Source organism: Trachypithecus francoisi, unplaced genomic scaffold, assembly GCF_009764315.1.
Source record: "Trachypithecus francoisi isolate TF-2019V2 unplaced genomic scaffold, Tfra_2.0 Lachesis_group10, whole genome shotgun sequence".
Classification (NCBI taxonomy): Eukaryota; Metazoa; Chordata; class Mammalia; order Primates; family Cercopithecidae; genus Trachypithecus; species Trachypithecus francoisi.
Genome location: NW_022681455.1, coordinates 17,290,507 through 17,362,595, shown reverse-complemented (window position 1 = coordinate 17,362,595; position 72,089 = coordinate 17,290,507). Strand labels below are relative to the sequence as shown.

Sequence of the window (72,089 nt, the reverse complement as noted above, 5' to 3'; positions counted from 1 at the left end):
CAATAGGAGAGACTAATCAATATTAAGAGAGAACCTAACAGGAGAGATCATAGCATTAAGAATGGTACTGTGGAAGCAGATCTATTTATGTGGGAAGATATTGTATTCTTTAGTGAAAAAAGCAAGATACCAAGCAGCTTATGTAGAATAAGTCTATTTTTGCAAGGAGAAAGTATTGAAGTACCTATAACACAATGTGGCAAGATCAAGAAAAATGGCAGATAGGAGGCTCCCACTCGGACAGAGAGAGCAGTGTGTGGAGACTCACCCTGTGAACTTTTACTTCAAGAACTACTATAGGAACATACCAGGAAAGCCAAGAGAATCCACAGACCCTTTGAAAGAAGCGGCCCACCACTGCAGGCTCCATAAGACAGCTGAAAAATTGTGAGTGTCCAAAGTGTGAAAGGGGAAATGTCCATCCCCAAATGTACATCCTCACTGGGGAATCTGAAGGACTGTATCATGGGAGAAGGATTTGACGTTACCTGGAGCTGAGATGAATTTAGAGAGCCAAGTGAAATGTAGGGGTAGAGGAAGCAGTGGGAAGAGCCTGTGGGCACTCTTGGTCCCCAGGGAAGCCATTTCTGACTTTGTCTCACAGGGGTCCTTGGGAAGGGCTGCCAGTGGAACTGGGGAAAGACCACAGGGAGAAGGAAACTTCCAGTTAAATTTTGTAACAATTTCGACCAAACACAAAGTTTCCCGGACAGAATCGGGGGGAGGAGGCAATCTGGGAGTGCAGATAGGAGCACAGAAACCATGGCAGGTGTGGAGGCGTGAAACCTGAAAGCTCTGCTTGCTTTCTCAGTGGGGACGCTTGTAGCCTGGGGCAAGATCTCAGGCCTGCTCACTGGCTGCCTGGGTGTAAACTTGGTGCTGTTGAGGGGACACAGTTGGAGTGAGAATGGCCTTGCTGGCTGCATGGAAGCTGGGTAAGGCCTGTCACCAACAGCTTTTCCCCACTCCCCTGGAGACCTGCATGATGCAGTAGAGGCAGCCATAATCCCACTGGAAACAACTCCATCAGCCTGAGAACCACAACCCCAACCCCCACAGCAGCCCAAGAAGAGTCTGAGCCCAGACATGCCTAGCTCTGCCCCAACCTGATGGTCTTTCTCTACCCACCCTGGTAGCCGAAGATGGAGGTCATAATCTCTTGGGGGCTCTGTGTCCCCACCCACCACCTGAGAAATCCCAATACGTATCCAGGCAATTTTAGGGCAAGCTTTATCCTCCCTACACTACTGCAACTGATGCTCTCTTACAAGTACCACCTCCTGACTGGAGATCAACCAACACTAAGCCAGCACACTAAACAAAACTACAACCAAGGACCCTCACAGAGTCCACTTCAGTCCCCTGCTACCTCCACTGGAGCAGGTGCTGGTACTCATGGCTGAGACCTAAAGACAGATCACAATACAGGACTCTCTACAGATGCTCCCCAATACCAGCCTGGAGCCTGGTAGCTCAGCTGGGTAGCTAGACCCAGAACAGAAATAACAATCACTGCAGTTTGGCTCTCAGGAAGGCCCATCCCTAGAGGAAGGAGAGAAAACATCACATTAAGGGAGCACCCTGAGTAGAGGTGGAGCAAGATGGCTGAATAGGAACAGCTCCTGTCTCCAGCTCCCAGCGCGAGTGACACAGAAGACCGGTGATTTCTGCATTTTCAACTGAGGTACTGGGGTCACTAGGGAGTGCCGGACAATCGGTGCTGGTCAGCTGCTGCAGCCCGACCAGTGAGAGCTGAAGCAGGGCGAGGCATCGCCTCACCTGGGAAGCACAAGGGGGAAGGGAATCCCTTTTCCTAGCCAGGGAACTGAGACACACAACACCTGGAAAATCGGGTAACTCCCACCCCAATACTGCGCTTTAAGCAAACGGGCACACCAGGAGAATATATCCCACACCTGGCCAGGAGGGTCCCACGCCCACAGAGCCTCCCTCATTGCTAACACAGCAGTCTGCAATCTAACTGCAAGGCAGCAGTGAGGCTGGGGGAGGGGCGCCCACCATTGTGGAGGCTTAAGTAGGTAAACAAAGCCCCTGGGAAGCTCAAACTGGGTGGAGCTCACAGCAGCTCAAGGAAACCTGCCTGTCTCTGTAGACTCCACCTCTGGGGACAGGGCACAGTTAACAACAACAACAACAAAAGCAGCAGAAACCTCTGTAGACGCAAACGACTCTGTCTGACAGCTTTGAAGAGAGCAGTGGATCTCCCAACACGGAGGTTGAGATCTGAGAAGGGACAGACGGTCTGCTCAAGTGGGTCCCTGACCCCTGAGTAGCCTAACTGGGAGACATCCCCCACTAGGGGCAGTCTGACACCCCACACCTCACAGGGTGGAGTACACCCCTGAGAGGAAGCTTCCAAAGTAAGAATCAGACAGGTACACTCGCTGTTCAGCAATATTCTATCTTCTGCAATCTCTGCTGCTGATACCCAGGCAAACAGGGTCTGGAGTGGACCTCAAGCAATCTCCAACAGACCTACAGCTGAGGGTCCTGACTGTTAGAAGGAAAACTATCAAACAGGAAGGACACCTATACCAAAACCCCATCAGTACGTCACCATCATCAAAGACCAGAGGCAGATAAAACCACAAAGATGGGGAAAAAGCAGGGCAGAAAAGCTGGAAATTCAAAAAATAAGAGTGCATCTCCCCCTGCAAAGGAGCGCAGCCCATCGCCAGCAACGGATCAAAGCTGGTCAGAGAATGACTTTGACAAGATGAGAGAAGAAGGCTTCAGTCCATCAAACTTCTCAGAGCTAAAGGAGGAATTACGTACCCTGCGCAAAGAAACTAAAAATCTTGAAGAAAGAGTGGAATAATTGACAGCTAGACTAATTAATGCAGAGAAGGTCATAAACGAAATGACAGAAATGAAAACCATGACACGAGAAATATGTGACAAATGCACAAGCTTCAGTAACCGACTCGATCAACTGGAAGAAAGAGTATCAGCGATTGAGGATCAAATGAATGAAATGAAGCGAGAAGAGAAACCAAAAGAAAAAAGAAGAAAAAGAAATGAACAAAGCCTGCAAGAAGTATGGGATTGTGTAAAAAGACCAAATCTACGTCTGATTGGGGTGCCTGAAAATGAGGGGGAAAATGGAACCAAGTTGGAAAGCACTCTTCAGGATATCATCCAGGAGAACTTCCCCAACCTAGTAGGGCAGGCCAACATTCAAATTCAGGAAATACAGAGAACGCCACAAAGATACTCCTCCAGAAGAGCAACTCCAAGACACATAATTGCCAGATTCACCAAAGTTGAAATGAAGGAAAGAATCTTAAGGGCAGCCAGAGAGAAAGGTCGGGTTACCCACAAAGGGAAGCCCATCAGACTAACAGCAGATCTTTCGGCAGAAACTCTACAAGCCAGAAGAGAGTGGGGGCCAATATTCAACATTCTTAAAGAAAAGAATTTTAAACCCAGAATTTCATATCCAGCCAAACTAAGTTTCATAAGTGAAGGAGAAATAAAATCCTTTACAGATAAGCAAATGCTTAGAGATTTTGTCACCACCAGGCCTGCCTTACAAGAGACCCTGAAGGAAGCCCTAAACATGGAAAGGAACAACCGGTACCAGCCATTGCAAAAACATGCCAAAATGTAAAGACCATCGAGGCTAGGAAGAAACTGCATCAACTAACGAGCAAAATAACCAGTTAATATCATAATGGCAGGATCAAGCTCACACGTAACAATATTAACCTTAAATGTAAATGGACTAAATGCTCCAATTAAAAGACACAGACTGGCAAACTGGATAAAGAGTCAAGACCCATCAATCTGCTGTATTCAGGAGACCCATCTCACATGCAGAGACATACATAGGCTCAAAATAAAGGGATGGAGGAAGATCTACCAAGCAAATGGAGAACAAAAAAAAAGCAGGGGTTGCAATCCTAGTCTCTGATAAAAGAGACTTTAAACCATCAAAGATCAAAAGAGACAAAGAAGGACATTACATAATGGTAAAGGGATCAATTCAACAGGAAGAGCTAACTAACCTAAATATATATGCACCCAATACAGGAGCACCCAGATTCATAAAGCAAGTCCTTAGAGACTTACAAAGAGACTTAGACTCCCATACAATAATAATGGGAGACTTCAACACTCCACTGTCAACATTAGACAGATCAACGAGACAGAAAGTTAACAAGGATATCCAGGAATTGAACTCATCTCTGCACCAAGCGGACCTAATAGACATCTATAGAACTCTCCACCCCAAATCAACAGAATATACATTCTTCTCAGCACCACATCGCACTTATTCCAAAATTGACCACATAATTGGAAGTAAAGCACTCCTCAGCAAATGTAAAAGAACAGAAATTATAACAAACTGTCTCTCAGATCACAGTGCAATCAAACTAGAACTCAGGACTAAGAAACTCAATCAAAACCGCTCAACTACATGGAAACTGAACAACCTGCTCCTGAATGACTACTGGGTACATAACGAAATGAAGGCAGAAATAAAGATGTTCTTTGAAACCAATGAGAACAAAGATACAACATACCAGAATCTCTGGGACACATTTAAAGCAGTGTGTAGTGGGAAATTTATAGCACTAAATGCCCACAAGAGAAAGCAGGAAAGATCTAAAATTGACACTCTAACATCACAATTAAAAGAACTAGAGAGGCAAGAGCAAACACATTCAAAAGCTAGCAGAAGGCAAGAATAACTAAGATCAGAGCAGAACTGAAGGAGATAGAGACACAAAAAACCCTCCAAAAAATCAATGAATCCAGGAGTTGGTTTTTTGAAAAGATCAACAAAATTGACAGACTGCTAGCAAGACTAATAAAGAGGAAAAAAGAGAGGAATCAAATAGACGCAATAAAAAATGATAAAGGAGATATCACCACCGACCCCACAGAAATACAAACTACTATCAGAGAATACTATAAACACCTCTACGCAAATCAACTAGAAAATCTAGAAGAAATGGATAATTTCCTGGACACTTACACTCTTCCAAGACTAAACCAGGAAGAAGTTGAATCTCTGAATAGACCAATAGCAGGCTCTGAAATTGAGGCAATAATTAATAGTCTACCAACCAAAAAAAGTCCAGGACCAGATGGATTCACAGCTGAATTCTACCAGAGGTACAAGGAGGAGCTGGTACCATTCCTTCTGAAACTATTCCAATCAATAGAAAAAGAGGGAATCCTCCCTAACTCATTTTATGAGGCCAACATCATCCTGATATCAAAGCCTGGCAGAGACACAACAAAAAAAGAGAATTTTAGACCAATATCCCTGATGAACATCGATGCAAAAATCCTCAATAAAATACTGGCAAACCGGATTCAGCAGCACATCAAAAAGCTTATCCACCATGATCAAGTGGGCTTCATCCCTGGGATGCAAGGCTGGTTCAACATTCGCAAATCAATAACGTAATCCAGCATATAAACAGAACCAAAGATAAGAACCACATGATTATCTCAATAGATGCAGAAAAGGCTTTTGACAAAATTCAACAGCCCTTCATGCTAAAAACGCTCAATAAATTCGGTATTGATGGAACGTACCTCAAAATAATAAGAGCTATTTATGACAAACCCACAGCTAATATCATACTGAATGGGCAAAAACTGGAAAAATTCCCTTTGAAAACTGGCACAAGACAGGGATGCCCTCTCTCCCCACTCCTATTCAACATAGTGTTGGAAGTTCTGGCTAGGGCAATCAGGCAAGAGAAAGAAATCAAGGGTATTCAGTTACGAAAAGAAGAAGTCAAATTGTCCTTGTTTGCAGATGACATGATTGTATATTTAGAAAACCCCATTGTCTCAGCCCAAAATCTCCTTAAGCTGATAAGCAACTTCAGCAAAGTCTCAGGATACAAAATTAATGTGCAAAAATCACAAGCATTCTTATACACCAGTAACAGACAAACAGAGAGCCAAATCATGAATGAACTTCCATTCACAATTGCTTCAAAGAGAATAAAATACCTAGGAATCCAACTTACAAGGGATGTAAAGGACCTCTTCAAGGAGAACTACAAACCACTGCTCAGTGAAATAAAAGAGGACACAAACAAATGGAAGAACATACCATGCTCATGGATAGGAAGAATCAATATCGTGAAAATGGCCATACTGCCCAAGGTTATTTATAGATTCAATGCCATCCCCATCAAGCTACCAATGAGTTTCTTCACAGAATTGGAAAAAACTGCTTTAAAGTTCATACGGAACCAAAAAAGAGCCCGCATTGGCAAGACAATCCTAAGTCAAAAGGACAAAGCTGGAGGCGTCACGCTACCTGACTTCAAACTATACTACAAGGCTACAGTAACCAAAACAGCATGGTACTGGTACCAAAACAGAGATATAGATCAATGGAACAGAACAGAGTCCTCAGAAATAATACCACACATCTACAGCCATCTGATCTTTGACAAACCTGAGAGAAACAAGAAATGGGGAAAGGATTCCCTATTCAATAAATGGTGCTGGGAAAATGGCTAGCCATAAGTAGAAAGTTGAAACTGGATCCTTTCCTTACTCCTTATACGAAGATTAATTCAAGATGGATTAGAGACTTAAATGTTAGACCTAATACCATAAAAACCCTAGAGGAAAACCTAGGTAGTACCATTCAGGACATAGGCATGGGCAAGGACTTCATGTCTAAAACACCAAAAGCAACGGCAGCAAAAGCCAAAATTGACAAATGGGATCTAATTAAACTAAAGAGCTTCTGCACAGCAAAAGAAACTACCATCAGAGTGAACAGGCAACCTACAGAATGGGAGAAAATTTTTGCAATCTACTTATCTGACAAAGGGCTAATATCCAGAATCTACAAAGAACTCAAACAAATATACAAGAAAAAAACAAACAACCCCATCAAAAACTGGGCAAAGGATATGAACAGACATTTCTCAAAAGAAGACATTCATACAGCCAACAGACACATGAAAAAATGCTCATCATCACTCACCATCAGAGAAATGCAAATCAAAACCACAATGAGATACCATCTCACACCAGTTAGAATGGCAATCATTCAAAAGTCAGGAAACAACAGGTGTTGGAGAGGATGTGGAGAAACAGGAACACTTTTACACTGTTGGTGGGATTGTAAACTAGTTCAACCATTATGGAAAACAGTATGGCAATTCCTCAAGGATCTAGAACTAGATGTACCATATGACCCAGCCAGCCCACTACTGGGTATATACCCAAAGGATTATAAATCATGCTGCTATAAAGACATATGCACACGTATGTTTATTGCGGCACTATTCACATTAGCAAAGACTTGGAATCAACCCAAATGTCCATCTGTGACGGACTGGATTAAGAAAATGTGGCACATATACACCATGGAATACTATGCAGCCATAAAAAAGGATGAGTTTGCATCCTTTGTAGGGACATGGATGTAGCTGGAAACCATCATTCTTAGCAAACTATCACAAGAACAGAAAACCAAACACCACATGTTCTCACTCATAGGTGGGAACTGAACAATGAGATCACTTGGACTCGGGAAGGGGAACATCACACACCGGAGCCTATCATGGGGAGGGGGGAGGGGGGAGGGATTGCATTGGGAGTTATACCTGATATAAATGATGAATTGATGGGTGCTGACGAGTTGATGGGTGCAGCACACCAACATGGCACAAGTATACATATGTAACAAACTTGCATGTTATGCACATGTACCCTAGAACTTAACGTATAAAAAAAAAAAAAAGGGAGCACCCTGTGGGACAAAAGAATCTGAACAACAACCCTTGAGGCCTAGATCTTCCCTCTGACATAGTCTACCTAAATGAGAAGGAACCAGATAAACAATTCTGGTAATATGACTAAACGAGGTTCTTTAACATCCCCAAAGATCACACTAGCTCATAAGCAATGGATCCAAACCAAGAAGAAATCTCTGAATTGCCAGAAAAAGAATTCAGAAGGTCAATTATTAAGCTATTCAAGGAGGCACCAGAGAAAGGTGAATACTGACTTAAAGAAATTAAAAACAAGTTAGAGGATATGGATGAACAAATTTCTAGAGAAATATATAGCATAAATAATAAACAATCACAACTGCTAGAAATGAAGGACACACTTAAAGAAATGCAAAATACATTAGAAAGTCTCAAGAACAGAATCAAACAAGCAGAAGACAGAATTTCAGAGCCTAAAGACAAGGTTTTCAAATTAACCCAATCCAATACAGACAAAGAAAATAGAGTAAAAAAAAGAAGAAAGCCTCCAAGAAGATTGGGATTATGTTAGATGACCAAATCTAAGAATAATTGGTGTTCCTGAGGAAGAGAAATCTAAAAGTTTGGAAAACATATTTGAAGGAATGATCAATGAAAATGTCCCTGGCCTTTCTTGAGATTTAGACATCCAAATACAAGAAGCTCAAAGAACACCTGATAAATTAATTGCAAAAAGATCATTGCCTTGGTACACAGTCATCAGGTTATCTAAAGTCAAGATCAAGGAAAGAATCTTAAGAGCTGTGAGGCAAAAGCATCAGGTAACTTATAAAAGAAAACCTATCAGATTAACAGCAGATTTCTCAGCAGAAACCCTACAAGTCAGAAGGGATGGGGGTCCAATCTTTAGCCTCCTTAAACAAAATAATTATCAGCTAAGAATTTTTTATCCAGTGAAACTAAGCTTCACAAATGAAGGAAAGATACAGTCTTTTTCAGACAAACAAATGCTGAGAGAATTTGCCACTACCTAGCCAGCACTACAAGATCTGTTAAAAAGAGCTCTAAATCTTGAAACAAATCCTTGAAATACACCAAAATAGAACCTCCTTAAAGCATAAATCTCACAGTACCTATAAAACAGTAACACAATGAAAAAAAAAAAAAACCAAACCAAGATATTCAGGCAACAACTAGAATGATGAATAGAATAATACCTCACATCTCAATATTAATGTTGAATGGAAATGGCCTAAATGCTCTGCTTAAAAAACACAGTAGCAGAATGGACAAGAATTCACCAACCAAATATCTGTTGTCTTCAAGAGACTCACCTAACACATAAGAACTCACATAAACTTAAGGTAAAGGGGAGGAAAAAGATATTTCGTGCAAATGGACACCAAAGAAGGAGCAGGAGTAGCAATTTTTATTTCAGACAAAGCAGACTTTAAAGCAACATTAAAAAGGACAAAGAGGGACATTATATGATAATGCTCCTTATCATTATATGATGAAAGGACTAGTCCAACAGGAATGAAGAAGAATGAAACTGGATCCTCATCTCTCACCTAATACAAAAATCAACTCAAGATGGATCAAAGACTTAAGCCTAAGACCTGAAACCATAACAGTTCTAGAAGATAACATCGGAAAAACCCTCCTGGACATTGGCTTAGGCAAAGACTTCATGGCCAAGAACCTAAAAGCAAATGCAACCAAAACAAAGATAAATAGGTGAGACTTAATTAAATTAAAAAGCTTCTGCACAGCAAAAGAAATAATCCACAGAGTAAACAGAAAACCCAGAGAGTAGGAGACAATCTTTGCAAAGTATGCATCCAATGAAAAACTAATATCCAGAATCTGCAAGGAACCGAAACAAATCAGCAAGGAAAAAAACCAAACAATCTCATCAAAAAGTGGGCTAAGGGTCAGGCGTGGTGGCTCATGCCTGTAATCCCAGCATTTTGGGAGGTCAAGGCAGGTGGCTCACAAGGTCAGGAGTTGGAGACCAGCCTGGCCAACATGGTGAAACCCCGTATCTACTAAAGACACAAAAAATTAGCCAGGCGTGGTGGTGTGTGCCTGTAATCCGAGCTACTCGGGAGGTTGAGGCTGGAGAATCACTTGAACCGGGAGGCGGAGGTTGCAGTGAGCCAAGATCACACCATTGCACTCCAGCCTGGGTGACAGGGCGAGACTCCATCTTAGCCAAAAAAACAAAAAAAAAAACAAAAAATGGGCTAAGGACATGAATATACAGACAATTCTCAAAAGAAGATATACAAATGGTCAAACAACTTATGAAAAAATGTTCAATATCACTAATTATCATGGAAATGCAAATCAAAACCACAATGTGACACCACCTTACTCTTGCAAGAATGGACAAAATCAAAAAATGTAAAAACAATAGATGTTGGTGTGGATGTGGCAAAAAGGGGACACTTTTAGACTGCTGGTGGGACTGTAAACTAGTACAACCATTACGGAAAACAATGTGGAGATTCCCTAAAGAACTAAAAGTAGACAGTGTGGTGGCTTACGCCTGTAATCCTAGCACTTTGGGAGGCTGAGGTGGGTGGATCACAAGGTCAGGAGATCGAGACCATCCTGGCTAACATGATGAAACCCCATCTCTACTAAAAATACAAAAAATTAGCTGGGCATGGTGGCAGGCACCTGTAGTCTCAGTTACTCGGGAGGCTGAGGCAGGAGAATGTTGTGAACCTGGGAGGCGGAGCTTGCAGTGAGCCGAGATCATGCCACTGCACTCCAGCCTGGGTGACAGAGTGAGACTCTGCCAAAAAAAAAAAAAAAAAAAAAAAGAACTAAAAGTAGATCTATCATTGGATCCAGTAATCCCACTACTAGGTATCTACCCAGAGGAAAAGAAGTCATTATACAAAAACAATACTTGAGTTTATAGCAATTCACAATTGCAAAAATATGGAATCAGCCCAAATGTCCATCAATCAACAAATGGATAAAGAAAATGTGATATATATATATATATTCAGCCATAAAAAGGAACAAAACAATGGTATTTGCAGCCACGTGGGTGGTGTTGGAGACCATTATTCTAAGTGAAGTAACTCAGGAATGGATAACTAAACATCATATGTTCTCACTCACAAGTAGGAGCTAAGTCATGAGGACAAAGGTATAAGAATGACACAATGGACTTTGGGACTCAGGGGAAAGGGTGGGAGGTGGGGGTGAAGAATGAAAGAGTACATATTGGGTGCAGTGTACACTGCTTGGGTGGTGGGTGCACCAAAACCTAAGAAATCGCTGCTAAAGAGCTTATCCATGCAACCAAATACCACCTGTTCCCCAAAAACTATTGAAATAAAAAAATGTTGCTGCAGTTATTTTAAGGGGAGGGGAAAGCGTTGATTCTTGGTGTTGTTTTCTTCTTATAGTTTTTAATATTTCCTATTACATATTACTCATGTAATTTTTAAAAACTGGCAGGGCGCAGTGGCTCATGCTTGTAATCCCAGCACTTTGGGAGACCAAGGCTGGCGGATCATGAGGTCAGGAGATCGAGACCATCCTGTTCAACATGATGAAACCCCGTCCTTACTAAAATTACAAAAAATCAGCTGGGCATGCTGGTGCGTGCCTGTAGTCTGTTACTGTGGAGATTGAAGCAGGAGAATCGCTTGAACCCGGGAGGCGGAGCTTGCAGTGAGCCAAGATTGGGTCACTGCACTCCAGCCTGGCGACAGAGTGAGACTCCGTCTCAAGAAAACAAAACCAAACCAAAGAGGCAGCTGTTATTTTTAAAAAGCAGATACAAGTGACACAAAGAGAATGTTAATTGTCATCTTTCACAGTTTATTTTACAATAATGCCCTTACAGAGCTGTCTGAGATATAGGCTCCACTCTGCCCTACATGAAGGTTTTGTTTATACAGATTATGTGGATGCAAAAGTGATGTATACACTGACACAACTGAGCATTACATATCTTTAGAATGTAGTACTTACTGTATCAATTCTTCTTCAAATACTAGCTATTTACTGATAATGAAATAATGAACACAGAAATAGGCACAGTCATACATTTCTGGTAGTCACTATAGCAACACTGTGATAAATCTGATTTTATCCCGTGATTACAAAATTACTTTTGCAAAACAAGTATCTCACAATGTGTGTTATTTCAAATATATGTGAAATATTTAAAAATACACCTCAAATATTATTTTAAATATATTACCTTAAATATGAGTTATCCATAACTATTTTTTCCCACCTAGAATTAAAGAATTGCTAACTATCAAAGTACATTCTGTTAGACACAGCAAGATCCCCTTTCACAAGGAAACCTATGCAGGCATTTTTCAGTTGCTACCAATTCAGATGATTATAAAAATTTACCTAATCATGTGTTCCCTGCCTCATAACTACCAGAAGGTTGTGGTTTGATTTTAGTTGAAATACTCTGGTGGCTGTTCAAATATTTAGCTTTTAAGCATTAGAAAACCAACATTATTTTGATATATAAAATTGACATTATCCCAGAAGCTGTATTTTAGTTATCTCAATCTTTCTTTTAGATTACTCATCAATACAAAAATCCTTTAAGAAGAAAGAAAAGAAAGATGATCAGGGAAAAAGCCACATATGCATTTGAAGTTTTTAAAAAATATTGAAGTAACGGAATTGATGGCATTTTGAAGGCAGAGTAGTATTCAAATACAAACTCCCTCCCTGGTTGATGGTAATGGCTCTGTGAGGGTGGGAAGTTGCTCAGGGTCTCTGATCTTATTTCCTTATCTCCAAACCCTGAGATGGTTTTTGTGAGTAGTAATGCACTTGGAACTTTAGAGAAGTTTCTGGGATCTAGGCACTCTGCAGTCTAATAATCGCTCTTCCCATCCTGTGAAAATGATATCACTAAGTAAATATACAAAGTAATACAAGGTAATTTCTATTTTATAAATTATAATAAATGATAATATGTTTACTTTCCTAGTGATATAATTATATAAATGGTATCATATAAATGATGATATACAGTACATTATAATCTGTATATTTTCTTAGTGAAAATATACACATAAGAAAATACATTTTCTTAGTGAAAACATACAGATTATCATTTAGGATGTGTTTGTCTTTTGCATATGTAACTCTATATATGTAGAGAGGTTTTCAAGTCAGGATATCAATGATAATGATAATGTTCACATTTATACCATATACATGTTTTTTTTTTTTTTGCCAGAGTCTTGCTCTATCGCCCAGGCTGGAGTGCAGCGGCCTAATCTTGGCTCGCTGCAACCTCCACCTCCCAGGTTCAAGTGATTCTCCTGCCTCAGCCTCCCGAGTAGCTGGGACTATAGGTGTGTGCCACCATGCCCGGCTAATTTTTTGTATCTTTAGTAGAGATGGGATTTCACTGTGTTAGCCAGGATGGTCTCGATCTCCTGACATCATGATCCGCCTGCCTTGGCCTCCCAAAGTGCTGGAATTACAGGCGTGAGCCACTGCACCTGGCCTACCATATAGATTTTAATGCAATGAGCATGTCATCTGAGCCATTATAAATAACAGGCAAGAGCATAAGATTATAAGAGAAAATATTATTCCAGTATTTGTCAAGTTTGGGAATTTAATTTGGAAGTACTATAAATTTGGGTTGAACATATTTTGTGGTCATTTAAATTTTATTATTTGCAGAGATACGAATGATACCCAAATCTTTTTAAAGTTGTCCTTGGACAATCATTTTAGCTACTCTAATATTTTATAAGATTGACACATGCCACCATATGAACACTTCCATAGAAAAGTCTCAGGATGGGTGGAAAACATCATGTTGCTTACACAGAATTTTAGACAACTTATATGCTGTAAAATAGTGGCATATTCTAGTTTACATGGTACATGTTATTATTTATTTGTGTTTTAAATCTGAGATAGATTTATTTTAAATTTTAAATTTTACTTACTTTTTCAACTTTTATTTTGGATTTAGGAGCACATGCACAGGTTTGTTACAAGGGTATATTGCATGATGCTGAGGTTTGGGCTATGAGTGATTGCATCACCCAGGTACTGAGCACAGTACCCAATAGTTAGTTTTTCAACCCTTGCTTCCTTCCCTTCTTCCCCCATCTAGTAGTCCTTAGTTTCTATTGCCATCTTTATGTCCATGAGTACCCAGTGTTTAGATCCCATTTATAAGTGAGAACGTGGTATTTGATGTTCTGTTCCTGTGTTAACTCACTTAGGGTAATGACCTCCAGTTCCCTCCATGTTGCTGCAGAGGACATGATTTCATTCTTTTTTATGGCTACATAGTATTCCATGGTATATATGTACCATATTTTCTTTATCCAGTCCACCATTGATGGGCACCTGGGTTGACTCCATGTCTTTTCTGTTGTAAAGAGTGTTGCAATGAACATACAAGGCCATGTGTCATTTTGGTAGAAAGATTAGTTTCTTTTGGACATACACTCAGTGATGAGATTGCTGGGTCAAATGGTAGTTCTGTTCTCAGTTCTTTGAGGAATCTCCAAACTGTTTTCCATAGTGGCTGAATTTGCATTCCACCAAGTGTATAAACATTCCCTTTTCTGCATAAACCTTGCCAGCATCTGTTGTTTTTTGACTTTTTGATAGTAGCTATTCTGCCTAGTGTGAGATGGTATCTCATTGTGGTTAGGATTTGCATTTCTCAGATGATCAGTGATGTGGAGCATTTTTTTAATGTTAACCGCTTGTGTGTCTTCATTTGAGAAGTGTCTGCTCATGTATTTTGCCCATTTTTTTTTTTTTTTTTTTTCAAGGCGGAGTCTCGCTCTGTCGCCCGGACTGGAGTGCAGTGGCCAGATCTCAGCTCACTGCAAGCTCCGCCTCCCGGGTTTATGCCATTCTCCTGCCTCAGCCTCCTGAGTAGCTGGGACTACAGGCGCCCGCCACCTCGCCCGGCTAGTTTTTGTATTTTTAGTAGAGACGGGGTTTCACCGTGTTAGCCAAGATGGTCTCGATCTCCTGACCTCGTGATCCTCCCGTCTCGGCCTCCCAAAGTGCTGGGATTACAGGCTTGAGCCACCGCGCCCGGCCGTATTTTGCCCATTTTTAATGGGGTTATTTGTTTTTTGCTTGTTCTATTGTTTAAATTCCTTATAGGTTCTGGAGATTAGACTTTTGTCAGATGCATAGTTTGCAAATATTTTCTCTCAATTTGTAAGTTGTCTGTTTACTTTGATGATAGCTATTTTTCTGTGTAGAAGTTCTTTAGTTTAATTAGCTCCCACTTGTCAATTTTTGTTTTTGTTGCTATTGCTTTTGAGGATATTGTCATAAATTTTTTCCCAAGGCTGATGTCTAACGTGTTTCCTAGGTTTTCTTCTAGGATTCTTATAGTTTGAAGTCTTATCTTTAACTCTTTGATCCATCTTGAGTTAATTTTTGTTGATGGTGAAAGGTAGGAGTCCAGTTTCATTCTGTGTATGAATAGCCAGCTATCCCAACACCATTTACTAAATAGGGAGTCCTTTCCCTCATTTGTTATTTTTGTCAACTTTGTCAAAGATCAGATGGTTGTAAGTGTACAGCTTTATTTCTGGGTTCTGTATTCTGTTCTATTGGTCTATGTCTCTGTTTTTGTACCAGTACCACGCTGTTCTGGTTATTGTAGCCTCATAGTGTAGTTTGAAGTTGGGTAATGTGATGCCTCCTGCTTTGTTCTTCTTGCTTGGGATTGCTTTGGCTATTCAGGCTCTTTTTTGGTTCCATATGAATTTTAGAATAATTTGTTTCTAGTTCTATGGATTTTAGGGTACTTTTTTCTAGTTGGTAGTTGTGATAGGAATAGGGTTGAATCTGTAAATTGCTTTGGGCAGTATGGCTCTTTTAACAATATTGGTTCTTCCAATCCATGAGCATAGAATGTTTTTCCTTTTGTTTGTGTCATCTGTAATTTCTTTCAGCAGTGTTTCATAGTTCTCCTTGTAGAAACAAAAAGGTATTTTGTTTTTGTGTGTGGCAATTGTAAATGGGATTGTGTTCTTGATGTGGCTCTCTGTATGAACGTTGTTGGTGTATAGAAATGCCACTGATTTTTATACATTGATTTTGCATGCTGAAACCTTACTGAAGTCATTTATTAGTTCCAGTAGCCTCTTGGTGGAATCTTTTCAGGCTTTTCTAGGTGTAGAATCTTATCATCTGTGAAGAGAGATGGTTTGACATTTTTTTTTTTTCTTTTTTCTATTTAGATGCCTTTTATTTCCTTCTCTTGCCTGTTTGCTCTGGCTCACAGTTTCAGTACTATATTGGATAGTGAGACTGGGCATCCTTGTCTTGTTACGGTTCTCAGGGGGAAATGCTTCCAGTTGTTGCCCATTCAGCATGATGTTCACTGTGGATTTGTCATAGATGGCTCTTATTAATTGGAGGCATGTTCCTTTGATGCTTAGTTTCTTGAGGGTTTTTAATCATGAAGAGATGTTAGATTTTATGAAAAGCTTTGTCCATGTCTGTTGAGATGATCATATAGTTTTTGTTTTAGTTCTGTTAACGTGGTGAATAACAGTTATTGATTTGCATATGTTGAACCAATCTTGCATCCTAGGAATGAAGCCTACTTGATCATGAGGAGTTAACTTTTTGATGTGCTATTGGATTTGGTTTTCTAGTATTTTGTTGAGGATTTTCATGTCTATGTTCATCAGGAATATTGGCACGTAGTTTTCTTTTTTAATTGTTGACTTTGTAAAATGAGTTAGGAAGGAGTCCCTCCTCCTAATTTTCTGGAATAGTTTCAGTGGAATTGGTACCAGCTCTTCTTTTTACATGTGGAGAATTCCACTGTGAATCCATCTAGTCTGGGGCTTTATTTGGTTGGTAGTTTTTTTCTATTATTATTATTGATTCCATTTTGGAACTAGATATTGGTCTGTTCAAGTTTCAATTTCTTCCTGATTCAATTTTGGGAGGTTGTGTGTTTCTATGAATTTATCCATTTCCTTTAGATTTTCTAGTTTGTGGGCATAGAGTTGCTCATAATAGTCTCTGGGGATCTTTTGTATTTCTGTGGGATCAGTTGTAATGTCGTCTTTATTGTTTCTGAGTTTGCTTATTTGGATCTTTTCTTCTTTGTTAATGTAGCTATCCATATATTGATCTTTCTTATTCTTTCAGAATATTAACTTTTGGTTGCATTGATTCTTTGTATGAATTTTTGGGTCTCAATTTTGTTCAGTTCCATTCTGATTTCAGTTATTTCTTTTCTTCTGCTAGCTTTGGGGTTAGTTGGTTCTCGTTTCTCTAGTTCCACTAGGTGTGACATGAGATCATTTTTGAGATATTTCTAACTTTTTGAGGTAGGCATTTAATGCTTTAAATTTTCCTCTTAACACTGCTTTTGCTGCAATCCCACAGATTTTGGTATGTTGTGTCTCTGTTTTCATTTATTTCAAAGAATTTCTTGATTTCTGCATTAACTTTTTTGTTTACCCAAAAGAAATTCAGGAGCAAGTTGTTTAATTCCCATGTAATTGTGTGATTTTGAGAGGTATTCTTGATATCAATTTCTATTTTTATTCCACTGTAGTCCAAGAGTATGGTTGGTATAATTTCAATTTTTTTTAAACGTATTGACACTTGCTTTATGGTTGATCATGTGGTAAATCGTGGAGTATGTTCTATGTGCAGATGAGAAGAATGTTTATTCTGTGGTTGATGGGTGATGTGTTCATTCTGTAGATATCTATTAGGTCCAATTGATTAAGCGTTGAATGTAAGTCCAGAATTTCTTTGTTAGTGTTTTGCCTCAATAATGTGTCTAATGCTGTCAGTGGGGTGTTGAAATCCCCTACTATTATTGTGTGGCTGTCTAACTCTTTTCATAGGTCTAGAAGTACTTGCTTTATAAATCTGGATGCTCCAATGTTGGGTGCATATGCATTTAGGATAGTTAAGTCTTCTTATTGAATTAAACCCTATGTCATTATGTAATGTCCTTCTATGTCCTTTTTTACTATTGTTGGTTTAAAGTCTATTTTTTCTGATGTAAGAATAGTGATTCCTGCTCTTTTTTTTATTTTCTGTTTTTGTGGTAGATCTTTCTCCAACTTTTTACTTTGAGCCTGTGGGTGTCATTATGTATGAGATGGGTCTCTTGAGACAGCAGATAGACAGGTCTTGTGTCTTGTTATTTTATCCAGTTTGCTTCTCTGTGCCTTTTAAATGGAGCATTTAAACCACTTACATTTAAGGTTAATATTGATATGTGAGGTTTTGATTCTATCATGAAGTTGTTAGCTGGTTGCTTTCCAGTTTCTATTGTGTAGTTATAAGGTCTGTGTCAACTTAAGTGCCTTTTTGTGGTAGCAGATATTGTTCTTTTATTTCCATGTTTAGAATTCCAGTACAAATCTCTTGTAAGGCTGGTCTGGTGGTAACAGGTTCCCTTAGTGCTTGCTCATCTGGAAAAGATTTTATTTCTCCTATGCTTATGAAGCTTAGTTTGGCAGGATATGGAATTCTTGTTTGGATTTTCTTTTCTTTCAGAATTCTGAAAATAGGCCCACGATTTCTCCTGGCTCTTAATATTTCTGTTGAGAAGTCTGCTATTAGCCTCATGGGGTTCCCTTTGTACATGATCTGGGATTTTTCTCTAGCTGCCTTTAATTTTTTTTTTTTTTTAATGTTGACAATCTGGTGACTGTATGCTTTGTTGATCATTTTGTATAGTATCATGCAGGTGTTCTCTGGATTTCTTGTATCTGGATGTTTACCTATCTAACAAGATTCGAGAAAATTTCTTGAATTATTCTCTCAAATATGTTTTCCAGGATTTTTTTTTCTTTTTTTCTCTCAGGAATACCAGTAATTAATAGGTTTTGCCATTTGACATAATCCCATATTTCTCAAATACTTTGTTCATTTTTAAAAATTATTTTTTCTTTATTTCAGTCTGACTGGGTTGATTTGAAAGACCAACCTTTAAGCTCTGAAATTCTTTCTTCTGCTTTATTCAGTTTATTGATAAAGCTTTCAGTTGTATTTGAAATTCCTTGAGTTTTTCAATTTCAGAAGCTCTGATTGATTTCTTTTTAAGATGTTTATGACTTCCTTTATTTTCTGGATTGCTTTAGAAGTTTCTTTGTACTGCTTTTCGATCTTGTCCTGTATCTCATTGAGCTTCCTTGCAATCCATGCTTTGAATTCTTTATCTGTCATTTCTGAGTTTCCATTTTAGTTAGAAACCATTGCTGGAGAGCTAGTGCAATCCTTTTGTTTGTCGCTATATTCAGATTTTTCATGGTGCAGAATCCTTGTGCTGGTTCCTTCTCATCTGGAGATACTGGCACTTCTAATTTTTGTTATTATTTTCCTGAAGATAGGGTTTTTTCTTTTTCTTTCTTTGACTACTATATATATATTTTTTTCTTTCCATTTCCTTTTCCCCTTCCCCCCGTACAGTTCCCGTTACTGGGGTACTGTACTGTACCCCAACAGTGTAGGGTCTTTTGGCTTTGCTTCTATAGTCCTATGCATTTCTTTCAGCAGGTTTTATATTGGGCTGTGCAGTTTGACCTACAAGCCCTTAGATGGCGCTTGTAAGTAGGAGCCAGCTGTGGCCAATATGGCTGTGTATATACTCGATCTTTGTTTGTTGCAGAAACTGTCTGTTGCCTTAGGCAATGGGATGATTTGTGGAATTCGCAGTGGTCTGAGTTCCCCTATGCAACCCTGGAGGGGGCAGGGGCAGGGGCCATGATGGGTGGGGCCAGACCAGGCAGGTTTGCCTGCACATTCCCCAGTGGCAGACACAAGCACAAGCTCTGAGGGATAATCTAGTGGGTGGCCACCAAGCATCCAGACTTGTGCCTAGGTGTGGAGCTGGGAAACCTCGTCAGTCCCAAGTTTTCTGCACAGGGATGGGAGTTGGCCCAAATTCCTAATGCAGGAGATTAGGTGCTCCAGATGCCTGACGATCTGCCTGGGAGTAGAGCAGAGAGGGCCCCTCTGCACCAAGATCTCTGCACAGGAAGGGTGGGGTGATTCAGGCTGCTGTTCCAGGTGAGTGGGTACTACAAATGCCTGGAGAGCTGTCTGGGCATGGACAGGGCACCCCTGAATCAAGATAGCTGCATAGAAGGGGTGGGACAACTCAGTCTGCTGAAGCAAGCAGGTACACAGTATCTTTAAACACATTATTTCATTTGATTCAACTCTGTGACTGTGGCTATACCAAATTAACATGTAAGGTAATCGAGATACAGACAGCCTGCATGCCTCAGGGTCACACTGTAAGAAGTAGACTGACTCTAAAGCTTTTGGCTCTGCAATGAGTTTTGAAGAAGCTCCTCTACCCGCTTCTACCACCACCATCATACCTCACTGGCTGTAGGTGTCTGAAGTCCTACAGGCTATAGGAACATATACAACAGAGGTCCCCAACCTTTTGGCACCAGGGACTGGTTTCGTGGAAGACAAGTTTCCCATGAACGTGGGGGAGGGGGTGTGGATAGTTTCAAGATGATTCAAGTGCGTTACATTTATTGTGCACTTTATTTCTATTCTTATTACATTGTCATATATAATGAGATAATTATACAACTCACCATCATGTAGAATCAGCGGGAGCCTGAGCTTGTTTTCCTGCAACTAGATGGTCCCATCTGGGGTGATGGGAGACAGTGACATCTGAATTGTGTTGCTTATGTCCAGTCTACTCCATAATCTCGTTTTGTTTGCTGTCACTGCAGAAAACCCTGCTGCACAAAGATAGGATGCTGGAAATGGAAGCAGGCTTTTCAGTGCTTTTGTGGCAATGTCAGGATATTGCACCAGGACTTTAATTCAGAACATACAGAGATTTGAAGTTGCCTTAAACATACTTTTAAGGCCACCAGATGCAGATGTACAACTGAAGTACATCGACTCACTTGCCACTCTACAGCCTGCCACCAGATGCAGCTTCATTGTCACTTGCCACTCACTGACTTTTGATATGTGTTTGCAAGCAAATGAGGTGGGTGGATCATCTGAGCTCAGGAGTTTGAGACTAGCCTGGGCAACATGACAAAACCCCGTCTCTACAAAAAATTAGCCAGGTGAGGTGATGTGTGCCTGTAGTCCTAGCTACTTGGAGGTCTGAGGCTTGAGGATCGCTTGAGCTCCAGGAGGTCAAGGCTGCAGTGAGCCAACATCATGTCACTGTACTCCAGCCTGGGTGACAAAGTGAGACCCTGTCTCCAAAAAAAAAAAAAAAAAAAAAGCATCTAGACTCATAAGACCTGATAATTGATTGGATGTGAGTGGTAAGGGAGAGAAGAACCAAGGTATAATTCCAATAAGACGAGAACCAGCAGCTTCTCAGCTCAGCATGCCTGCAGGGAAGACAGATACTGGTAGCAGGCTGACTCCCAGTCTATCCCCACCCTCACAACTTCCTTCCTTCCACCCCTAGCCTCAAATGAAGTTCTTCCGTTTGCACAAGAAGAAAACTCCATTCTTCATATAATTCTGAGAATTAGATATTGCTAACATAAACTATATGGATAAAACTGTAATTCAACCAACTTCAAGACATTGCTTTATTCCTTCACAACACAGAGAAAAAAATTTATAAAACCATAGACATACAGCATAAAAAACATGCAAACCATTAAAATACTTAATACAAATCCATGCAATTTGTCTTAAAGGACCAGCAGAAGATGGACCCCGCCACAAGGCAGGAGTAAACAGGAAGGATTTCATTTGGCATGAACTTATTCATGTAATCTGAAGGCACTTATAAATTAAAGACATCTCCATAATGTTTGAAGCCACACAAAGGAGAGTGCCAAATATTTATGCTGGTCAAGTCTCCCCCTTGCTCATTTTTTTAAAGCTAGCATAGCTACTTAATTTACTCAACTAACCTTCAGCCTGTGCAACCCACACAATCATCCTTAAGCCTAAGGCAGAAATTCCAGTGGAATGAGGTCAGTCAGTCAAAGAATATGAGACATACTACAAATGTCACAAATGGGGAGAATGGATGCTTTCTTATGAAATTCACAAAAAATGGCTTAGTAGACTATGTCATCTTCTTGGTTGTAGGACATATCTGACTCCACGACCCCAAAACTTTCATCACTTTTGTTTCTATCAATCAAGGTTGCATCACTTTTACTCTTCTTCCTCTTCAATGGTTTTCCTCCCTGCAGGTCAGATGGTTCAAATCCAGCAGATCTCACCCTTTGAAGTCCTTTGGCAAATGCAACCTCAGCCCCACCTAGTTCAGCTGAATCTGAATGACTGGCTGAAGGCAAAAGTCGGTCACTCTGTAACCTTTTCCTTATTTCTTCTTCTTTAGTCTGAAATGCAGTATTAAAGAATGAAAAAGAGCCTGAATAACTTTCTACAAGTTGTGATTAATATTGCTTGTATTGAACATTCATGACTTCTCTATGTCATTATTCCGCCATATAACAAACATTTGTTGAGAAACTCTTGTTCAAGAAGGCAGACATGGGGCCTGCCCTCATGGAGCTTGGAGTCTGGTTCTTGCTCTCTGATAGGCCAATTAGAGAGCTGGGAAACGAAGGCTGTCGGACCCAGCTGTGAAGGCTGGGTCTGGCCAAGGGCATGTGGAGGGCTATGGGGGCCCTTGGTGAAAATGCAGCAGGAGTAATGCAGCCTGATGCTCTGCAGCGGGTTCTCTCAGTTTAACACCACAACCCAACCCTGTTTCTCCTCCTGCCCCCAGCCTCTATTGAAGTTTCTCTTTTTCCATATGAAGAATGCTCCATACTTCATTTAATTCCAAGAATTGGATGTTGCTTACTTAGGCTATATGGATGCAACTGTAATTTTCACCCAACCTGATTTATTCCTTCACAACAGAAAGGAAATTTTTAAGAAAAACCCACTAAACATATAACATATAATAAAAAGCATAAAGATCATTAAAATCCTAGCTAAAGACCAGACACAGTGGCTCATGTCTGTAATCCCAACACTTTGGGAGACCAAGGCAGGAGGATCATTTGAGGCCAGGAGTTTAAGACCAGCCTGGGCTACATAACAAGACCCCATTTCTAAACAAAATTTTTTTTTTTTTAAATCAGCCTCATGTAGTGGTATGGGCCTGTAGTCCTAGCTACTCAGGAGGCTGAGACAGGGGGACCACTTGAGCTGAAAAGTTCAAGGTTGCAGTGAGCTCTGAGCATGCCACTGTACTCCAGCCTGGGAAACATAGTGAGACTTTGTCTCTTAAAAAAATTACTAAAAAAAAAAAACAAAAAAACTGATTATAGATCCATGCAATTTGTCTTAAAACTGTTGATAGGAAAGGTCTGGCATGAGATCATTTTAGCAGACAGTGAACTCCTCAAGCCTAGAGCATCTGACAGCTCAGTACCTTCCTGCGCTCCTCAGCGCCCTCCATCTTCTCCTTGATGTCCTTCATTGTGAAATCCTTCACTTGCTTTCTGATCGTGAGTTTTTTCAGTCTGGCAGGTGGCTTTCTCAATGGCTTCTCAGTCATGGTTAACTGGAATAAAAACATTTTTTTTTACATGAAGAAACAATCATATTCACTGGCAGAGGAGAAGGGCAAAAGAGTTAGAATAAACAATATAAAATGTACATTCTAGGCTGGGTGCAGTGGCTCATGTAATCCCAGCACTTTGGGAGGCTGAGGTGGGAAGACTGCTTGAGCCCAGGAGTTCGAGGCCAGCCTGGGCAACATAGTGAAACCTTGTCTCTACAAAAATACAAAAAATTAGCCAGGTGTGGTGGTGTGTGCCTGCAGTCCCAGCTACTTGGGAGGCTGAGGGTGGAGGATTGCTTGAGCCCAGGAGCTGGAGGTTGCAGTGAGCCAAGATCACGCCACTGCACTCCAGTCTTGGCAACAGAGTGACACCCTGTCTCAAATTAAATAAATAAATAAATAAGTAAATAAAGTCAGTTCTAAAAATCTAACTTTTCAGGGGCAGATTTAAAAAACAACGATGTAAAAGTTGGTAACAACAGAATTATAACGATAAGATCTATTCGATGCCTTAAAAGCACCAGGCTATTACAAAAAGGCCCTACGAATGCAGGTGTTCTTAGACTACATAGAAGATGACCCCTTAGAAGGAAAAAATCTTGAGAATGAATATAAGATGAAAAGCAGTGGAGAATGGCGGTGAATTTGTAGTTCAAGGTGAAGAGTTCAACCTGATGATTTTATAATATTCCACACACTACAAGTTACTTTCATCTGGGGTAGAGATTAATTCTCATTGCTTCTGGTTTTGTGGTAGAAAGAGATAATTAACGATTACTGAACAACAACTCTGTGCTGGGCTTTGCTGGAGGAACTTGACAAACATTTTCATGACAGTGGGGGAAAAATCCCACTTCATATGATCAACTACGCTTTCAATAGTGCAAAGCGGTAATAATGACTTTCTAATTATAATTTCTAGTTCCAAAATAAGTAAAATTGTCATAAAGTATTTACGAAGAAAGTTTTAATGTATATGTTTTTGTTTTAAAAATTGGTTTTAAGATAATATAGATGGATTATAAAAAGTATAACTGATACATAAATCATCTCCTTATCCTCTATTTAACCACCCGGCCCCCAATCCCAGTCCTTAGCACGAATCTTTGTAAAGAGTTTAGTGTGTGTCTTTCCCAGATATCTGCTCTGCACACATATATATACACATATATATATGTTAAGGATATCTGTAATGTTAAACAAAACCTAAATGGAGCTATACTATACACACTGCTCTGCAATTCACTTTCTTCAATTAACTTAATACGGACATCTTTCTATATAAATATAGATTTATTACAACTGGGTGGGGGGTGGTTAACTCCAAGGCTGCATTACAAAATGAACTGAATATTGTTCTAGATAATTTCTCTAAAGCCTTTTTTTTTTAAAGACAAAGGAGCTATTAATATTCACTGTAATTTCTAAAAGATTGTTTTTCCAGACTATAATGCTGTAGGTACCGACAAAATAAAACAAAGAGAGGCAGTTTAGCGCAGAGTAAAACAAGGTACCAGACTGAGACTTAGCCAGCCCTGGGTTTGAATCCTAGCTGGACTATTGAATGATTTTTTTTTTTTTTTTTTTGAGACCGAGTCTCACCCTGTCACCCAGGCTGGAGCACATTGACACGATCTTGGCTCACTGCAACCTCCGCCTCCCAGGTTCAAGCGATTCTCCTGCCTTAGCCTCCCAAGTAGCTGGGGTTACAGGTGTGTGTCACCATGCCTGGTTAATTTTTGTATTTTTAGTAGAGACTGGGTTTCACCGTGTTGGCCAGGCTGGTCTTGAACTCCTGACCTCAGGTGTTCCACCTGCCTCAGCCACCCAAAGTGCTGGGATTACAGGCATGAGCCACCACGCCCAGCGTGTGCATTGATTCTCTATGGTTCCATAAACTCTGCAATCTATGGTTTCCTCATTTGTAAAATAAGTTTAATAATACATATTTTGGAATTGGTTTTAAAAAAGAAAGAAAAGGATAAAGTAGCCATCCTGCAAATGATAGCTACTTTTCATTCAGTCAAAGCAGTGACTTTTTCCAAAGGTAGAACACAAACTCGTAACCAGGACAAAGCGGAAAGGGGCCGAAGCACAGAAGCACAGAGGGGAGGAAGGAGAGCCTGCAGCCGGGGGGGACCATCAAGCAGCAGGCCTGAGCTTCAGCTCTGGGGCGGCAGGAACGCCCAGCGCGTAGTGGAGACCCAGGCAGCTCTTCTCTTTGGACTCAATTTTCTCAACTGTGAAGCAGCAAGGGGGTGGAGGCCTATTAAGCTTTCTTCAGCTCTAAACTCTATGATTCTTAGAAAGTCTTCTAAAGAAAAAAAAATGTATTGATGTTTTGGTTCCTTTAGACCCATCGGACAGTTTATACGGTGCAAAGTTTTTCACTACTTGAAAACCGTGGAATGTTTGTCAAACCAAGTTCCCTCTGCCATCATCATTTTGCATTATTTTTTATGACAATTGGCTCTTGAGTTTCCTGCTGGCAAAAACCACCCGCTGAAAAGAGGGAAATACTTGCTTTGGTGGCTCAACTAGAGATACTGTGAAATTAGCAAGAAAATGATTTTTTAGGGATGTTCATGCATAGAAGGCTAAAAGAAAATTAAGTAGTAATCCAAGATCCACTAAAGAAATGCCAGATTAGGCTATACATAGGAGCCTGAACCTTGACTAAAATTCTGAGATCAGGAGTTCTGAGAGAACTTGAATTTTTCTGTTTTGGTCACCTCTTCCCGTGGCTTAATCCTACAATGATCCTCCCCATAGAGGAAGTTAATCCTACCTGTGCAAGCCATGTTCTTTCTTGAGCTTCACATTTTAGGTAAAAAAACAAAAATCATCTAGAAAGATATCTGTATCCTTTACAATTGAATTTTATGAAGTCAGAATTTATCAAATGTTGGCACTTAAAAATGTTAACAATGGGCCGGGCGCAGTGGCTCACGCTATAATCCCAGCACTTTAGGAGGCTGAGGCAGGCGGATTGCTTGAGTTCAGGAATTCAAGACCAGCCTGGGCAATGTAGTCAGACCCTGTCTTTTTAAAAAAATAATAATAATAACAATGATCACCTTATGCTTAGAGAGGTGTTACCAGTGGAAACAGCAACAAATTGGCCACAACAAAATCAACCTACAGAAGTTACCAGTTCAATTATTTTCTTAAATAATACTTTTAGAGGACTGCCAAGTTCAAAATGCTACAATTAGATTAGAGTCCTGTTTTTAGCTACTAACTTGTATATTTTACTTCTTACATACACTGTGCATTCCTCAGAGCTTTCTTAATTAACTATTGACCTATGGATGAACCTGTCTTCATTTCATTCCCTTAAGGGAGTCTTGTGGATAGAACAGGCCAGTCCTGCAAAAGATCCTTCATTCTTGTTTTGTCACTGTTAGGCCTCCTGGGGAAGGTCACTCTGATCATTAGCTGGCGTTACTGAGTCCTAACTCAGTCAACTCCTCCTCCTTAAAAACTCTCCATGAGGTTCAACAAATAATGTTAGAGACTCTTATTTAATGTGAACAAATTCTCCAATTACACTTCAGGTTCCCAAGTACAGAAGTTGCACAGAGAAGGGAATAAACTTTGACCAGACACAGAGGTCAGTAGTGAATTCACAGGGCCTCAGGTAGGGAGACCCATGATGTGCTAAGTGGCAGAGAGAAATGAATTTGGGATAAAAGACGAACTCAATAATACCTATGTGGATAAATGAGAGCCAATCACATTTCTCTGAAGAGGTCTATACCAATCCATACACATATTGACATGTGTACATAAAACCAATGTTTGCTTATAATATAGTCACTTAAGTCTCATTAGAATGTTTAAAAATACACTGATTCAACAATCTGATACTTAGCTTCTTAATTTTATATTTCTTACATATCATTTTAACTCTTAATTTTTTTTTTAAGAAATGGCATCTTACCATGTTGCCCAGGCTGGTCTTGAACACCTGGACTCAAGGGACGCTCCCAGCTTAGCCTCCTAAAGCACTAGGATTACAAATGTGAGCCTAGCACATTTAACTCTTTTTTTTTTTTAATTGGGTTTTTTGTTTGACAGGGTTTCGCTCTTTCACCCAGGCTGGAGTGCAGTGGTACAATCATCCTCCAGCCTCAGCCTCCTAAGTAGCTGGAACTACAGGTGCACATCACCAAGCCCAGCTAATTTTTTTTTTTTTTTTAGAGATGGGTTTTTACCATGTTGCCCAGGTGATCTCAAACTCCTGGGCTCAAGCCATCTGCCTGTCTTGGTCTCCCAAAGTGCTGGGATTACAGGCATGAGCCACCTAGCTCAGCCTGAGTTTCACTCTTAAGTAAACATAAAATATTCTAGCATAAACATTTTTGAAAGATGGCTATCCAGAGAGTACTATGAAATTACTGTGGTGTTCACTAGGAAGCTTACAAAGAAAATTAAGAAAAAAGACAAAGGGGGCTCTGTGGTGGACACAGATCCTCTCCTTACCTCTAGGGAGAGACTAGCTTATGGGGGATGCCCCTGCTTCGGAAGAGGGACCTTCATGAAGGTGAACCCTCAATTTTCAACATCCTTTATTCAATTTCACTCTAAATAACTCAATGAAAGATAATGATCTGGCTAAGAAGCAGCCAGATCTAAGTCTGAAATGCCCTCATATTTAAATACACTATTGTTCCACATAAGAAGTCTTATTTTTAAATTATTCTCCTTGGCTGCTCGGCTTGTTCAGTTGGTAGAGCATGAGACTCAAAGTATTTTCGCATTTATTCCATTTTCCCCATAATATTTTATTTAAAAGAATGTTTTCCCCTAGAGCAATGAAGAAATAATATTTACATGTCTGTTAAGATTCACCACATTGGGGCGGAGCAAGATGGCCGAATAGGAACAGCTCCAGTCTCCAACTCCCAGTGCGAGCGACACAGAAGACCGGTGATTTCTGCATTTTCAACTGAGGTACTGGGGTCATCTCTCTAGGGAGTGCCGGACAATCGGTGCGGTCAGCTGCTGCAGCCTGACCAGCGTGAGCTGAAGCAGGGCGAGGCATCGCCTCACCTGAAGCGCAAGGGGGAAGGAAATCCTTTTCCTAGCCAGGGGAACTGAGACACCAACACCTGAAAATCGGGTAACTCCCACCCCAATACTGCGCTTTAAGGAAACAGGCACACCAGGAGAATATATCCCACACCTGGCCGGGAGGGTCCCACGCCCACGGAGCCTCCCTCACTGCTAACCAGCCGTCTGCGGGGATCTATCCGCAAGGCAGCAGCGAGGCTGGGGAGGGGCGCCCGCCATTGCTGAGGCTTAAGTAGGTAAACAAAGCCGCTGGGAAGCTCGAACTGGGTGGAGCTCACAGCAGCTCAAGGAAGCCTGCCTGTCTCTGTAGACTCTACCGCTGCGGACAGCGCACAGCTGCAGTCCATTAGGGGAAAGAGCGGGGCCGATGCAGACCCGAACGACTCTGTCTGACAGCTTTGGGGAGAGCCGTGGATCTCCTAACGCGGAGGTTGAGATCTGAGAACGGACAGACTGCCTGCTCAGGTGGGTCCCTGACCCCTGAGTAGCCTAGCTGGGAGACATCCCCTACTAGGGGCAGTCTGATACCCCACACCTCACAGGGTGGCCACCCCTGAGAGGAAACTTCCAAAGAAAGAATCAGACAGGTACACTCGCTGTTCAGCAATATTCTATCTTCGGCAACCTCTGCTGCTGATACCCAGGCAAACAGGGTCTGGAGTGGACCTCAAGCAATCTCTAACAGACCAACAGACAGTCCTTCTGACTGTCAGACGGAAAACTATCAAACAGGAAGGACACCTATACCAAAACCCCATCAGTACGTCACCATCATCAAAGTCCAGACAGATAAAACCACAAAGATGGGGAAGAAGCAGGGCAGAAAAGCTGGAAATTCAAAAAATAAGAGCGCATCTCCCCCTGCAAAGGAGCGCAGCCCATCGCCAGCAACGGATCAAAGCTGGTCAGAGAATGACTTTGACGAGATGAGAGAAGAAGGCTTCAGTCCATCAACCTCTCAGAGCTAAAGGAGGAATTACGTACCCAGCGCAAAGAAACTAAAAATCTTGAAAAAAAGTGAAGAATTGACAGCTAGACTAATTAATGCAGAGAAGATCATAAACGAAATGACAGAGATGAAAACCATGACACGAGAAATACGTGACAAATGCACAAGCTTCGGTAACCGACTCGATCAACTGGAGGAAAGAGTATCAGCGATTGAGGATCAAATGAATGAAATGAAGCGAGAAGAGAAACCAAAAAAAAAGAAGAAAAAGAAATGAACAAAGCCTGCAAGAAGTATGGGATTATGTAAAAAGACCAAATCTACGTCTGATTGGGGTGCCTGAAAGTGAGGGGGAAAATGGAACCAAGTTGGAAAACACTCTTCAGGATATCATCCAGGAGAACTTCCCCAACCTAGTAGGGCAGGCCAACATTCAAATTCAGGAAATACAGAGAACGCCACAAAGATACTCCTCCAGAAGAGCAACTCCAAGACACATAATTGCCAGATTCACCAAAGTTGAAATGAAGGAAAAAATCTTAAGGGCAGCCAGAGAGAAAGGTCGGGTTACCCACAAAGGGAAGCCCATCAGAATAACAGCAGACCTCTCGGCAGAAACTCTACAAGCCAGAAGAGAGTGGGGGCCAATATTCACGTTCTTAAAGAAAAGAATTTTCAACCGAGAATTTCATATCCAGCCAAACTAAGTTCATCAGTGAAGGAGAAATAAAATCCTTTACAGATAAGCAAATGCTTAGAGATTTTGTCACCACCAGGCCTGCCTTACAAGAGACCCTGAAGGAAGCCCTAAACATGGAAAGGAACAACCGGTACCAGCCATTGCAAAAACATGCCAAAATGTAAAGACCATCGAGGCTAGGAAGAAACTGCATCAACTAACGAGCAAAATAACCAGTTAATATCATAATGACAGGATCAAGTTCACACATAACAATATTAACCTTAAATGTCAATGGACTAAATGCTCCAATTAAAAGACACAGACTGGCAAACTGGATAAAGAGTCAAGACCCATCAGTCTGCTGTATTCAGGAGACCCATCTCACATGCAGAGACATACATAGGCTCAAAATAAAGGGATGGAGGAAGATCTACCAAGCAAATGGAGAACAAAAAAAAGCAGGGGTTGCAATCCTAGTCTCTGATAAAACAGACGACTTTAAGCCATCAAAGATCAAAAGAGACAATGAAGGCCATTACATAATGGTAAAGGATCAATTCAACAGGAAGAGCTAACTCTCCTAAATATATATGCACCCAATACAGGAGCACCCAGATTCATAAAGCAAGTCCTTAGAGACCTACAAAAGACTTAGACTCCCATACAATAATAATGGGAGACTTCAACACTCCACTGTCAACATTAGACAGATCAACGAGACAGAAAGTTAACAAGGATATCCAGTTGAACTCATCTCTGCACCAAGCGGACCTAATAGACATCTATAGAACTCTCCACCCCAAATCAACAGAATATACATTCTTCTCAGCACCACATCGCACTTATTCCAAAATTGACCACATAATTGGAAGTAAAGCACTCCTCAGCAAATGTACAAGAACAGAAATTATAACAAACTGTCTCTCAGACCACAGTGCAATCAAACTAGAACTCAGGACTAAGAAACTCAATCAAAACCGCTCAACTACATGGAAACTGAACAACCTGCTCCTGAATGACTACTGGGTACATAACGAAATGAAAGCAGAAATAAAGATGTTCTTTGAAACCAATGAGAACAAAGATACAACATACCAGAATCTCTGGGACACATTTAAAGCAGTGTGTAGAGGGAAATTTATAGCACTAAATGCCCACAAGAGAAAGCAGGAGAGATCTAAAATTGACACTCTAACATCACAATTAAAAGAACTAGAGAGGCAAGAGCAAACACATTCAAAAGCTAGCAGAAGGCAAGAAATAACTAAGATCAGAGCAGAACTGAAGGAGATAGAGACACAAAAACCCTCCAAAAAATCAATGAATCCAGGAGTTGGTTTTTTGAAAAGATCAACAAAATTGACAGACCGCTAGCTAGACTAATAAAGAAAAAAGAGAGAAGAATCAAATAGACGCAATAAAAAATGATAAAGGGGATATCACCACCGACCCCACAGAAATACAAACAACCATCAGAGAATACTATAAATGCCTCTACGCAAATCAACTAGAAAATCTAGAAGAAATGGATAATTTCCTGGACACTTACACTCTCCCAAGACTAAACCAGGAAGAAGTTGAATCCCTGAATAGACCAATAGCAGGCTCTGAAATTGAGGCAACAATTAATAGCCTACCCACCAAAAAAAGTCCAGGACCAGATGGATTCACAGCTGAATTCTACCAGAGGTACAAGGAGGAGCTGGTACCATTCCTTCTGAAACTATTTCAATCAATAGAAAAAGAGGGAATCCTCCCTAACTCTTTTTATGAGGCCAACATCATCCTGATACCAAAGCCTGGCAGAGACACAACAAAAAAGAGAATTTTAGACCAATATCCCTGATGAACATCGATGCAAAAATCCTCAATAAAATACTGGCAAACCGGATTCAGCAGCACATCAAAAAGCTTATCCACCATGATCAAGTGGGCTTCATCCCTGGGATGCAAGGCTGGTTCAACATTCGCAAATCAATAAACGTAATCCAGCATATAAACAGAACCAAAGACAAGAACCACATAATTATCTCAATAGATGCAGAAAAGGCTTTTGACAAAATTCAACAGCCCTTTATGCTAAAAACGCTCAATAAATTTGGTATTGATGGAACGTACCTCAAAATAATAAGAGCTATTTATGACAAACCCACAGCTAATATCATACTGAATGGGCAAAAACTGGAAAAATTCCCTTTGAAAACTGGCACAAGACAGGGATGCCCTCTCTCACCACTCCTATTCAACATAGTGTTGGAAGTTCTGGCTAGGGCAATCAGGCAAGAGAAAGAAATCAAGGGTATCCAGTTAGGAAAAGAAGAAGTCAAATTGTCCCTGTTTGCAGATGACATGATTGTATATTTAGAAAACCCCATCGTCTCAGCCCAAAATCTCCTTAAGCTGATAAGCAACTTCAGCAAAGTCTCAGGATACAAAATTAATGTGCAAAAATCACAAGCATTCTTATACACCAGTAACAGACAAGCAGAGAGCCAAATCAGAATGAACTTCCATTCACAATTGCTTCAAAGAGAATAAAATACCTAGGAATCCAGCTTACAAGGGATGTCAAGGACCTCTTCAAGGAGAACTACAAACCACTGCTCAGTGATCAAAGAGGACACAACAAATGGAAGAACATACCATGCTCATGGATAGGAAGAATCAATATCGTGAAAATGGCCATACTGCCCAAGGTGATTTATAGATTCAATGCCATCCCCATCAAGCTACCAATGACTTTCTTCACAGAATTGGAAAAAACTGCTTTAAAGTTCATATGGAACCAAAAAGAGCCCGCATTGCCAAGACAATCCTAAGTCAAAAGGACAAAGCTGGAGGCGTCACGCTACCTGACTTCAAACTATACTACAAGGCTACAGTAACAAACAGCATGGTACTGGTACCACAACAGAGATATAGACCAATGGAACAGAACAGAGTCCTCAGAAATAATACCACACATCTACAGCCATCTGATCTTTGACAAACCTGAGAGAAACAAGAAATGGGGAAAGGATTCCCTATTAATAAATGGTGCTGGGAAAATTGGCTAGCCATAAGTAGAAAGCTGAAACTGGATCCTTTCCTTACCCCTTATACGAAAATTAATTCAAGATGGATTAGAGACTTAAATGTTAGACCTAATACCATAAAAACCCTAGAAGAAAATCTAGGTAGTACCATTCAGGACATAGGCATGGGCAAGGACTTCATGTCTAAAACACCAAAAGCAACGGCAGCAAAAGCAAAAATTGACACATGGGATCTAATTAAACTAAAGAGCTTTTGCACAGCTAAAGAAACTACCATCAGAGTGAACAGGCAACCTACAGAATGGGAGAAAATTTTTGCAACCTACTCATCTGACAAAGGGCTAATATCCGAATCTACAAAGAACTCAAACAAATATACAAAAAAAAACAAACAACCCCATCAAAAAGTGGGGAAAGGATATGAACAGACATTTCTCAAAAGAAGACATCCATACAGCCAACAGACACATGAAAAAATGCTCATCATCACTCGCCATCAGAGAAATGCAAATCAAAACCACAATGAGATACCATCTCACACCAGTTAGAATGGCAATCATTAAGAAGTCAGGAAACAACAGTGTTGGAGAGGATGTGGAGAAATAGGAACACTTTTACACTGTTGGTGGGATTGTAAACTAGTTCAACCATTATGGAAAACAGTATGGCGATTCCTCAAGGATCTAGAACTAGATGTACCATATGACCCAGCCATCCCACTACTGGGTATATACCCAAAGGATTATAAATTACTCTACTACAAAGACACATGCACACGTATGTTTATTGCGGCACTATTCACAATAGCAAAGACTTGGAATCAACCCAAATGTCCATCTGTGACAGACTGGATTAAGAAAATGTGGCACATATACACCATGGAATACTATGCAGCCATCAAAAAGGATGAGTTTGCATCCTTTGTAGGGACATGGATGCAGCTGGAAACCATCATTCTAGCAAACTATCACAAGAAGAGAAAACCAAACACCGCATGTTCTCACTCATAGGTGGGAACTGAACATGAGAATCACTTGGACTCGGGAAGGGGAACATCACACACTGGGGCCTATCATGGGGAGGGGGGAGGAGGGAGGCTTTCATGGGGAGTTATACATGATATAAACGTCATGCACATGTACCCTAGAACTTAAAGTATAATAAAAAAAAAAAAAAAAAAAAAAAAAAAAAAAAAAGATTCACCACATTGTAGTAACTGCTGACATAATATCTTTTTATTGACTATCCCTTTTTTGTTTCCCTTGACTTCTTGTTTTGTTTTTAGCCAGTTTTATCAGTCTGGGTTTGAAAAACTTATTAAATATTAGATATTCAAAGTATTAATATTATTAATGATTAATATTATCTTATAATATTTCCATTCTTAATACGGTTCCCCTCTCAGTCCTTCAATATTCATTCTCATCTTTTTACATTGGCCTCATAACTCTTCCCAAAATATGCAAGACACCTGGTGTCTGACACGCATATGTTCTCAGTTACCCCTGAATTGAAAGAAGTTTTATCTGTGACACAGAAACTGCATCTCTTTTATTTCCTTAGGCTTCCTGAGTATAATCTTAGTTCCTATTCCTGAAATGGTATATTTTCAAGAATATTTCAGAATTTTCTTTCACAATGAATAGGGAATCAAGAATGATTTCAAATGCTTTAACCCTTCCCAGCTTTGGTAACGAATTTGGGAGCATTGTGTAGAGTTTTGGTGAAACTTCTGGGCAGTAGTTCTCAACCTGGGCTGCCCATGGGAATCGCCTGGGAGCTTTCAGAAGTGTGAAAGCAGGGCCACATGCCCAGGCTGTGTGGTAGGAAGTGGTACCTAGACACTGGGATGTCTGAAATATCCCCAGGTGACTCCAATGTACCGGCAGGTTGAGGACCACTGGATTAGGCGATGAAACAAGAGAGCTGTGTGTTACTGCCTGGTCTGTTGCAAGCCTGGCTTATGCTGGGATATCTTGGCCTAATACCAAAGTCAAAAAAACAAAATTGTGCCATTCCTGAAGGCTGTCACATTTAAATCCTTTTGAGAACATTCCCAACAACCATTCTATGCCTATATAATATGAAAAATAGTCTTCATCTTTGGTTCACTTAATGATGCTATTAAAAGTCCAGCCCATAGTTATTATTTTTTTAAAGGTGCATCTCTTTCACAAGGTAGTTTATATTAATTAACCTCGCAGGCTCCCTTGCGAAGTCTAAGTCAGAACTCATTCATCTCTGGCAATTGAATCACGGAGAATGTTTTAATGTGATTCCTACTGGCATATGTATGCAGACATCGAAGTGTCTATAGCATTTTCCTTAAGGAGACATTGTTTAGCTACTGAATGTTTCCACAATCTATCTGCCTCCTCTCAAACTTGCTTTCCTTTTTCTTTTGACACGCCTTCTTTTTTTCTGACCCCTACAGACTGACCTACAGCTAGAAAAAAATCTTTCCTCTCCCCTTTGATATTAAAAACCCCATCCTTCTTCTAGTACTTTCAAATAAGATAAGGCACTCTAAAATGCCTTGTATCATGAGAGCGTTGTGCAAATGTAAATTGTCATATGTTGGCATTATCTTTTCCATTATATAATCCATTTTTACCTTCCTTTCCGCCCTCCCCCCACCCCCCGACATCCTCTTATTATTGGCAGCCTGATAATGTTATTCACAAGGTTTGGCAATCTCCTTTCCTTTCTCCCAAATACTTTCTGCAGGATTTATTTTCCTTTTTCAAAAGAAAATGCCACTTTGGCTTTTATTCATGAGTTCTCAACATTCCCCATACACAAAGAAGGAAATTAACTTTATTCAAACACTAAGTAACTCAGTCTAGGTGGCAAATTTGATTGAAATAATGAGTTTTTAATTCCTAATGGACTGTTTTCCCTACAACACAGGGATAGACAACCATTAAGTAGCCTTTGGGTAGTTTCTGGTCTCTATTTCCACCATTTCCTTTTCTTTCTTTTCTTTTTCATTCATTTTTTTCTCTGGCCTCTTTTCTTTTCTTTTTTTTCTCTGACTTCTTTTCACTGTTATTTCTTTTTTTTTTCTTTCACTTTCTCTCTTCTGCCTGTACTTCAAGGACTACTGGGAGTGCCTGGGAGCATTGGCTTAAAAAAAAAAAACCCAAACAAACAAGAAAACAAAACAAAATAACAGCAACAACTAAGTCTGCTATCTTCTTCACAGGCTTCCACATAATTTATTTAACAATTTAGAACTCAGGGCAAGGCGCAATGGCTCACACCTGTAATCTCAGCACTTTGGGAGGCCGAGGCGGGGGAATCACGATGTCGGGAGTTCAAGACCAGCCTGGCCAAGATGGCGAAACTCCATCTCTACTAAAAATATAAAAATTAGTCAGGCATGGTGGCAGGCACCTGTAATCCCAGCTTCCAGGGAGGCTGGGGAACAAGAATCGCTTGAACCCAGTAGGCAGAGGTTGCAGTGAGCCAAGATTGCACCACTGTAATCTAGCCTGGGCGACAAAGCAAGACTCCATCTCAAAAAAAAAAAAAAATTTAGAACTCTAGACTTTAACCAAGCTAGTTAAAATCAGAGTAAAAATATTATTCATGCTGAGGAAAAGCTATGACAGATTAATCAGGATAAATTAACAAAGAAAAATAATAGTAGAGCAATTTCTAGAATTCTATTTAATTCTTCATGTTTGATTTTGGGGTGTGCATATGGATAAATGTATAGCCATATTTGTTTTAGCTTTGGCATTTAGGCCTATTTTTTTTCTCTTTTAAAGTTTTACTTTATTTTTAATGGACATGGAATTGTATATATTTATAGGGTACAGTATGATGTTTTGATACATGTGTAATGATGAAGTCAGGGTAATTAGCATATCCATCACCTCAAACACTTGTCGGGCCTATTTTCTTACTGAATAAATCAGATTCAGTTTTACATTTCTAATGCCCGCACAATGCCTATTACATAGGTAGTGCTCAAGAAAAACTGTTGAAAGAATGAAAGTGTGTTATTCAGTGGGGCCTATTGTTTCTCAAATTTAGTAAAACCCAATATATGTTTTACTGGATCAGTTAATCATTAATAATTGGAGCAATTCCTGAGTCCACAAAGAAGGATGGTGTATTAGTCTGTTCTCACATTGCTATAAGGAAATACCTGAGGCTGGGTATTTTTCTTTATAAATTATGTTTATTTATAATAACTTTATAAAGAAAAGAGGTTTAATTGATTCACAGTTTTACACGGCTGGGAAGGCCTCAGGAAACTTACAATCATGGTGGGAAGAACCTTTTCAGAAGGCGGGAGGAGAGTGCAAGCAGGGGAAATGCCAGACATCTATAAAACCATCAGATTTCGTGAGACTCACTCACTATCATGAGAACAGCATAGGGGAAACCACCTGCATGATTCAATTACCTCCACCTGGTTCCACCCTTGACACCTGAGGATTACAATTCAAGGTGAGATTTGAGTGGGAGCACAGAACCAAACCATATGAGATGGTGTGTGGAGGTGTGGGGGGAATTTAAGGGACTTAAATAAATGCTGTTATCTGTATTGTAACTTGCATATGCTGGAAATAATGACTCATGATCCATCATATTCTATTGCTAATTTTAACTATAAGCTAATGTTAATTACAAAATTACTTGCCGTGACATCATATGACTCTCCATTTCTAAATACTTTGCTGTGGCTTTGTATAATTCCTTGAACAATTAGTTCCTCCAGGATATCTGATGACTTCTGTCGCTCTCGACTGTCTAGGGGTTGGGATTTATTGATTAATCCATTGGTCACTAGATCTTCCAAAAAAGAAGAAAAGAAAAAAGAAAGCAAAATTTAAGAATCAAGATTTTTTTCAATCAAATGCTAAATGGATGCCTTACAAACCATGCTACTTAATTAGATCTTAGCTTCAACACTTAATATATTTCTATTATAAGTCTTTGTAATCCTTTGAAGTTCAAATTATTCATGTTCTTACAGAGGATACACATCAATATAATATACTGTTTACTTAGCAGATCACATATTAAGATAACAAAAAGCCTTTCTGTGTGCTGCTGTGGACTGCCTTTTTGTAGTAACAACACTTATACACTTGGGTACGACGACGTTGGTTTGCTCGAGTAATTATGAAGCTAAACCACAGCTAAGAATCAGATATTCTTTTGGTGATTCTTTGAGTTGTGGTTTGGTTTCCATGCTTTGTATACAAAGGATAAACAGCGTGATGTTGCCAAGAGACTTCTAGTTCTGCAACCCTAAGTTTATAATTATGCCATCTGCCAAGTCTACGTAAGTAAAAGTGTGCCTTTTTGAAAAGAGTCTTTGAACCAAATCAGAATTGGAGTTAGAGTGATATTAGCTAAATTTTTATTCATGATTCTAAAAATGAGCACTGAAACAGTTTATGGGGGAGTCTTTATAAGCTGCACTAATGAGAGAGGCTCCCCCATCACAAATCATCCAATTACATAAATAAGCAAATAAGCAGCCATGGTTATGCCATCACATTATAAAACAAACAGCGCTGGCCTGTTGGGCCAAAGACACTTTTGCTTTTCCTGTCTGTAACAGTGCAATAGGAAGTCCTGAGAAGTGAGCTATCTTCTATGCTGTCATCATCAGGAAGTCCTGATGTAACCAAGTCCATTCTATTTAGTGGATGGCATCTTCCCATAAAAAATTCTTTCTTTTTTTTTTGTTTTGAGATTAAGTTTCACTCTTGTCACTCAGGCTGGAGTGCAATGGCGAGATCTCAGCTCACTGCAATCTCCTCCTCCTGGGTTCAAGCGATTCTCTTGCCTCAGCCTCCCAAGCATCTGGGACTACAGGTGTGTGCCACCATGCCTAATTTTTGTATTTTTAGTAGAGATGGGATGTCACCATGTTGGACAGGCTGGTCTCAAACTCCTGACCTCAGGTGGTCTGCCCACCTTGGCCGCCTGAAGAGCTGGGATTACAGGCATGAGCCACCTTGCCCGGCGAAAATTTCTAATCTCAGTGGTTAGCAGTGAGACCTCTCATGAATTTATGCTGAGAAGATAGAAGACACACACACACACACTCACACACACTCACACACACTAATCAGATGTCTCTCACTTCAACATATTAACCTTTCCGGTATAAGAGATTTCTAGGATTGGCCACTGCAAGTAATCCAACAGTTTTCCTCCTATCAGTATCTGTCTAGTGCTGTTTTTTCTACTCTTGCAAGTGTTTGAAATAGAGCCGCTTCTGATTTTAAAGTGCTCTGTACAGATTTTGGCACGGGGTAGTAAAACACGTCAGACGGGGAGGTCAACGAGAAACTTGAAACAATGGAGAAGATTTCAATGACAAGGTCAGAAGTGAATCCCCTTCAAGGAACTGGAATTATTTTTTTGGTTAGAAGGTGGCCTTGTTTGGAAGGGTCAAAATAATAATAATGATCATTTACTGAGCACTTAGGCACCTGCACTACACTAAGTACTTGACACACTGTATCACATCCAATGCAAACATCAACTCAGAGTGCTATTATTATCATCCCTATTTTAGAAATAAACACTGATGTGAGAGAAGCTAATTAACTTATCATGGTGACACAGGTAGCATGTGTGTTACGCAGGGCTAAATCTAAGTCTGCTTGGCTCCAACCCTCACTCTCTCAACTGTCCCACTGTTTCCCAAATACGTCATGTAAGCAGCTCCACTGTCAGTGCCTCATTTCTCTCCCAGGATGTTTCTAAAAGGAATGTCATGTTTGACATCTGTTGCTAACGTAATAAAATCATTGTAACCATTGCGATCCGTTCTTTTTGGAGTTCTCTAAAGTATTTGGCTTGATATTTACAGCGACTAACTTATACAGAGATTCCTGGAATATGTCAGTCATTTCAACAATTTTCATGCTTTCTTGGGACATTGGAGAATATTGGAGATTGTTTAAAAACCATGTTGTGCTTCTTTTGATTATAAAAGTAATAGTTACTGTAGTAAACTTAGAAAATACAGAAACTAGTAAAAGATTAGAAAAATGCCTATGCTTTCACCACCCAGAGATTACCATTGTTAATATACAAAATTTTATTTTTATAAGTTCGACATCATACTGAACATACAGTTTCATTTCTTATCTAGCTAATATTTATATGAGCATTTTCTGATGTCACTGGAAACTCTTCATAAGCATAAGTGTAAAAAGTGAAATTATACAAGAAAACATGGGTGAATTCATCTTTAACCTTGGTGTAGGGAAAGGCTTTCTAACTGTGACTCAAAATCCAAATTGAATTTTAAACATTTATAAAAGTTACTAGATTAAAAATGACTTTTGCAAAACAAAACTCCCCATAAACATAATGAGTTGAGTATAGATATAATGTACCTCTTAATTTTATGTATTAAGAAAGACACAATATCATTTTTGGTATTCTTGCTAAAACTGTATAACCCTGGCTCATGCCTGTAATCCCAGCACTTTGGGAGGCCAAGGCAGGTGGATCACTTGAGGTTAGGAGTTCAAGATCAGCCTGGCTAACATGGTGAAACCCCGTCTCTACTAAAAACAAACAAAAAACCTGAGTGTGGTGGCGGGCACCTGTAATCCCAGCTAGTTGACAGGCTGAGGCAGACAGAATTGCTTGAATCTGGGAGGCGGAGGTTGCAGTGAGCTGAGATTGTGCCACTGCACTCCAGCCTGGGTGACAAAACAAGGCTCTGTCTCCAAAAAAAAAAAAAAAAAAAAAAAAAAATGCATAACCCAAATCCAATCAGGAGGAAAGCTCAAACAAACCCAAATTGATAAACATTCTGCAAAATAAATGTTTTATACTTTTCAAAGATATCAAGTTCATAAAAGACTAAGAAAAACTGAGGAGTTGTTCAGATTAAAGAAGACTAAAGACCATAGATGACTGAATTAAAAATGTGATCCTGGATTAGATAGATCCTGCATCAGAAATTCATTTATAAAGAATAGTTGTGAGACAATTGACCAAATTTGAATATGATCTATAGATGAGATAACAGTACTACATCAAAGGTAATTTCCTGGCTGGACATGGTGGCTCATGCCTATAATTCCAGCACTCGGAGAGGCCGAAGCGGGCAGATCACCTGAGGTCAGGAGTTTGAGATCAGACCGACCAATCTGATGAAACCTCGTCTCTACTAAAAATACAAAAATTAGCCAGGCATGGTGGCGGGCGCCTGTAAACTCAGCTACTCGGGAGGCTGAGGCAGGAGAATCGCTTGAACCTGGGAGGCGGAGGTTGCAGTGAGCTGAGATTGCGTCATTGCCCTCCAGCCTGGGCAACAAGAGCAAAATTCTGTCTCTAAAAAAAAAAAAAAAAAAAGAAGAGTAATTTCCCAATTTTGATCCTTGTACAGAGATTATGCAAAGAGTGTCCTTGTGTCCTTGCTTTTAGGAAATACACAAAGGAGTATGTGAAGGCAAACTGCCATTATGTCTGTAACTTATTAACAAAAAAAAATCTACTTGTATAAGGGGGTATATGATAATGCAATGTGGCAGAAGGTTAACATTTGGGGAATCTGAGTGAAAGAATATAAGTGTTCTTTGTTTTTTGTACCTTTTCTTGATTCTGAAATTATACGAAATAAATATTTTAAAAAAGGAAACACTTGGGGAATGTTAGTGTTAAACTTGATGGTCTTAAGAAATATACTCTGCAGAGCCAGGTGCAGTGGCTCGTGCCTGTAATCCCAACACTTTGGGAGGCTGAGGGGCATGTGTATCACTTGAGGTCAGGAGTTCGAGACCAGCCTGGCCAACTGGTGAAACCCTGTCTCTACTAAAAATACAAAAATTAGCCAGGCGTGATGGCTCTTGCCTGTAAGCCCAGCTACTCAGAAGGCTGAGGCAGGAGTACTGCTTGAACCTGGGAGGTGGAAGTTGCAGTGAGCCGAGACTGCGCCACTGCACTCCAGCCCGGGTGACAGAGCAAGACTCTGTCTCAAAAAGAGAAGAAGTATACTCTGCAGATTTGAAGAGCAGAGACACAAAAAGGAGGATGCCAAGGGCTGAGACAGAGAGTGGAAACTGCGCAGAGGACAAATAGAAAGTTTAGGGTATTAGGTCCTACTCACTCTGTGGTAAGATGCTTCCTGAGGACTCCTTGATGCTACATTTTAGAAACATCTACTTTGGTGGCTGACTTCCTCCCTAGCTGTTCTCTCTCAACACCTTTCTGCTTACCTGTCACCCTCTTTAACATTGTACATACACCTGGCAGCACTGACTGTCCTGGGTCACCAGGTCCCTGTCTGCCTGACACTCTGCAGTCTGTGACCAACATTGATATTTAGCATTCATGTTGCTGTCTAGAGGGAAGTTGCATCAACAAAATTATTGGAAAGAAAAAAGATGTATTTGTCAACCTAACATATAGAAGGGAGGGAGAGGCCATTCCTGTGCTGCATTCCTCAACCTCCTAGTCATTCTAAGAGGTCACGCTGACTACATCAGAACAGCAAGGGGAGGGCGAATAGAAAATCTGTGATAACCTGAGTGTGCCAGGAAAGTTCAAGAAATAGAATCGCATGTATGAACCCATCTGTTTTCCAATCCCAACTTGTACCTAGAGAAGAAATAACAGTGGTGGGGAGCAAAAGTCTTCCCCCCCGAAATAAAAAGAGTACTTTTCCTTGAGGGCTGTGAAGTTCAATATGTTTCAAAGGCTGACCGAATATAAATAAGATGACTTAAATCGACACCAGGCAGTAATTCAAGTTGAGGGAAAACGCACCATAGTAAAACCCACAAATAGTTTCTAAATAGCACAAGTCAGTCATAACTACCTCTTTCACATTTCTGAAAGATTCCTTTGTTGTATATTTGCTGATACTTTGGATGGGGAAAGACAGGGAAAACAGTTTATTGTAAGTTTTATTTATTTGTGTACATGTAGAACTTTTCCTTGGAAAGATATTATCATCGTGGGAGTTTAAATTCCTTGGAACTGTGCAAGTTCCATTCCTAAAGTCTGGCCTTAACTCCCAATAAAGCCTCTTAGTTTATTTATTTATTTATTTTTAAAAGATGGTCTTAATTACTTCATCGACAAGAAGATTAATGCTTAGCATGCTTGACTCACGTAATGAAGGCCTAAGGCTAAATTCTAAGGTTTCAGAGATAAAAACATTGCCATTTAACATACTTCATGGCCCAGAAAGCGATGATAAAAGGACCACCAAGTAAACCTTGTAGACGTATTTAGAGAAACAGTATTTTGTGAAGGTCTATGTGAATGGGGGCAGAGGGAGGTTACCTGAATTTCTGCATCTGTTTCTTTCACTAGGAGATGGAGAATTTTCTGAAATGGTTCCAGGTAAGCTTCCCACCTGGACTTGTTCCAGGCCTTCTGCAGGGTCCACAGTATTCTCGGTCAGAGCAGCTTCCATCTGGGGGTTGCAGTTTTCGCTACTATGAGGCACACCAACATCAGCCTGTGAAAAGGGAACAGCTTTGTTAGAATCAAGATTTCTTGGTAAATAAAAACAATGTTCCAGGGTCTGCTTTGTGAATATTTAGCCAGCTAGTATCTGTGGTGGGCTGTATAGTACCCAGAAAGCCATAGATCAGGGGTCCCCAGCCCCCCCGGGCCACATACCAGTACTGGTCCGTGGCCTGTTAGGAACCAGACTGCAGAGCAGGAGGTGAGGAGCAGGCTAGCCAGCGAAGCTTCATCTTTATTTACAGCTGCTCCTCATCACTCACATTACCCCAGAGCTCTGCCTCCTGTCAGATCAGCAGTGGCGTTAGATTCTCACAGGAGCACAAACCCTATTGTGAACTGCACATGTGAGGAATCTAGGTTGCTTACTCCTTTTAAGAATCTAATGCAGCCGGGCACGGTAGCTCAGGCCTGTTATCCCAGCACCTTGTGAGGCTGAGGCAGGGGGATCACCTGAGGTCAGGAGTTTGAGACCAGCCTGCCCAACATGGTGAAATCCTGTCTCTACTAAAAATACAAAAAATTAGCCAGGCATGGTGGCGAGTGCCTGTAATCTGAGCTACTAGGGAGGCTTAGGCAGGAGAATTGCTTGAACCCAGGAGGCGGAGGCTGCAGTGAGCTGAGATCGCATCATTGCACTCCAATTTCGGCCACAAGAGTGAAACTCTGTCTCAAAAAAAAAAAAAAAAAAAAAAAAAAAGAATCTAATGCCTTATAATCTGTCACTGTTTTCCATTACCCCCAGATGGGACTGTCTAGTTGCAGGAAGACAAGCTCAAGGCTCCCACTAATTCTACATTATGGTGAGTTGTATAATTATTTCATTATATATTACAATGTAATAATAATAGAAATAAAGTATACAATAGATGTAATGCCGTTGAGTCATCCTGAAACCATCCCCCCAACCCTAGTTCATGGAAAAACTGTCTTCCACAAAACTGGTCACTGGTGTCAAAAAGGTTGGCGACTACTGTTTTAAGCCACTAAACTTGTGTGAATTGGCTATAGCAGCAATAGAAAACAAATATAGTATCTAATAGGCATCTACCAGGTAAAAGCTACTATGCTGAGCATTCTGGAGGATACCAAGATAGACAAGTTCAGCCTTGAGTGTGAGAGTAGAGGTACTACGGTATTAAAACAATTTATAATAATGAAGCTATATTGTTTTTGCTGATTAAAAAAGTAATACAGACTGGATGTGGTGGCTCATGCCTGTAACCCCAGCACTTTGGGAGGTGGGGGAGGGAGGATCACTGGAGCCCAGGAGTTCGAGACTAGCCTGGGCGAGATGGGGAAACCCCATTGCAAAAAAAAAAAAAAAAAAAAAAAAAAAAAAAACAGTGATGCCGACTTAGACTTCTTGTAAAAAATAATTAAATAATATAAAAGAGAATTGCAGTGGTTAGTTTTATTTGTCAACTGGGCTAGGCTATAATAGCCAGTTATTCTGTCAAACACAAATCTTAGTGGTACTGTAAATGTTGTTTGTAGATGTGGTAAATATATGTAATCAATTGACTTTAAGTAAAGGAGATTACCCTTGATAATCTGGGTAGGTCTCATCCAGTCAATTGAAAGGCTTCAAGAGTAGAACTGAGGTCTTCCTGAGGAAGAGGAAATCTGCCTGTGAAATGTAGCTTCAACTCCAGCCTGTTCTTTTTGACTGCCTGCCCTATCCTATGGATTTTGATTTTCCTAGCCAGCCTTCATGACTGTATCAGCCAGTTCCTTACAATTTACCTATCTACCTGTCTATCTATCTGTCTATCCTACTGGTTCTTTCCCTCTGGTAGAACCTTGATTGATAGAGAAACACAGTAGAAAATAAGAAATAATATCTTCTAGAGAGAAGCACTACTAACATTTTAGTATATCATTGCCCAGATGTATTTGCTCATATAACCTTTAAAAATACATTGGAACTGGCCAATAAGCACACGAGAAGATGTTCAATATTATTAATCAGTAGGGGAATGTAAATCAAAACCACAGTGAGATACCACTTCATATCCCCTAGGATAACTATAATGAAAATGACACATAACAACAAGTGTTGGTGAGGATGTGGGGAAATTCGAACCCTCATATATTGCTGGGCAAATGTGAAACGGTGCAGCACTTTAGAAAACACTGAGAGCTCTTCAAAAAGTGAAACATAGAGTTACCATGTGACCCAGAAATTTCACCCCTAAGTATGTCCCCAAGCAAAATAAAAACATCTGTTCTTGCAAAAACTTGCACACAAATATTCACAATTATTATTTATAATACCCCCAAAGTGGAAACAACCCAAGTATCCATCAGCTGATGAATGTATAAATAAAATGCGGTACAGTCAGCCAAAGGAATATTATCTGGCAAGAAAAAGAAATTAAACACTGACATATGTTTCAACATAGATAATACTTGGAAATATTATGCTAAGTGAAAAAAGCCAATCACAAAGGCCATATTGAGAATAGGCAAATTTATAGAAACAGAAAATAGATTTATTGATTGCCTAGGGTGGGGGAATGAGGATTGACTATTAATGGGTAGTCATTTCTTTGTGGAGGGCAAAATGTTCTAAAATTAGATTGTGGTAATGGCTGTTAATTGTACATTTTAAAGGGATGCTATGGTTTGAATGTGTCCCTTTCAAATTCAGGTGTTACCACTGTGATATTAAGAGGTAGGACCTTCAAGAGCTGATTAGGCCATGCGGGATCCTCCCTCATTAATGGGATTAAGGTGTTATAAAGAAAAGCTTCACACAGATTCAGTTAACTTGCTCTGCTTTTCTGCCATGTGAGGACACAGAAGGGCAGCCCTCACCAGACAATCAAACTTTCCATTGCCTTGATCTTGGACTTCCTATAAAAAGAAATTTCTGTTTTTTATAATTTACCCAGTCCATGGTATTCTGTTATAGCAGCACAAACAAACTAAGAGAGTAGGTGAATCATGTGAATTGTATTTTAATAAAGCTGTTTTAAAAATAAAATGGAAAGAATTATATATTAAATGAAATTATATTTCTGTAACCTGCTTAACAATATCTAAGAAACATTTACCTATATCAACATACATAGGCCTACCTCATTCTATTTAGTGATAAGGAGTAGCTACTTACCTGACGATGGCATTGGAGCTCCTTATGTAACTATGCCACAGTGTATTTAGCCAAGTCCTAAGGAGTAGCTACTTACCTGACGATGGCATTGGAGCTCCTTATGTAACTATGCCACAGTGTATTTAGCCAAGTCCTACTGAAGGACATCTACGTGTTTCTAACTTTTCAATAATCTAAACTGTGTTGGAATAATATATGTGAATATACATCACTGTGAACCCATGAACCCATCCAATCATTCCATGAGATTAAATTCCTGGATGTGGATAGGCTGGGTCTAAGGATATGCACATTTTATATTAATATGTGTTTCCAGAAGGTTCTCCATAAATACTGCACTAATTTATAATCCCACCTTCTCCTTTCAAGGGTGTCTGTTTCTTCGAACCACAGTTCCATTGCTTGTAAATAGGTCAAAACAAAGCATAAAAATGGTCTCTCGACGATTTAGTAAAAATCATTGATGACAAAATGCTGGTCCACGTTATATTTTTCACAGTTCCACCGCAAAATAAGAACAATGTAATGGGTTTTTCACAAAGCTGAATTAATTCAATTTAAAGAACTGTCATTTATTTTTAGAGGAAGTAAATTTTAAATGTCAATGTGTTCAGAAAGACTTTTATGGTATCTCCCTTGACTACCATGTCTTCTCTCTCCAGGTGCTGGCCCTCTTTCACTGAAAGTTTCCCACTTCTCATTTCAATAGATGTTATCAACATCTTCTCCATCTAAGACACACATACCAGAGGAAGTCTCCTCAGTGTCTCCAGAAGCGATAAGAACACAAAGAACACATGCATCTTCCACTCGGTAATGTCTTCCCAGGAGTCTTTTAATTTCTCTTTTTTTTTTTTTTTTGAGACAGCGTCTTGTTCTGTCACCCAGGCTTGAGTGCAGTGGTGTGATCTCGGCTCACTGCAACCTCTGCCTCTTGGGTTCAAGTGATTCTCCTGCCTCAGCCTTCCGAGTAACTGGGATTACAGGCATGCACCACCACGCCCGGGTAATTTTTGTATTTTTAGTGGATACAGGGTTTCACCATGTTGGCTAGGCTGGTCTCGAATTCCTGACCTCGTGATCTGCCCACCTCCGCCTCCCGAAGTGCTGGGATTACAGGCATGAGCCACCGTGACTGGACTCATTTGATGTCTCTTGATTTTACCTTTTGGCCCAAGGGGCACTTTTCTTTCCTGCCTAGTCTTTGAAGGACCTCAGGACTCTGCCCTCCACTTCCTACTCTTTTTTTTTTAGAGACAGGGTCTGCATATGTTGCCCAGGCTGGGGTGCAGTGGCTATTCACAGGCACAATCAAAGGGCATGGATTCAAGCAATCCTCCTGCCTTAGTCTCTCCAGTAGCTAGGACTACAGGCACCTGACGCTGTGCCCAACCTCCCAATCTCTGCAGCAAAGCCTTGCTGTACTGTGATAAAAGTTTATATCTTGTTGGAGGGAGCAAAAGGTATGAAAGAAGAGAAAATGCCTGAATTGGTTCTTGATAAATGAGCTTGCAGTGGACAAGGAGAAAAGGACATTCTAGGCAGAGGGAAAAGCATACATACACAAGACAGGGAAATGAAACCATATCGTGTGTCCAGGAATATGAATTCCTCCAGTGAGGAATAGCAGAAACAGATTGGGGTAGACAGTGGAAGGTGTTGAGGTGAAAAAGTGAAGTATTTTGTGACAAGCAAAGGAGATTGATTCTATTTTGAATGCAACAGGAATCCTGTGTAGGATTTTTATCCATGGAAATACATGAAAATCATCAGGAGGGTTTTCAGAAAAAATCACTCTTGGGTTCATGCAAGTGACAGGAGTGGATGGAAGGAACAGAACAGGGTGATCAGTTGCAATTATTGCAGTTGTCAAGGTGAGAAGTGATTAAACATGAACAAAGATGGCAACAGCGAAAATGGGGGAAGAAGTGGGTCCAGAAATATTAGAAAGTGCACTGTGAGAAGCAACCTCTCAGAGCTTCAGTTTGAAGATGGGAGGTCCTCTGGCTCTAAAATTATGACTCTGGGCAGGAAACATTTTGTTTAAGAAAAATGAATTAAGGCCGGGCGCGGTGGCTCAAGCCTGTAATCCCAGCACTTTGGGAGGCCGAGACGGGTGGATCACGAGGTCAGAAGATTGAGACCATCCTGGCTAACACGGTGAAACCCCGTCTCTACTAAAAAATACAAAAAAAAAAAAAAAAACTAGCCGGGCAAGGTGGCGGGCGCCTGTAGTCCCGGCTACTCGGGAGGCTGAGGCAGGAGAATGGCGTAAACCCGGGAGGCGGAGCTTACAGTGAGCCAAGATCGCGCCACTGCACTCCAGCCTGGGTGACACAGCGAGACTCTGTCTCAAAAAAAAAAAAAAAAGAAAAAGAAAAATGAATTAAAAATTAAGGCCTTGTCATGAAACTTTTGGTACTTTCACAGTAAAAGTCATACAAATTTTAAAAAAATATACAAGCATGTTTAATCACTTTCTGGAATTACTCTAACATTTGAAGTTCGTCAGAGGCTAAGTAGAAATCGCAGTGGCTAGGTTATGGTGGTGTCTGTCACGATCAGGTTTTCATAATTCAGTTAGGGATTCTTCCTTGCTTGTAGTGGGACTTAACATAGCTCCTTAACACTGTGTTTACACAGCTAAACCAGTATCAGTTCCTTGTGTTAAGGGTTAATTATTTCTGTGTCTCAGGGCTACATAGGAAATAATGAAAAACCATCCAAACAAACAAGAAAGTAATCAAAAACTCAGTGGACATGAAATCGGAATTGGCACAAGGAGAAAGCCTAAAAGCAACGATGTGCTTTTCTCTGTCTCCGTCTATCTGTTCTTCTTCATGGACAGTTACTGCCCATCCTGTCCCTGTAGAGTAAGCAGAACCAAGAAAGGAGTCTTTACATACAACATATTACATGTCACATATGTGCATATGTTATATATATGTGTGTTATATATGTATATAAAACATATAACAAAAGAAAAGGAGATTGGGAGCCCGAGGCAGGCAGATCACCTGAGGTCAGGAGTTCCAGACTAGCCTGGCCAACGTGGCAAAACCCCATCTCCAATAAAAACACAAAAATTAGCTGAGTGTGGCTGTAGGTACCTGTAATCCCAGCCACTCAGGAAGCTGAGGCAGGAGAATCACTTGAACTCGAGAGGCGGAGGTTGTGGTGAGCCGAGATTGCACCACTGCACTCCAGTTTGGGCCACAGCGAGACTCCATCTCCATCTCGAAAAAAATAAAAAAAAGAAAAGAAAAGAAAAGAAAAGGAAGGAGACCCTATCTGATGCTCACAGCTCATGCTAAAGGTAAAGATGCACATCATGTAAGTCATGTTGAACACTGTTTTCCTTCTTTCCAAATAAACTACTAAAAGCCAGTATCTGCGGTGACAGTAAGACAAGTATTTACACAAGTTTATTTTGGTTTGCAAATCCATCATTTTTTGATCCTAGAGAAGCACTGAGTTACAAACAGGGTCTGATTTTGTCATTTAACATTTCCAAGTGGAGACTCTTGGAAGACTCTTGGACTTTTTCCAAATAGAAAAATTTTAATGATTTAACAATAGTAACAACAACAACAATAGCAAAATACCCACATTGGAATTGAGAGCGAATCTGAATATTTTCAGTCTAAATGATGGCTTTTCACAAAGACTTTCTGTACATTACAACTTGGCATAGATGTAAATACCACAACCTCAGTGACCTCACAATTGTGTTATCAAAGCTACTATAACTACTTGGATTTGGAATCCAGGCCTTAGCAAGGATCTCTACCCATCTGTTCTTATTTAGAGACAGTCTGCCTTTGAGCTCTGCTGGTGACCAAAACCTAAATTGTAGCAGACAAAACACAGTCTTTTATCATGAAACAACATAAACCAGCCTTCAGTTTCCAGAGCAGAAATTTAAGGTTCTTCTCTTTTGAAAACTCAGAATGTCTTTCAAATATCTTACCCATGTGTAACACATTCTGGAAATTTTAACCCAATTTCATAATGAGTGTAGACTTGAGAACAGACATAGTTTAAAGACCAGACATATTTATAAGTTAATTAGATCTATGCCTCTCAGGGATATAGCAGTGTTCATATTCTACACACACATGAAGAATTTATATTTTCACACCAATAAGAAGTATACCTACATTAAGCCTTGGCAACATGGCGGGACTCATTTCTACAAAGCATCAAAAATTAGCCGGGCGTGGTGGCTCATGCTTGTATTCCCAGCTACTCAGCAGGCTGAGGTGAGAGGATCTCTTGAGCTAGGGGAGACTGAGGCTGCAGAGAGCCGTGATTGCACCACTGCACTTCAACTTGGGTGACAGAGTGAGACCCTGTCTCAGAAGAAGAAGAAAGAAGAAAGGAAGAAGGAAGAAAAAGAAAAGAAGTGTATCTGTATTATTATATAGGTAATGATACTTGGGGAGGGGATGGGATGGTGAGTGGAATGCTCTATTTTTTCCTTGGGGGTACAGATTCAATGTGTTTCTACATTTTATTAACTTTATTTATTTATTTTATTATTATTATTATTATTATTATTTTTTTTTTTTTTGAGACGGAGTCTCGCTCTGTCGCCCAGTCTGGAGTACCTAGTGGCCGGATCTCAGCTCACTGCTAGCTCCGCCTCCCGGGTTTACGCCATTCTCCTGCCTCAGCCTCCCGAGTAGCTGGGACTACAGGCGCCCGCCACCTCACCCGGCTAGTTTTTTTTTTTTTGTATTTTTTAGTAGAGACGGGGTTTCACCGTGTTAGCCAGGATGGTCTCGATCTCCTGAGCTCGTGATCCGCCCGTCTCGGCCTCCCAAAGTGCTGGGATTACAGGCTTGAGCCACCGCGCCCGGCCTTATGAACTTTATTTTATACCTCAGTGTCTTGGGGATAAAATTTTTTATCAATTTTAGGTAGAATTAAAAAGTTGTGAATTATAAGCTAACAACTATGCACAGAAATCATCAGCATTCCAAATAAGGTATTGCTTTAACTATGGACAGATGTTTTTTGTTTGTTTGTTTGTTGTGTGTTTTTGTTTATTTGTTTTTTGGTATGGATGTACTACATTTATTCTATAGCTTTTGGGAAACATATTTACCAAACAGCTTGAAGGGAATAATTTGTCAAGGCACCCTGGAGTTAAAACCTTCTTAAGTCAAATTATTGGCAGACGCATTTTGTGAATATATTTGTCTATAGACATATAGGAAGAATTTCTTCAAAATTTGATTTTTTTCTAGTTTACCTCTAATAAATGTAATTTTAAATAGCAACTATACAAAGAACATTCAGAAATATGATTGCTTAAAAAGTTGGATTTTAAGAAGTAATTTACTTCCCTTTACTGACAATCAACTAGAATTTTCTTATCACGTATTCGGAAAAAACTGTGCAGGGTCCTTGGAGACCATCTCTTCCAATCCAGCCTCTCCTCTTTTATAACAGGCAAGGAATTTTGAGTTATTCTTATAGATGAATAACATTTCTCTGACTAGGAAGTTTTCCATGCTTTTTCTTATTATTATGCATTATTTTATTACTGTATCTTCTCACCACTTTAGACTAAAGTAAAAGTGAAGGGTAAGTCTATATATAGGTTTCAAGAAATTTGACTTAGAATATTTTAAAGTGGTGTTACTAAGAAACATAAATATTTCATGCAAGCAAACATGTTCATTTCATTTTAAAGATACTGCTGAACTACTGAACCCTAAGCCTTATGCATTTATGAAAACTGTGAAAGAAATTATTATTCCAATAGCTATAGAGTGTTTAATTAATGATAATCATACCTTTCCCAGATCAGATTTCCAAAGTCAAGTGCTTGGGGCTAGAAAAGAAGGTATATGCATGAATCGACTCTCATTCTATTTTCAGATTATTTTAAAATTGAATTTCCTCCTTGCAGACTGTCATTAGTCTAGTTATGCTACTAGGAGACAAGAAGACATTAAGGAATCTTGGAAGCAGGAGGGACATGCATTCACTCAAGAAAGATTCATTAGTGCCTGATCAGTATCAGGCAATGTAGTAAGAATTGGAGATACAAAGATTAAAAAACAGTGCCTGTCCTCAAGTAGGTAGCTGCACAGGATGAAAGGCAAATATAGAAGCAAATAAATATAATAAAATGCTTTGAAATATGATAGTAAAAGGTATAAGATCAACCCTACCAGCATGGTGGCAGAGGTTGGGGATGGGAGGTCATGAAGAGCTTCAGGAGGAGTGACCTTGAGTGTCTTGTAAAATGGGTACACATTTATCATGTGACCCAGGAGAGGGAGAAGGAAAAGTCCGGAAGGAGAGGAAAGAGTAGGTGCAAAGGCATGGAGCTAGGGACAGAATGGGCCTGGGGAACAAGTCCTAAGGTTTGTCTACGGGGTGAGTGTGGGGAGAGACAAGACTGGAGGAGTTAGCAGAAGTCAGCTCCAAGATGGGCCACGACAGCATGCTAAGTAAGGATTTAGGTTTTATTTTGTTTTGTTTTGTTTTGTTTTATTTTATTTTATATTTTATATTTCATTTCATTTCATTTCTATTTTATTTTATTTTATTTTATTTTATTTTTTATTTTATATTTTATTTTATATTTTATTTTATTTTATTTTATTATTTTATTTTATTTTATTTTATTTATTTTATTTTATTTTATTTTATTTTATCTTTTGAGATGGAGTTTTGCTCTTGTTGCCCAGGCTGGAGTGCAGTGGCATGATCTCAGCTCACCCTGCAATATCCGCCTCCCGGGTTCAAGCTATTCTCCTGCCTCAGCCCCCCGAATAGGTGGGATTACAGGCATGTGCCATCACGCCTGGCTAATTTTGTATTTTTTGTAGAGATGGGGTTTCTCCATGTTGGTCAGGCTGGTCTCAAACTCCTGACCTCAGGTGATCCACCTGCCTCGGCCTCCCAAAGTGCTGGGATTACAAGCGTGAGCCACCGCATCCGACCAGGATTTTATTTTATAATAATAATTGAAATAACTTATATCATGCACTTATTCCAAGTCAGCATTAGTATGAGCACTTTATGTATATTGAGTTTATTTAACCCTCACAACAACTCTACAAAATAAGTACAGTCATCCTCAGCATTAGTGGGGGATTGGTTCCAGGACTTCCCTCGGATACCAAAACCCACGGATGTTCAAGTCCTTTATAGAAAATGGTGTAGTATTTGCATACAATCCATGCACATCCTTCCGTATACTTTAAATCACTTGTAGATTATTCATAAATACCTAAAACAATGTTAATGCTATGTAAATAGTTGTTGTACTGTATGTTTAAGGCATAATAACAAGGCCAGCAAAATAAATAAAAAATAAAAGAAAGATTTTTATATGAAAAAGGGGACAAGAACAATGGATTAGCACTTTTAAGTGACATTAATGTATTTGTAGAAAATGGGAGAAAAAAGTATTTCTACATATTAGTCCAAAGTGATCATGAGTTCACCAGGCCAATAGGAGAGGGTAACAGGGAGGGCATCCCAGGAAGAGGGAATGGCACAGGTAAAGGCATGGAGGTGTGAGAAGCCTGGAAGAACTGAGCCCTGAGAGTCATTTGGCTTAGCAGACCCAAGAGCCCATGAGTGACAGGCACTGGCAGAAGAGAAGAGAAGAGGATGACATTAGAGGGACAGGATAGACTATAAACTAAAGGGTTTTGCACACGAAGGGAAATTTTTCCCTTGGCAAGATAGGTGGCAGTGTGGAGGAGAAACTTGTTAGGATCCTGGGAGGAGAGGCAGAAAGACCCCATAAAAGGTAATGGGTCTCAGTAGGGTGTGGTGGGTTACAGGTGTAACCTCAGCACTTTGGGAGGCCGAGGCGGGTGGATCACAAGCTCAGGAGTTCAAGACCAGCCTGACCAACATGGAGAAACTCTGTCTGTAATAAAAAAATACAAAAATTAGCCAGGCATGGTGGCACACACCTGTCATCCCAGCTACTCAGGAGGCTGAGGAGAATTGCCTGGACCCGGGAGGCGGAGGTTGCAGTGAGCTGAGATCGCGCCATTGCACTCCAGCTTGGGTGACAGAGCAAGACTCCGTCTCAAAAAAAAAAAAAAAAAAAAAAAGTAACGGGTCCCTATACACAGACAGTGGCAGTTTCAGGATGGAAAGCAGAAAACAGTGTTAAGATGGGTGGCCATTTGGGCACAGGCTTTCCCCAGGGCACCAGGTACTAAGTCTGGAGTCAGCCTTCACTAGATTCTGGTTTGCTTGTTTCAAAATGTACTCCAAGAGCCCAACAGATGTGCCCTACATGAAGTAGGTGCTGTAACTGGCACTTAATAGTGTCTTGCACAGTGCCTGCTGAGACCAAGTGTGTGCTCCTTGAACAGTAGCTCCAAAAATGACCCTTTGGAAAGGTAGCTATAAGTCCCAGTTTGCTGGGCTTCAGCCAGAGTCTTTGGGAAAATGTATTAATAGGGTTCCCTTTCACTCTTAAAAGCATAATTTTGACGACAAATTATATGGTAGCCTTATCTTTGGGTATAACCCCTCCGAAGTGGACCCTTGAGGGTTGCTAGTGCTGTCTGTGCAATCTGGAGAGTGGTAAGGATGCAAAGAAATCATGGACCTCATTTCCGCCTCAACCAACTCATCCCTTTAGGTCTTGCTCTGGAAAAAAGTCCCCATAATGTCTCCAGAATTACAGGGCATGCAACTTCGAGGAATTAGGGAAAAGAGTATTGGAATGAAACTCTTGAAAACTAAATTCTACCTTTGCTGTGCCCCCAGATTAGCTGTGCAGCCTTGGGCAAGTCGCCTCTCTGGGCCTCATGATCCTCATCTATGAATCGAGAGGACGCAGCCAGATGGTTCTGAGATCCCTCCCAGCTTTAAGAAACGATCAAAGGGCCTATTTTCCAGAAGCCAGTAATATATGGCAGTTCCTAGGGACTCCAACCTTCTCTCGAGAATCACGGTCAACCCTCGCTCTGTGCAGAACACACTGCTCATCCCGTTATTCCGTGCCTCTACCCTGGGGTGTGATCACCTTCGCAATCTCTTTAAACTCCAAAGGCTCTCAAAATCGATCCTATAGCCATACATCTGTATCTATACTTTCTATCGATATAGATAGATATATTTTGATATTTTTCCATCTATCTGTCTAGTCCCGGTTAAGACAGCAGTTAAACACCGGCAGAATAAAGTTGCTCCCACCTGTTAACTAGGCTAGCTGTGGACCTCGACCCACCCTGCTCCAGCCAACTCTTGTCGCCCCCCCAGGCAAAAGGCTTTATGTCTGTCTGTCTGTTTGTTTATTTATTTATTTATTACCTTGCATCCCTCTTTCCAAACCTTCTTGGGCGCGGGGACATGTCTCCGGTCTTCAGTAGGTTGGGAAGGTCCGCAGCCCATGCTGCGCGCGCGCGCGCTCCTCCTCCACCGGCTTGGCCGCTGTGCGCCGCCGCCAGCGTTCCCTGCAGCGCTCAGGCACCGGTGGTCCCGCGCTCCTGGGCCCTGCGCCCCTGCCCCTGCGCTCGGGCGCCACGCGCCTCTCCCACTTGCCGCGCTTAAACCCCGGGCACGACGCACTGGGTTTCTGGGCAGTTGCCAGGAATGGTTGCCACAATAAATTACGTCATGCAGACCTGGGACCTGGGCGGCGATGGGACTCTGGTAACTGAAAACTAGAAGGTTGGAGGCGTCTAAATCACAGCTAGGATGCAAATGGCAGCCCTAACCAGAGCGAGGGGCCAGGGGAAGGCCCGCTGCCTGGCTGCGTTACTTTGAAAAGTACCAGAGTCGCAAGCATCTTGCGGGAACCTCTTATTTTTCCTCTTTGTAAAACACGGTGTGTGTGACACGCCCCTACCCCTGGTGCCTGGACCACACCCTTGTTTTTAGACACTGTCTGAACTGTGTAGAAGGCGATCGTGTGGAATGCGAGGCAGGTGTCCAGTCTCTCTTGAGGGCCGGAAGACGGAGTGGAGGCGTGGCGGACAGCACCAGGAGGCAGTGGCACAAGGTGACCTCAGAAAGACGGTCGCACAAATGGAAACCCACACAATGAAGAAAAGCAGATATAGTTAGGACCATAAACAGCTCAGCAGTCACCAAATGGGTCACGCAAATCATTTTAATGGCAGGTGCATTTTATGAGCCGTTAGGCTGTATGGAAAGAGCATGGCTATGCATAATTCGAACAGAGAATTAAATCAAGAAGGTGTTATCCGTCAAAAAAGGCAGACTAGGAAGACTGCTCAAATGAGCAACAAGTTTGTCTTTTCTGGATATTTTCTTTTAATCTTAATTTTTATTTATTTATTTTTTAAAAGAATTAAAACAGGAACTAAAAGGAATCTTAGAGGTCTCCTATCAACTCTTTTTTTAGGTTCAGAGAAACTGAGTGACTTTCCCAAGGTCAACGGGAAGCTAGTTAATGAAGGTAGAATGAGGAACTAGGTGGCCTGACTCAGTTTCTCTGTGTCTCCATAATACCAGGAAAGTACAACTGAGGATTCTTGGAGGTATAAAAATCCTGGGTCCTTCCAAGGAAACTAATGCTCAGCTCTGTGACAGGAAGCGGATTACTTACAAGATTTCAACTCATTTCACTGTTACTGGATGTTGCTGTCAATTTTCCTTTTACTAAAATTGAGGAAGAGGAAAGACGAGGAAATGAAACTCAACTCAAAGTATTACAATTATGGAGCAAGAAACATTGAAGATTTATTGAATGAGGAGTTGAAACAAAGCTAAAATGGTGTTGCAGGAACAGCTCTGACAGTATTAACTCATGGGTGTCATAAGTCACATGTAATGCCCCAACTGGAAACTGGGGGAAATTCTCAATTAGAATATTCCAACACAAAGAACACCAATAAAATGTTCTTCAGCAAGTTCAAAATGGATGTTTGTAGAATTGTAAGGGTAAAATACGTCATACAATTTTTTTTTTTTTTCTTTTAAGGCTCTCCGTGAACAGAGATTTGGTAAGAACGAGTAGGTGGTACCCAAGTGTGTTGTGCAGGTGTAATCTGCAGCATCCTAGGACTACAGTGTGTAAACTAAAATAAAATCCTAAGCCCACCATAACAGAACAGACCCCCTCTGAGCCAAGGGGACCCCAGAAAAACTTAAAAACCAAGTTCCTGGTTATGACGGAATGAGAGGTCAGACATGCCTCTTGGTTTAGACACAACATTAATGTTGATCAGCATTAATGTTAAAATAGAGACCAGAAGATTGACAGAACAGGCGGTGGCTCACATCTGTAATCCCAGCACTTTGGGAGGCCAAGGCAGGTGGATCACCTTAGGTCAGGAGTTCGAGACCAACCTGGCCAACCTGGCGAAACACCGTCTCTACTAAAATTACAAAAATTAGCGGATGTGGTGGCAGGTGCCTGTAATCCCAGATACTTGGGAGGCGGAGGCAGGGAGAATTGCTTGAACCCGGAAGGTGGAGAGTGCCATGAACCGAGATGGCACCATTGCACTACAGCCTGGGTGACAGAGCGAGGCTCTGTCTCAAAAAAAAAAAAAAGAAGATTAACAGAACAGACTTTTCGTGGCAGTAACACCAAATTATAAACAGGACCTAAGGCAATGCCAGGCAATGGTTAAGTCATACACCTCTACATTTAAAGAAGAAACTATGTTCTAATCTTGCTATGAAGTTTTTCTTTATCTCTAGCAGCTAAACAAGCACTGGCCGGAAATAAGTAATATTGAAACAATTACAGCTTATCCAGCTCACAGACTCTGACTAACTGACCTCAAGCGACACCAGCCCTAACTACAGCTTTGATTGGACAAGAGATCAATTTCAGCAACTTTCTCCTGATAAGAAGACCACCACCATGGACTGTTTCTGGCCAGTTGACAGAGGTTATATACTTGCGTGCTTCATTTCCTCAAAAGACATTTTGATGTATAGGATGTAATACATTCAAATGTTAAATCACCCCAAAGTGAACATGGGGTCATATGTTAACATGCATGTTTGTTTAATACCTACGCATCCGAACTACCTTTATGAATATTCATAGCTCCTCCTACAACCTGTTGAATATGTATATTTAGCCAGCCTGTTCAGGATAAAGCTGTTACCCCAACCCCTCCTCCTTTGAAGTGCCTGTCTCTGGTCTTTGCAAGAGGCAAGTTTCCCAGCCCGAAGGATGGCCACCTTGCAGGCTGTAATCCTTTATAAGAAATGAAATTTTCTCTCCTTTCCACATTTCTAGATATTGTGTGTGTTTTTTAAGTTAACATATCAAAAACTGTGAAAAGGCCCTTTTTCTAGGGGTCTGTTAGGGCCACTTTTTACTGGCTGATGAGAACTGATTAACAGGAAATGTGGCCCCAGTTGTTAAATATAGCTGTTATTAAAATTAAATTATATAAACTTAAAATTCAATTGGCTATGTTAAAAAAACCATAGGTAATAAATACAACCAGATTTCGAATAGCGAGGCTGTAGAACACCTCTGAATATTAAATCATTACTGCAAAAACAGAAAATAGAAAAGAAAAATGGAAGACAGGAGAAAGAAGTGAGGAGGAAAATGAAGGAGAAGAATCAAGACAAAGTCCATTAGACAATCAAGTATAGAAGAAAAGAAACACTGGCCTCATTTTATCAAGGAATTTTCAGTCTAGGAAGATCTTTATGCATAAAATTACAACTAGGAGCCCGGATGTTACAGCAGCTGCTTATTTCTCTGCCCTGGTAGAGAAAGTATCTTTGTATTTAGTGGGTCAGAGTGAAGGAGAAAAGAAAATCCTTGCCTGCCATTACCCAAACCTAGGAGTCGGTTTTCTCTCTGTTCTGGTAGAAAGTTAACCCACACGGGATGCAGGATAAACCAGAGAGCAGCCATGTCTCCCTGCAGCACTCTGAGCAATAGTGTATTAGGGCAGGGTGAGTCATAGGCAGCCCAGAGGCTTCAAATTCCAAGTGGAAGCTTTCTGATTTCAGTTCCAACTCCAAGCTTTTCTAAGAAGTGGAAAGTCACACAGAAAAATCAGTTCTAAACCCAATACCCACATTTACTGAGTTTACTGGCATTCTTCCATAAATAGAAAAATTATGTGCTGATTTTCATTCCCAAACATGTCTCAATGGACTAATTATTACAATAATAGCTAATATTTTGAGTGCTTGTTAAGATTGGGTAAATGAGGGCAGCCAGTGGCTAATGTTGGCATTTCTACTTTATCAGCCCACTATTAGTCTAAAGCAAAGACTAGAAAACCCACCGACCACATCTTGCTCACTCTGTCTTTATAGGACACATGAGCTAAGAATGGATTTTGTTTTAAGTGGCTGAAAAAAAATGGAGAGTACGATTTAGTGATTTCTGAAAATTATATGAAATTCAAATGTCAGTGTTTGTAAATAAAGTTTTATTGGAACATAGATGTTCCCATTTGTTTACATATTATCATTAACGGCTACTTTTCTGGCACAGTTGAGTAGTTATGGAAGAGATCATACGGCCTGCAAAGCCTAAAATCTTTATTATCCAGCCTCTTATGGAACATGTTTGCTGATCCCAGATTTAAAATGATAAAGTAACTCCCACAAACTTAATAAATCATTACATGGAACCCGAACAGCCAGAAAGAGTTTGTGCTACTTTCAGAAGGGCAAAAAACTCTGAGGGTATAAATGCCACACAAGGGAATTTATCTCATTAAATAACAGAATTCCCAAGCCTGTAAAACGTGTTAAGTGGTTTCATTCAGCTGATAAGCCCTCCCATGCTTCGCTGAAGCACTCTGTTCAACAGGAGGGCTATAGGTGGGAACGAAACTTCACTGTGTTGCCCTGCTGTTTTGCATTGGAGATGTAGTGCAGGGAGCACCGTGGCTTCTGGAAAAAGACAAGAGGGCACCAGCTTGTAGGAAACAGGTGGCATTTTGAGTGTCATCTTGAATTCAAGATCAAATTTTATTTTTAAATTAAACGTATTTTATTCTTTTTTTTTTTTTTTTTTTTTGAGACGGAGTTTCGCTCTGTCGCCCAGGCTGGAGTGCAGTGGCCAGATCTCAGCTCACTGCAAGCTCCGCCTCCCGGGTTACCACATTCTCCTGCCTCAGCCTCCCGAGTAGCTGGGACTACAGGCGCCCGTCACCTCGCCCGGCTAGTTTTTTTGTATTTTTTAGTAGAGACAGGGTTTCACCGTGTTAGCCAGGATGGTCTCGATCTCCTGACCTCGTGATCCGCCCGTCTCGGCCTCCCAAAGTGCTGGGATTACAGGCTTGAGCCACCGCGCCCGGCCAAACTTATTTTATTCTATTTTGAGATGGAGTTTTGCTCGTTGCCCAGGCTGGAGTGCAGTAGCGCTATCTCGGCTCACTGCAACCTCCGCCTCCTGCATCCAAGTGGTTCTCCTGCCTCAGCCTCCCAAGTAGCTGGGATTACAGGTGCCCGCCACCACACCCAGCTAATTTTTGTATTTTAGTAGAGACAGGATTTCACCATGTTGACCAGGCTGGTCTCGAACTCCTGACCTCAGGTGATCCTGCCTCAGCCTCCCAAAGTGCTGGGCTTACAGGCATAAGCCACCGTGCCCAGCCTAAGATCTAATTTTAAAATCTCATATTGTTCTGGTTCTTCACATCCCTTTGCCAGACATTTCAACCCAAACATTCCATTACTTGAAAACAGTCACCCCTCATCCCTCATATACATACATTGTGTTGCTCAGATATGAGGGGTCTCTGAAGTTTCTGGCTTCTGAACCTGCTGGGGCAGGTTGCCTCAGTAACTCTACCAAGCACGTTTAGGAAGCTCACAAATCTGTCTATGAATAGCTGTGTGATAAAGAAAACTACTATTGCTAAAGGAAATCTGTATCAGAATATTGTCATTAAAAACACACACACACACACAAACACATTTGCATAATCAAGATTTTTGCAATTCATGTGCCAATGCTTGCAATAACACCAGTGATGAATGAATGGTGTTGCCCCCAAATACAGAGTCCAAGCATATTTTAGGTATCCCTTTAAGAGAGTTGGTTTGACAGATTCTTGCAGAGAACAACTAGAAATAAATAAATAAATAAGCTCACAAACAGGGGAACAATTGTTTGTTGAACCTTGGCATTAAGCCAACAATCTTGATGTTTGCTCATTCAACACAAACTGGGTAAATACAGAGAGTAAAACACCAATCTTAGGGTAATAACTCAGAGAATGGCAGCGTAACAGTAAATTTAGCTGTAATAATCTCATAGAATTGTAAGACTTCCGTTTACATCTATGTTAAGAAGAAGTTCTGAACTGCATTTAGATATTGTATAGGTCTAATACTGTGCTGAGTTTAATGGGGATGTGTAAAAGTAGAAACAATACTTGCTGAATGGCAGTTGGAAAGGCAAGCTTGCTTTTTAGAAAGCTGTAACAACTCTTAAGGTTACACATGGCAATTTTCACACACTGATATTCTCACAATTAAAGTATTATTTAAATGATTTTCACTGCTTCCAATTTTGGCAGTATGTGGGCACAAAGCACTGAGACTTTTCGAATTAGTAGTGTGAGTTTTCTGTGCTGGCCTTGAACATATTGTTTGACGCTCCAGGGGAGTTTGGCTGCTTGAAGAACTGAAAAAATGAGGGGAAGAACAAAGCTCTCTCAGAAACCTGAATTTTTTTCTCCACTGGAATGTGGTGGAAAGAATGCTGGACCGGCTGGGTCCCTTCTGATCCCAGCCCTGTTCTGTCATGGAGCTGCCTTGAGGAAGCCATTTAATCTCTGGGGGCTGGACTAGGAGGTGCTGGATGTTTAACAGTTCCTGGAGCTCTGGTTCTCCAAGCGAGGCACTACAGCATCTGTTTTAGAATAGCCTCTGCTGCTTGTCATCAATGCATATTCCCAGCAACAAGAACAAGTGTGCTGGATGAGAACCTGCAGGACTGGTGCCTGGGAATCTGTTTTCAACAAGTACGTCAGGTTATTCACATGCACAGGGATAACTGACACATTGCAGAGAGCAGCGTAGAGAAGAACTTGGGCTTCCGAGGGAGACTGACTTGGTTTCACCTTTGACCTTGGGATGTTATTTCACCTTCCTAAGTCCTAGTTTACTCTTCTTTAAGAAAGGAGATAGTAGGCTAGGCGCAGTGGCTCACGACTGTAATTCCAGCACTTTGGGAGGCTGAGGCGGGCACATCACCTGAGGTCAGGAGTTTGAGATCACCCTGGCCAACACGATGAAACCCCATCTCTACTCTAAATACAAAAATCAGCCAGGCATGGTGGCGTGTGCCTGCAGTCCCAGCTGCTTGGGAGAATAAGGCAGAATTGCTTGAACCTGGGAGGCAGAAGCTGTAGTGAGCCGAGATTGCGCCACTGCACTCCAGCCTAGGCAACAGAGTGAGGCTCTGTATCAAAAAAAAAAAAAAAAAAAAAAAAAAAAAAAGAAAAGGAAAGAAGCTAGTAATAATACCTATATTCTAGGGTTATTGGGAAAATTAAATTAGAAAAAAAAAGGTCTGAAAAGTGCTTCCTTCACAATAATTATGCAATATATGGCAACTGAGATGATTTACACATTTGACATTTAGGGTAGATGTATTTTTAATTGTAAAAGAGATAAAATTATAAATTCTGACTGAAATTCACAAACTTATCAAATTAGCCTTATTGCAAGTGAAGAAAAAGTTTTTTGTCAAATAATCTGGTTTTAAACAGGATTTTGTTTTTTTTTAAACCACAAGTTTGATTACATCTCATTTTTAGACCAACATAGTTCAACTGATATGTCAAGCCACAAAGCTTTAGGAAAATCAGGGCTGGGTGTGGTGGCTCATGCCTGCCATGGCAGCACTTTGGGAGGCTGACGTAGATTAACTGAGTCCAGGAGTTCGAGACCAGCCTAGGCAACATACCAAAAAATTAGCTGGGCATGGTGGCATGTAGTCCCAGCCATCTGGTTGGCTGAGACAGGAGAATCACCTGACCCTGGGAGGTTGAGGCTGCAGTGAGCTGAGATCTCACCACTGCACTGTAGCCTGTACTCCAGCCTGGGCGACAGAGTAAGACCCTGTCTCTAAATAAAAATAAAAAACAACAAATAAAGAAAATCAGAAAAGTGTGCAAGTACTGTGTGGCATATATCACCAACTAGACTCAAGCATTACCCTCATCGCAGTGGCTGTCCCCACTGTCCCTCTCAGGAAGGTCCCTCCTGAGCACGGATGGGGTTTGTGTAAGTCCCATGATTCTCGCTTCTTTTGCTCACACCCTCCTTCCCTCTGTCTTCTCTCATTTGGCTCTGCAATTATAGCAGCTACAGAGAGCTGCCTGTTCTCTGTTCTTTTTCAGAACAAGCTGCAGTGAGGGCCTGATAGTCAAAATTACTTGGAAGAAAATTACAGCTCTTCTCCCCTAGAAAGTCTGCGAGTCTCACCAGGATAATCTCAGAGGGAGGCTGCTACCAATTCTCTCTGCAAGTACTGTGAAACTCAGGTACAAGCCTAGTAGGGTGGGAGTAGGGCGGGGAAGCGAGGAAGGGGCGGGGGGAGGGGGGTGAGAGAGACAGAGAGGAGAGAGAGAGAGACAGAGAGAGACAGAGAGAGAGAGATGGATTGAGAAAGGTTTGGGACACCTTTCCCAAACAGATGAGGGTGCATAAGTGTGCTGGGGACCAGCCTCCACTGGGAAAGAGAAATTCCATTCTTCAACCTTCCTCTGCCTGAAGGGGCTTCATCCTCACACCAGGTGGCACCAGCGTCATTGCTTGCAGAAGTGGCTCTGCCACTTTTAATTTCTGAAACATGTATTGTGCACCTATTATGTGCTCAGCTGGGCCCCCCTGTTGGCCCACCTTTCAGCTGTGTGTTGGCAGATGGCATCCTCATAATGACAACCATTAAGGGAGTAGAGGAGCCCTGGCGAGACTGACGCACTGCGAATATGAAAATGTCATTTATTCTTAAAAAAATAAAATAACAAAGTCGGTGCCATCTTGGAAGGGGAATGTGCCAGTAGAAAACTCTAGCTCAGTTTTGTAAATGGTCCTGTGCAGATACTGTTCAGGTCAGTTTGTAAATGTGGTTATCTACCTTGCCACCACACTTCCAGGTGCTAACGTTAAGTAAGAGTGTCGGTCAAAAAAAGGTTATGCTGTTTCACACTCCACAGGGTATACAGTCGGCCCTTGGTATCAGGGTATCTGGTGTCTGCAGGTTTCACATCCACAGATTCAGCCACCACAGATTAAAAATGTATAAAATAAGAATCCAACAATAAAAAATAAAGCTAATTAAAAACAATACAGTATAACAAGTACTTATATAGCATTTACATTGTATTAGGTATTGTAAATAATCTAGAGAGGATTTAAGGCATATGGGAGGATGTGTGTAGTTTATATACAATGATATGTTGGTTTATATAAGGGACTCGAGCATCCATGGATTTTGGTATCTGCAGGGTCCTGGAACCTGGGGAGATTGAGGGACAACTGTACATCAGCCTGCTGAGAAATGTTTTGCAAGACTCATGATTGAGGATCTTCGTACTAAGCCTTTCTTGAGGGAGTGTCTCAGACTCAACCAGCCTCAATTTTCCCATGAATTCTTCTTCATTGCCTTCCTAGATTGCTACTCCACATCTCAGCTGACCCCATACCAACAAACTCCAGTAGCATCTCCAATTGCATGCTGTGTTGAATTTTAACTTCATAACCAAACATCATCGCTACTTCCATCTGACCAAGCCAGTTTCCTTATGATGCACACACATTTGTTTAGCTCACAATTTGTTCTATATGCTTGCTTATTCATTCAGCAAGTATTTATGGAGCCCCTACTGTGCACCAGCTGCTGTCTCAGGTGCTGGGGAGACAGGAAGATCAAAATAAAACCCCTGCCTTCGTGTGCCTTATTGTTTAAGCGTCAATAGAATAAACACAAAAGTGAATATATATCATGTGAGGTGGTAAAAAGGGCTGGGCAGAAAATAAAGGTTGGAAAAGAATGGAAAGCACTGGAGGGGTGGTGTGATTTTAGGCTGGAGCGTCAGGAAAATTAGAGAAGAAATGACTGTTACAGACTAAGTGGGTGGAATGCTTCAGGCAGTGGGAACAGCAAGTGAAAGCACCCTATGGTAGAAGCTTATGTGGCACGTGAGGGACTGCATGAAGGCCAGTGTGGCTGCAAGGGGGTTTGGAAGATGTAGGGACGAGGTCAGAGAGGTAGCCAACGCCAGCATCGTTGCTGTTAGGACTGGGTGGGACCCCAAAAGAAGTATTAAATAGTACCGTTTAGTTTTTGTTCTTGAGGATGAGGAGGTCACGTGTTAATATACTGATTGTATGAGGTGCAAGAGAGTCAAAAAGGGGATAATGTATCGAGGTACAAGCCTAGGATATGGGTTGCTCCTGTTGCCCCTAGTCTACTACACTTGCACAGATTCTGCTAGTTCTTATCTCCTTTGAAGAATTTCTCTGGCACTCAGCAGAGGATGATACCGTATTGCATGACAAAATGCCTTCATTTTTTTTTTTCCAAATATAGTTTACTTTACAAACAGGTGGTGTTCTTAGTGATGGGGATGTTGCTCAGACATTGATGTAACTTCAGGAAACACTGCAGCAGGGAACATTCTTCTCCCCTGACAGGTTTTATAGCTAACAGCACCATCAGTCCTTTTTAGCACAGTCTCTGAAAACTTAAAAGGAGTAATTGAAGAATTCGCCATAATGGGAGGGCCTAAAACTTTCCTGCTGAATTTATTCTTGTTCCCCTTTAGAGTTAATCCCAACTGACTATTAATTAGACTGAATATTTACCAGATAAATGCGGAATGGACAACAGTGATAGATATTTGCAGTGATCTTAGCAAGGATGTTCGCCTAGCAGGGAGAATCTTAATTTTAAAGGATTCTACATAATGTAGTAAGATTGTACTTTCAATTGTTCAGAGCAGATGTGGTAGCACCTCAAACTACTAAAGGGAAAAATTCAGCTTGTTATCTTCTTAGACTTTTAACTTGCTTTGAGTTAAATTCACCAATAATTTTACAATTCTTTTATTTCTCATTCTGTTAGGAAAACAAGTTTTACAATATTTATAAATTCCTGCAAGAGAAAAATAGATGCATCTCACCTGTCCCCTTGTCTCAGTCTATTATGTAAAAAGAAATGGAGAGTAAAACAGAAAACTATCTCAATTGTATGATTACTGTATATCTAGACAGCTTCTAAAAATTCAGTAGAATGATGACTCTCACCTGCCCTTTCTTCTGATGCAACATGGTTCAGATAGACTTCTGCTTCCAGTCAAGTCAGAGTAACAAACACTAGATTTACTCTCTCAAGGAAAAAAATTAATAAAAAACCCAAATTGTGTAAAACAATGGTTGTTAAGACATTGGACATCAGGCAATGAAGGACAGTGATCCTTGAGAGATGGAAAGCTAAGGGGGTGAGCGCTACGCTTAACCCCGATAACTACTTTGAAGGTGTTTATAGATGGTAGTGCAGAGAGAGGAAACCCCAGCAGAGCCCTGTGGATTGCCTGAATTGGGGAGGAGGAGCTGAGAATCAAGGGAGGAAAAAGTGGCTCGAGTTTGCAGGGCAAAGTAGCTGATAGGAGACAGAGGGAGAATTCCGGAGAGTTGCAGAGGATCCCCTTGAGTATTCCACAGAGGACTGGTCAATACATGCATATGAGAAAGCTACCTGAGGCTGGGGAAATAACTACAGAAAGGCCTAGAAGCAATCATACTCAGAGCTCTCACGGTGCTTGTTCTACCAACCAGACCAGAACATTCAAAAGGCATAGATTAGAGTACTAAGACAGGTTTGGCCTTGCTAGTGGGGAAAAATTAGCCCTACACTAAACATTGCTATGGTCCCACTTAACACACTGCAAAAGCAAGGACTGAACTACTGGAACTACCTCTCAAAACAATGTTCAGGAATATTTATAGGAACACAAAACTATGTGGCACCCATAAGGTAAAACTGATAATGTTGGACATCTAATACAAAACTTAGCAGGCATGCAAAGAAGCAGGAAAATGTGACTCACAATTAGGAGAAAAATAAACTGATCAAAATCGACCCAGAACTGATGTTCAAATTAGCAGATGAGGGCATTAAAACTTATTATTACTGCATTCCATATGTTCAAAGAGCTAGAGGAAATAATGAATACATTAAGTAGAAACGTGAAAGATACTAAAAGACCAAAACTTTGAACTTTTGGAGATACAGATTTAAATAAATACACTGAGTAGAATTAATGATCCGTTAGACTTTGCATAAGAAAAGATTAATGAACTTGAAGGCATAGCAAGAGAAACTATCCAAAATCAAACATACAGAGAAAAAAGACTAATAACAAAAATGAACACAGTGTAAGTGAACTGAAGAAAAACGTCACACAACTGAATATACATGTAATTGGAGTCCCCAAAGGAGAGAAGAGAAGGCGGGGGCAGGAGGTGGGAACAGAAAAAATTTTGAAAAACTAATGGCCATCAAATTCCAAATTTGGTGTAAACGATAAACCCATAAATCGAAGATACCCAAGGAACACGTGGCATAAGAAACATTAAAAAAAAAACAACTATATCAAGGAACATCTTTATCAAATTTCTCAAAACCAGTGATAAAAAGAAAAATCTTAAAAGCAGACAGAGAAAGAAAACATGCTATGTGCCAAGGTACTTTAAAGTACTAAGCATTGTAAAATATTGAAAGAAAAATATGGCAGCCCATACTTTTATACCCTGTGAAGATATCTCTTGAAAACAAAGGCTAAATGAATACGTTTTTAGGCATACAAAAGTTGAAATAACTCATCACCAGCAGACCCATATATAAGAAACATTAAGTCCTTCAAGTGGAAGGATAATGATACCAAATGGAACTATAGATTTACAAAAAGGAATGAAAAGCACTGGAAATGGTAACTACATGTGTAAATATGAATTTTTCTTATTGCTTAAATTTAAAGATAATTCATTGTTTAAACAATAATAACAACAATACAGTGTGGAGTTCATGACATACGCGAATGTACAATATGGGATCACAATGATAGCACAGAGGCCAGGAGGGGAGAAATGGAAACGTACTGGAAGTATAATGAAAAAACCAACAACATGATCACTGGATAAGCTCCTATTTGGAAACTAAAAATATTCTCCTATAAATAACCCACAAGTCAAAGAAGCCATCAAATACTGGGCTGAGAGTCTTGACATCTGGGCTCTTTTCCTAGTACTTTGGGAAATTAAACACCAGTGAATATCATGTTAATATTTTTCAAGGTATTGGAATGTATTTGTTTTCTATACCTGCACAACAAATTTCCACAAATTCAGTGGCTTAAAACAACACATATTTATTTTCTCACAGTTTCATGGTCAGGAGTCCAGGCATGACTTAGTTGGGTCTTCTGTTCAGGACTCATGAGCTGCAATCAAGGTGTTGGCTGGGGTCTCAGCTGGGACTTGAGATCCTATTCCAAGCTCATGTGATTATGAGCAGAATTCATTTCCTTGCAGCTGTGGAATTCACAGCAACTTGCTTCTTCAAGGCCAGCAAGAGAGAGCCTCTGCATCTTCTGTCTCCAACCTCTAGAGTTTCCTTTAAAGGGCTCAGGCTGGGCGCAGTGGCTCACACCTGTAATCCTAGCACTTTGGGAGGCTGAGGCAGGCAGATTGCCTGAGCTCAGGAGTTTGAGACCAGCCTGGGCAACATGGTGAATTTATGTCTCTATTAAAATACAAAACATTGGCTGGGCATGGTGGTGCGTGCCTGTAGTCCCAATGACAAGTGACAACGTTCTAACAGCCCTCGCTCTCAGCGCCTCCTCGGCCTTGGCGTCCACTCTGGCGGCACTTGAGGAGCCTTTCAACCCGCCACTGCACTGTGCGAACCATTCTCTGGGCTGGCCGCTGCCGGAGCCGGCTCCCTGTGCTTGCAGGGAGGTGTGGAAGGCAAGGCGCGGGCGGGAACTGGGGCTGCGCGCTGCGCGAGTTCCGGGTGGGGGCGAGCTCGGTGGGACCCGCACTGGGAGCGGCCTGTCGACGCCGCCGGCCCCGGACAGTGAAGGGCTTAGCGCCCGGGCCAGCAGCTGCCGAGGGTGCGCTGAGTTCCCCAGGACTGCCAACCCGCCAGCGCCGCGCTCGAATTCTCGCGGGCCTCAGCTGCTTCCCGTGGGCTCCCGCGTGGCCCGAGCCTCCCCGAGGGGCACTGCCCCCTTCTCCGCGGCACCTGGTCCCATCGACCGCCCAAAGGCTGAAAAATGCGGGCGCCCTGCGCGGAACTGGCAGGCAGCTCCAATTGCGGCCCCAGCGCTGGTCCACTAGGGGCAGGCAGTTAGCCTCCTTAGTGTGGCAGGAACTTGGAGAACTTTTATGTCTAGCTAGAGGATTGAAAATGCATCAATCAGCACTCTCTGTCTAGCCCCAGGTTTGTGGATGCACCAATCAGCACTCTGTATCTAGCTAATCTGGTGGGGACTTGGAGAACTTTTTTTTTTTTTTTTTTTGAGACGGAGTCTCGCTTTGCCGCCCAGGCTGGAGTGCTGTGGCCGGATCTCAGCTCACTGCAAGCTCCGCCTCCCGGGTTCACGCCCTTCTCCTGCCTCAGCCTCCCGAGTAGCTGGGACTACAGGCGCCCGCCACCTCGCCCGGCTAGTTTTTTGTATTTTTTAGTAGAGACGGGGTTTCACCGTGTTAGCCAGGATGGTCTCGATCTCCTGACCTCGTGATCCACCCGTCTCGGCCTCCCAAAGTGCTGGGATTAGAGGCTTGAGCCACCGCGCCCGGCCGAGAACTTTTATATCTAGCTAGAGGATTGAAAATGCAGCAATCAGCACTCTGTGTCTAGCCCAGGGATTGTAAATGCACCAGTCAGCACTCTTTCAAAACGGACCAATCAGCTCTCTGGAAAACGGACCAATCAGCTCTCTGTAAAATGGACCAATCAGCAGGATGTGGGTGGGGTCAGATAAGGGAATAAAAGCAGGCTGCCAGGGTCAGCAGTGCCAATTGCGCTGATGTTGTTTGTCAGGTGTGGGTAGTATAGCTGTTTTTCTCTGCTGTGCCTCTTAGGGCTGGTTGTTTTCGGTTAGTGCTGTAACGCTCACTGTGAAGGTTTGCAGTTTCTTTTCTGAGGCCAGTGAAATCACAAACCCACCGGGAGAAATATGAGCAACTCGAGACGTGCTGCATTTATGAGCTGTAATGCTGTCATTATGAGCTGTGTAACGCTGAGTGGAAAAGTCTGTAGCTGTTTTTTTTTTTTTTTTTTTTTTGGGAAATGGGGTCTTTCTCTGCCACCCAGGCTGGAGTGCAGTGGCGCAATCTTACTGCAAGCTCTACCTTCCGTGGTTCACGCGATTCTTCTGCCTCAGCTTCAGGAGCAGCTGGGACTACAGGCGCGCACCACCATGGCTGGCTAATTTTTGTTATTTTTAGTAGAGACGGGGTTTCACAGTGTTAGGACACTTTTTCAGTTAGCAAATACATATACACGAGAAGGAAGAAAGTGGACACATGTGAAGGAACTAACTCTGAACACACTGTCTTTGAAGAACTGTTTGAAGGACTGTTAACACTCAACAGAAGAGGTCGTGGTTTCGTTCTTTAAGTCAGTAAGACCAAGAACCTGCCAATTCCGGACACGGCAGCTATGTGGGAGGCTGAGGTACGAGAATTGCTTGCATCCTTTAACCTGGGTGGTGGAGGTTGCAGTGAGCTGAGATTATATCACTGCACTGAAGCTTGGGCAACAGAGCTAGACTCTCTTAAAATAAAAATTAAGGGTTCACCTAATTTGATCAAGTCCACCCAGGATCATCTCTGCTTTTGTGAACTAAAAAGCTGATGTGGAACCCTAATTATATCTGCAGAATGTTTTTTTTTTGCCATGCAATGTAACTTGCTCATGACTGTGACGTTCCATCGTAATCACAGGGTCTACCCCTATCCAAGTGAAAGGGCTCATCCAGAGTCTTACTCCAGGGGCCTGGAGTTTGAGGGGCCGTTTGGGAATTCTGCCTGAAGGGCAGGGGAAGGATATCATTTGTCAGTTGTTGCAATCTTTTTGAAGTGACTACTGTTCTCTGATGCAAACAATGAGCTTTGACTGGCTTATTTTCTTCCTTGAGATCAATCGTAAGGTCTTGAATAACTATAAGAATGATTGTGGTGGTGATGACAGCTACTGCCTCTTGAATGTTTAATATGTGCCTGGCATAAGTTCTTTACAACAAATACAGGAGGTAGGTGGTATTATACCCATTTTATGGATATAAAGGGAGGATCCCGAGGCTTAGAAATCATTGAGTAACTTGCCTTACACAGCTAGTAACGAAGGGATCAAGAATCAGAGCCAGTTACTGTAGGATTCTTAAATCAGTCCTAGAGGGAAAAAAATGGGAATGCAGAAAGCAATGAAGCCTGAGTTCCATAGCAAGTTATGCTTTGTGAACAACCATTTAACTGAATTGCTTCCATTATGGATAAAAGCAACTACCTCTGGCTTTTTGGAAATGCTTC

At 41.0% G+C, this 72,089-nt stretch overlaps 1 protein-coding gene across 1 annotated transcript; it reads right to left on the bottom strand.

Moving 5' to 3' along the window:
* Positions 1–21,346: 21,346 nt before the first annotated feature.
* Positions 21,347–56,113, bottom strand: STMND1 (stathmin domain containing 1). Its single transcript, XM_033219871.1, has 5 exons — positions 55,884–56,113; positions 43,274–43,451; positions 37,644–37,795; positions 23,116–23,247; positions 21,347–22,069 (listed from the first exon to the last, which is right to left on the bottom strand). The coding sequence occupies exons 1-5, from the start codon at positions 55,962–55,964 to the stop codon at positions 21,782–21,784; spliced, it is 831 nt and encodes a 276-aa protein (XP_033075762.1). The 5' UTR covers positions 55,965–56,113; the 3' UTR covers positions 21,347–21,781.
* Between the last annotated feature and the right edge of the window lie 15,976 nt (positions 56,114–72,089).

Excerpts from the sequence above, each read along its gene's own strand:
- STMND1 (XM_033219871.1), bottom strand. The coding sequence starts at position 55,964 with ATGGGCTGCGGACCTTCCCAACCTACTGAAGACCGGAGACATGTCCCC. Across the intron at positions 43,452-55,883 it reads TTTGGAAAGAGGGATGCAAG|GCTGATGTTGGTGTGCCTCA; the intron begins GTAATAAATAAA and ends CCCTTTTCACAG. Across the intron at positions 23,248-37,643 it reads GAGAGTCATATGATGTCACG|TTAACCATGACTGAGAAGCC; the intron begins GCAAGTAATTTT and ends TTTTTATTCCAG.